This window comes from Cyprinus carpio, unplaced genomic scaffold (assembly GCF_018340385.1).
Source record: "Cyprinus carpio isolate SPL01 unplaced genomic scaffold, ASM1834038v1 S000006479, whole genome shotgun sequence".
NCBI classification, from domain to species: Eukaryota; Metazoa; Chordata; class Actinopteri; order Cypriniformes; family Cyprinidae; genus Cyprinus; species Cyprinus carpio.
In genome coordinates, this window is record NW_024879154.1 from 877,484 (window position 1) to 949,572 (window position 72,089).

Genomic DNA, 72,089 nt, shown 5'->3' on the forward strand with positions numbered 1-72,089 from the left:
TTACGCAAATGGGCATAGAGCAGGTCAGAGAGAAGGCAGTTTCAAACAAATGCGAAACAGTATTCTATGCCTAACCGAGATCCGTCTTTTGGCATTGATGTGGCTATTGCGTGCAAACACCTGTAGCTGGTTAAGAAAAAACATACCTGACCGTGGCCATGCCCAGCTAATGAAAGTGCAGCCCAGATTAGTAACTTCCACCAGTCAATGCTTGAAGAAAAATTTCAAAGCTTTGATTGCAGCTGATTGCATAAAGCAAGGTGAGATGAAGGATTAAAGTCTTCAAATGAATCTGACAAGTTCTTTTATTGGATTGGAAACACTGTACTCGCCTCTTGAGTATGCGGAACTATCACCCTGGCGAGAAGGGCCCGCTATCTTAAGCGTATGCTAGTGATAGACCCCCTGGAATAACCCTCAGGCATGGTGGGCTGAACAAAAAACATCAGAACGCAGGGAATGCTTGTATCATGGTTGCATAACTCAACAAGAGAAAAGGGATGGGTACATGAAATATAGCAAAAAAAGAAAAAAACAATAACATAATATTATGTTGCATCTTTAATTTAAGCTGTTTAGAAGGAAGCAAACGGGAGAATTGCGTTTTTATAGGCATATTAAAATTGGTTATGTGTTATAAAAGAGAACACAAATGTTATGTGTGTGGAATATCTGTCGAGTAAGGGTACTTTGAGCAAATCGTTACAGGATACCTAAATAAACAAAATTTTGACCAGCACTTCCAATCAACTGTATGTAATTAACCTTCACGCACAAGTATTGCAACCACATACATACTTATACAGTAAGTTCTTAAGTGAACATATTTCTATTGTCATATTAACACAATGAACGAGATTATAAAACCTTGCAAAATCTTGAAAATATGGGCAGGACTGCAAAAATACGCCTTTTTGGGGCACCAAACAATTTCCCAATTCTTGCTAAAGAAAAAATTAGGGCGATATCTGGCTTTATCGATATGCAGGAAATGATTGGTGAAAAAGCATGGGTTACAAAACACTCTAACTTCAGTAAATATTTCATTTTATTTAAGAAATAGCATGTATACATTATCATCTTACATTTCACTGCATTTCAACATGTTTAATCGATTTCATTTCTAACCGTTTAATGTGCAGTTTCTGCCATTAATGAGTTCACATGCAAATGGTCAAAACAGTTTAAGCTTTAATTTCAAACATCTTTAATTTCATATTGTTTATTACACATTTCACTTTTTAGTTCACTTTTAGGGTTGAAACCTAAAAAGTTCACCACAATTCTTCATGGATCTCTAAAATTTCCTGCGTTCACTGTCCCAGCTGTCAGGTGTTAATAGAAAAAAAGAAAAAAAAAACGTCTCGCATAACAGTGGGGAATACTCCCTATTGGTGGCGGGCAGGGTTGAGTAGGGTCTTTTTTCTTTAAGGCACTGATTCCCGTTGGAGAGACTTTCATACATATGAGGGCTTGGGTGTGGGGTTCTGGTGCACATCTGGTGCCCTCTTGGGGTTGGCCCTGTTGTGTACAGCCGTCAGTTTTCCGTGATAATTTTTGGGGCGGTGAAATAATACTTGAAGAAGATTGTGTTTGCTTCATCTTTCGTGTATTCTGGAATGCCATTTAATCTTCTGCCACATGAAGCTGATTGGCCCTCCTCATCTTTTGTTCTGGTTTTTGAGTAGTTGGTGGTTGGAGAGGTAGACTTGAAGTGCGGTCAGAAAGTCCTTGTGTTCAAGTTCATGACTTATTTACTGTATGGGGTGCGTTCCTTCTTGGGTGCGCATTCTCACATAGGGCTATTTTAGTTAGCTCATTCAGGGGAGTAAATAAGAAACTTTTTTTGGGGGGCTTGTGCAGTTTCGCACTTGCCTCAGCATGCACATACTAATCCACACATATCCATCTGGCTGTCGACCCAGACTCCATGTATTTTAGGAGTCAATAGTGGAGAGGGGCAGTTGAGCTGACAGCCACGTCAGGCACATCGTGGCTAACGGGGCAGCATTCCTGTTCTGTCGCACGCCAGCAAGTATCTGAATAAGAGAACGGGCATGTTTTAGCGACTTGTCATGTTGGACTAAGTGTCTTTAATGGTACTTGTGTAACACATGTGCTAATCTCTTGAAGATCTCACGGCCTGGTCCTTATCTGCCTCCGCTCATAATTGCCACATGTAACATTTGACATCTTTACTGTCTAATTCATACCAAGTGAGCGTTGTACGTACTTAAGCTTTGGGCGTGAGTACGAACAGGCAACTTACGTTGGCTCGAAAAGAGGAGAATGGCACAATAAAGAAAAAACAGGGAGTGCAACATCTTGTTCTAGGTCAAAAGTGACAGCTTTGTATGACTCATTCTCATTTTGCTTTCTTTTTATCGATTTTCTTTTTGTTCTCTGGCCATTGGGTCTTTCTTTAGCCTGGTGCGGCATCAATACTTCAATTCTTGTGATTTGTCTTCTCACTGTCTTGCTAAAACATTGGTGACTGACTCACGAGTATTTAGCATGGGCAATCTTTTTTCGGCAGAGTGAATGAAGGGCAAGGATTGAACTCATTGTCAAACACCTGTTCTATAAAGACGTTTGTTTTTCCTGGTATAATCTTCCACACGCCTGTTCACATTTCTCTTGTGTATTAGCAGTGCTATACATTTTTTGGGGTCCAGATTTCAGAGATCCTATCCAAGTAGAGGTTGCTTGTTTGTATCTTTCGCTGGAGTAGTGGTATTCAAGTTTGGAAAGAATCGTCATGCTGCGTCGTATTTTATGCTTGCTACGCCCAGCGCGTAGTGACATGTGTGTTTTGGGAGGTTTCATGCCGCTCCTTTCCTTGCTTGAAGGGGTAATTCTCCAATTCACTAGAGGTATGGCTCGCCTGCAGACCGTGCAATTTCTCTGTACACATGCAGGGTCTTCAAAAAAAGTCCTTGGATACCCTAATCTGTTCTTCTCCTTCTAGAGTCTTTTTCTTCCCTCTTGTGTGTGTTGCGCATCCTCTCCTGTCCTTGCTTACATTGTCTGCTCTGCCCTCCTGAACAACTTCAAGGGCAGCAATAACTGTCTCACTCCTAGAGCTTCTTCTGTCTCTGATGTGTCCCCGACAAATTGCATGATCTCGCGCCCTGTCGTCATGCTCTCCCGTCCATCTTGTGCTGGTTGTCCATGTGCTGCTCTCTTCTTGTCTCTCTCAAGTCATCTCTCGGCAATCTCCTCACTACTCTCTCTCCATCATCTCATGTGTTGTGTCCTAAACGATTAATTCATATAATATATAACCATTATCCCTATATTAGGTATTTACTAGTTTATTCAAAATATGCTATAGATATATATATATAGTAATATATATATATATTGATAGGTACTCTATAATATATATAGTATATCAGAGGCCTACTGAGTCTGGGCCTGCTAACAGATTCTAATTGGCGCTGCAAACTAGATTTCGTGATAAACAGATAACATACGTCATATAGCCTAACATGAACTGAATGATTAAGGGTTTAAAATTAGGTTCCTGTTTATCTTCATGTTCAAAAAGTGCAAGTCAGAACTCTCACTTTCTCCATATGCTCGCTGCTGTCTCCATAGTTTCCCTTAAGGCACGATTATCTCTCATCAGCCTCATTCCGGCTCTGTCACGCTTTATGATTTACATACAGTATGTATTAATATCGTCTACATGAATTCCACTGAATCTAGTAGTTCAGGGTTCGAGTTAAGTGGACTGTGAAGGTTTAACAAAAAGAATATTTCGGTAACACTCATTTATAATAACTGGCGCACACTATTAAGCATTAATAGTGTTTCATGACAGAGGCATAACGTAGTCCATCTCACTTTAGATGATAGCTGCACAAAATATAGTTGGCGACTGAACTGGCACATACTTAATTCTTTATACTACCTGTAATTCCACGCGGCTTAATTACAGTAGAAATAGCATAATATATATCATTAGTAAACAGCCCCAGAGGCAACTTAAATCCCCTTAAATGTACTAGTATGTCTTAATAATAAGCATGTGATGAAGAGTAGTCATTTAAATAGTTTATTAATCATTTACTTACCAATTTCTCGTGATCTTATCTGCTCAAACTCCTAAATAATTGGTGTGGAACTTAAGGCTATACTTCAGTTAGAAATGATAATTGATCATTAATATAAAGTAGAAAAACTTTACATTATATTAAAGACACGGTAAAAGCACAGACATGCTTGTGATAATCAAGTCCTATTTTATAGTTGTTCCCAAATTAGTCCCTCTGACAAGCATATCTGAGGGTAGCTTTCAATTGGCACAGTTATCCAGATTGAGAGCCCAAGTACAAACGTTATTAGCGATCATAGGCCTAGGCTATACAATGCAGACCTAGCAAATGGCAATGCGGTCTTAGCCCTCCAACTAGCTCAAGTGAGCGAGCATCGTCAAAATAAAAACCATCTACCTTCTATCTGCTCGATCATACTTTCAGCAAGATTCATCGCGTTTGCTTCATATACTGCATTCACATAATTTGTATCCTGCGCTGCAGACAGATGTCCATTGTGGGGGCAGGCATGTCGTGTCAGCCAATTTTATTATGTGCTAGTGTTGTTAGGGGGGCAGCAACCACTTTACGCCGCTTGCTTCTCTGAACAATACTAGTATGCTCGGGGATTGGTTCAGGTCTAGAAGGGCGTAGATTGGGCTTGTCGGCCCGTATCTGGCTCGGCAACACTGTATTGTGTAGGCGCGGTAGACATGTATTTTGTAGGAGCGCAGAAGGGCGTAAGTGGACGATAAGCCCTGCCTCTTGGCCTCAAAAGCAAAGATGCCCAACACCTTTTGTGTTGAGTTCTTTGTTCTTTTTGTGGCTTTATTCAATACAGGTTGATTATCCTTGAAGGGCGTCTTTTTGGTCACAACTAGATAGTCAGCTTCATCAGGGACGCTTTAATTTGATATATCGAAGTCTCAGTCTCTCTCCGCAAATGGTCCACTTGACGGTCCCGCTTTCTTCGTTCTAAGCCGCTTCAGCACACACGTATGTGACACGCACAATCAAATGAGTGGGGGAAGCCATATTTCAATTGACGAATTGAGTGGGGATATAGGGCGTTTCGCGGTAGTTTGGCAGTTCATAAACAATCTGTTAATAAATGTGGTCTAACCATGTTGAACTTAGAATGTGGCTGTCTTCTCATGACATACCGTTGCAGCGTGTGACAATAGGTGTGCAGTGTAATATTATATTCTAACAAACAGTATTCTTAAAAAGTTCCATCCAAACTTCATTTAGCAGTCGCAGAAGGGCGGTAGCTAGAGGGCAGCAGCAAGAATATGAGGGAGGACAAGTAGCATTGACATTTACAGGAAATTGTACATATAGCTTCAGCTCTATTCAGAGATCAGCTTCATATCACGCTTCACTCTATGTCGTGGGTATGGTGGGACAAACTATCAAATGCAAGGTGTGCCATAGAGAATGAAAAAAGAAAAAATCACTTTATACAGGTGTTTTGAAACACAGCTCGCCGAGCTAAGTAACGCATCGCATATATTTTGCTTTTCCTGTTTTTTTTTTTTTTTTTGGCTATTTTTTTAAAAGAGCTTTGTGGCTCTCGGTAAGGCTTACAATGTTTATAAACGCTTAAAGGCCATTGTCCTGCTGGCGTGTTTTTCTGACCTAATTGCTGCCTATCCCATGCTACCATAATGTATCTTAAAAATTAGGAATGTGGTAGGTATAAAAATTGTGCAGTTTCGCAGGGCATTGTGAGGATGCAGTAACGGGCGTGTTCACATACACGCAGGTTAAATCGTTAACAGCCGTGGTGTTCCGGCGCGAGGCATGAGCTCTTGAAGCTCCGTTCTCATTTCTCCCTCTCTTCTGAGATGGGAGGCTCGAGGCACCAGCTCATTTATTCATTTAAACGGGGACATTTACAGCATAAACAGTCCGTGTTGTTGGCTGCATAAACCCTAAGAAAGTGGGCAATTTCAACAAGCTATAAAACATGATCTGTGGGGTTTTTGAGATAAAAGCTTCACATACACACATCTGGGGGGGGACATCACGGATACAATTTAAATATTGTAATGCAATGCATTCTTATGGCTAGCACTTAAAGCAGTGGGTTCTTAGCAAACTAAAACATGCATCTGACAATAAAAAATAATTAAAAAAATCCACCCATCCACATACAAAGGGCAAAGATGCAAAACTCTTCTGATGTAAAAAGGCAGTCATGAAAACAGGAGTAGTATGTCTGATGAGATGTGTGCAAAAAAAGTGTAAGAGTTGAGGGGTGCAGCTGCAAAACTAGCTATCTTACTATATGTAAATCGTAATAAAAACACCACCACCACAGTATCGGCTGAAGAGTACTGAGACAGAGCTAGAAGACATATGTTACCTTCATAATGCAGCCACACCCACTGAAAACCAGTCTATTCTTGATTTTGATGCAGAGGGAAATGCGGCGCAGAACATCCAGTGCGCTTTTTGATTACATAGCAGACGTTTAAAAATGTTCGCCTATGCCAGGTAATCATGGATATTGCGAGATTTCTATGGAAATGGTGCTCATAATCTCACCTATCATGGTTGTGAGTCTTTTAAGGGCATCTTCACTTGACGCTGAATGCAAAAATTGCTAGGCGAGACGTCTTAGAATTCTAATGACTAATGTGAGGCTTCAAGTCGCAAGCTTTGTTATAAGGCATGGCCATACTTGATATGTTTCCATTGTGTAATTACACACTCAAATAGGCAACTATCTGGGGCTTATCGCAATATGCCGAGTCTCCATTTCTCCCCAAAAAAGAGAGACCAACAGAAAAATAATTACACGACGCCGTTCAAACGTTTTAACCTGTATTTCATGCGTCTTAAACAATTATCTACAGCTGAAATATGCATATTTAACACACTATGGTTTTACTAGTCTGTGCATGTTACCGTCACACCATCAACCAGGCGGAAAGTCATCACGACTCAAACCAATGGTACCGTATATATCATTCAAGTTAACCTTTTATCATTTTTTACCATTTTATCAAACGCTTTTATCCAAAGGAGACTTACAGTGTATTCAGGCTATACATATTTTTAAACAGTATGTGTGTTACCTGGGCGAATTGATACCCACAACCTTTTGCACTGCTAACGCAATGCTGTACCACGTAAGCCACAGGCGAAACAGTGTTATTTATGATATTAGATGCTATATAGCTGATGGTCAGTTAATAACAAATAATATTTCATTTATTTTTTTGAATGCATGAGGTTCTTACATCTGTTACTAGTGTCAGAGAAGCCAGCAAGTTTATCTTTGCATTAGATAACATTAACTCTTGCCACCACAGCACCACCACACAGTTAATCACTTGATTCTTCCCCCCCACCCCCCGACGCTACCCTTCCTTACTCGCACCACCCCCCAATTCACATCTTATTACTTATCATTGTAGCGTATGAGCAGTTCATTCATGCATTGGTTCTGAAATTATATGAATCATGGCCTCATTGAATCTAAAACAATTGCCACATTCCTTGGCTTAAAACCCAAAGCTTTACGCCCCCCTGAAATCAGCAGGTAAATCAAACTTCTCTGCAAGCTATAAGGTCCGGCCCATGGTGCCAGCATGGCTGGGTTTAAATTGTCGACCAGGATCGTAAAACTCATTACCCAAACTGGAAGAGAAAAGAATTGAACAGCCCAGCTCGCATAGGAATTCTTGTAAGGAAAAAGAAAAGTAAATATATTCTAAATTTAAGTGTACTGGATTTCCTTTGGTGTGCTTAGATGTCCATCCATATCAAATTGTGAGTATCATCCTACAATTTTATTCGTGTTAATCAAAACTTTAAAGTGGTAAATGGACCAATTTCTGCTATGAATGTAAACTTTATGTTTCGCATACCTTTACCTGTTTCATTTTTGGTATCTGTTTAACGTCTTCTTGCTTTGACCGAACCAAACATACATTAGGAAATTACAGTAAATGTATTATTATGGAATTACCATCTTGCTGGAATATCAATTGCTGAATTGACAAAAACCATAAACTCACTCAGAGTGGGTGTCTCCCCAGCGACAAAGGAACTTTTTCCAGCTTCAGATCTCGAGGACGGTCATTGGTTGTGCGTGCAAACAGAGGCAGTGAACCCAGTCGATCCTCAAGAGACTGGACACCAGAACTTTCTCCGTTTGAACTTTTTGTTTCGCACTTCGTCGGAGAGAAAAAAACACATCTGTCGCGATGGCTCCTTAGGGAGCTTTCATCTCCGTGTTTCTTTTCTTTTTCTTTACTCAGTTTACTTCTTATATTCGCCTCTCCCCTACACGAGCGGAGACGTAACTCTGAATAATTTCTTTGGTACTCCACGGCTCGTTGAACCTGTTGAAACTTGCGCGAGTCTGCTCGCCCACGGAAGACCCCGATAGAGAACACGCCCCCAGCTCTAAACAGAACGACGCACGCCTCGTCTTAGGCAGGCACAAAGATACCCCACATGCACGTAATTATGTTCTTTAGCGATTTAAACGCTGCTTAAGTTTGTCTCATTCCCTTTTCAAGGTGATCTGATTACCTTGGGGTCCTTTCACCAAAAGGTTACTGTATGTGATTTTGCCATACTGCGCGAGCATTCTGCATGATTATGCATATCTCTTTCTAACCTTCTCTCGCTCACCCATTTCACCTCACTCAATCTCTACTCTCTCTCACTCTTCATTTTGTTCTTCGTTTTGTAGTGTATGGGTTTTACTTTTTGTATTCGCGACAACGCATTATTCTACTCTGCTCGTGATGAATCGTAGTGTGATGTATTATTAGTTCAACTTACTAAAAAGCACCAACCAGATGTATGCAATTGATGCTGTCTGAAAATGCTCACCAGTACGAAGTCTCATGCATAAGTTGATCGTAGCTACAAAAGCGTCCTTTTGTTACTTTTCCCCAGATACCCATATCATTTTATAAAGACTGCACGAGGAATGGTTTCATGGCCAGAAAACTACTTTTCCTGGAATGATAAGAAGTGCTAACTTGATGGAAAGGTGGATAAGTTAATCGTACCGGCAGTTTTCTGGACAAAACACTGTTTGATTTGCATTCAGTGAGTCCATGTTAAAAGATCTCACGGTTTCTATTGATACTGAAGCATGGAATATTGCACATATATATGAGTGTAAAGTACACGTGGCATTGTAATGAGATTTCTTTGATATATACAAATCGACCCTATTTTTCATCTTCAATAATTTTAATGTAACCTGTTACGCAGCATATATATATTAATCATATTCCTATTAATTATTACAATTCCCCTATATATCATTTGAGCTAACGTAATGTACTACCCAGTGCAGCTACAGGCATTTGTGGTGTTCCATTCAGTAGGGTTGATTACATCTTGTTTATCTTTTAACAAAATTTACATTTTTACAACTTGTGTATTCCTTGTGTTGACAGTATAGCAAAGAGACTTTACATAGTTAACTTACGTTAATCCTCTTCTTCCTCAATTATCTCAAAATCATTCAGATTGGTCAGATGACAGTAACAGCACTTTTTTATTTATTTAACAATATTCCTTGTTTGTAATGTAATGTTGTAGATGAAATTCCATATCACTACTTGCCCCAGGACTTAAGAAAGAAGTTGTCTGACACTCACAATCCTTAATTTGGTGTGCGGACATGTGTGAGACCCCAGCTGACATCAGTCCACATTAGAGGTGGACATTCCCTACAGTAAAATTTAAAGACAGGCCACTCAGTAAACGTAAAAGTCAAATAACATTTATTTGACTGGTTACCTGCATCTTGTATTCCTGTATACTGCCCTTCATTTCAAATTCGTTAGGTCCTGGAGTCCACGGTCCTGCTGAACCACGAGTTCCTACCCCAATTAACCACAACTTTTCGACAAGCTAGGTATGTTATCGGGATACTAGATAGTATACAGTGCATTGTGATTTGGCCGGACCACCGTTGAAGCTAAACTCTGGCAGGATAACTGCCCTTCATCTTCAGCCGTTGCCTATATATGTTTTACAAGGAAGTCATCTCAGAATTTGCCTTTGACTCAGTGAACATTAGCCCAGTTACATTGAAGCTTTTATGTCGTTGCAGATACAAAACGACTTTCACAGTTAAGAGCAAGCTAACCTCTGTGATGTGACCCGGTCATGATGGCTCTCTCTCTTTTCCACTGACACACACACAGACCCACACACCACCACACACAATGTGGCAAAACTTCCGCACGCGGAACAGGTCAATAGCAAATACATAAACTATATGGAGGAATGGGAAATGTTACATTGAGCTGATCTCAGAATCGACAGCTTTTTCCAGGAAGAATTACTCTCCTCTCCGTCAGGGTCATGGGACAACAGATCGTGCAGTATGCCTGCCAAAGCTTGCTGTTCTTACCTCTGCTAAACGCCTATCGTCCATCAATGATCGCCTTTCAGAAGGTCAAATAAAGTGCTTTTGATGCCACCTAGAAACACAGGACATCTTCCTGAATGGCTGCTTCACCCACTACGCTATGACGGTACTGAAAACCATGCATCAGACTTTCTTTGTAGTGAAGAGATTGACGAGCGCCTTCATCCTTGTCAAATACTTTCCACATAGTGCATGTAGACATGTGGGGGCGTGTTGAATGAGACACTTTAGCAAGGAGTGGTTCGGAGCTCTGTAATCCCAATAAAGAATCCGCTCCTCGTTTTTTTTTTTTTTTGGGTTTGCATATGGGTATCCGTGCTGTCCCATTTCACTGAGCACTTAATGTTGTTTCACGCTGGCTTGAAACAAATGCGGGTTTTTTAAGCGCTATACTCAAATAAGCACTACTGACATTCAACTGAGGACAGTAGTCTATGCAGACTTAGCTGGCATCTTATCCTATGCATCATCAAGCTTGTGAGATCCACTGTCCAAAAGATGAGGAAAACTTGAAATCGCATCATATGAACCCCTGTTAAACAAACCCAAGTTGCACAGGTCGAACATTACCAGGGTTCTGCAGTGAATTACACCCCAGAGCAGTGGGAAGTCATTTGTGCTGTCTTTGTCCAAGGAGCAACTGGGGGTTGGTCTGTCCTCAGCTCAAGGTTCAATACCTCATTGCAAAACCAGAGGTGGCCATAAGTGTGAAGACCAGCATTGGTTTACAGAACTTAGACCGGATCTACTGTGTCCTGCCGGTTAGTGTCCATTTCAAATTTGCACAACAATGGTTACTACGGCTCTCGATGAGCTAATCATACCGTACAATAGTCCTCCCCTTCAAGCTGTCTGCTACCTTTGTTACGAATGCCCCAGAGGCTGAGTTTTACTACATCTACCAGTGGTTCCCCCAGATTTCTTCCTGGCACCCCCTCACCCCCCCGGCTCTGCGAAACTGACTATATGTTTCTCTTATGGCTCTTCAGACAGTTTAACATTTTCTAAAAGAACTTAGTTGTGTCCTGCAAAGTGGACATTACAGTCTATTCTGTCATGGTCCAGTTCAAACGAATGGAAATGTTTTCCCGTCAAAGAGCCGAGTGGTGTGAGTCATGTTATGAATCTCTAGATATTTCTATTTATATTATAAGTCTACATCTTGGCCATTGTGGTGAAGCATTGCACTGAGCGCACATATCCGAAAATCAACTTTTCTCCTCGTTAGGTATGGTGCCATAGATTCTTCCTATTTCTCGCCTGTGCCCACGCGAGTAGAACAATACTACAGGACTGTGTGTAGGTATCCAAGTCAATAGGTACACAGTTTCTGCACGATGGTCAGATTTGTAACACTAGTTATCTGCATACCCTTCTCAGATACAAGAGACCTCATCCCCAATCAGTCACAACTGGGGTGTCGCGGACAGTGAATTGTTACGCCTGCAATAAGGGAAGTTAGCAATCCCCATTGGAAAGTGCTCTACCGGTCCCAACAGTATCATGGAACAGTAAGACTTTTGCGCTATACGTATCCTGGAATAGTAATTGTGGCTTCTATCGTAGACCAATGCGTTTTTAATCCTTGATCTGAACCATTCAGCCAAAAAGCAGTAATATTTGAAATATTCGTTTAGAATTTAAGTGTTATTAGTTATTTCTATTTGGAATGAAAAAAAAAAAAAAAAGTTATGGAAGTGATGAGCGCTCCATTTTCTGTCATGGGACGGGACTCCAGCCTTCAGTGTTAAATGGGGCCTCTTCATCCAATAATCCTGATTTTTTTTTTACTAAACAGCTATAACCTTGAATGGATGGAGATATTTTCTCCAAACATGATACACCTGTCAAAGAGCTCATTGGAGGTATATGCGATAACAAAACAATACAAAACAAAAAACAAAACCAAACCCTGCCAAAAAAACTGGTGGCCTTATTACACATTTTTTTTTTTTTTTAACTATATCTAGATCTATATCTTTTATATCTATCTATAATTAGCAACTGTAGTCTGATCAAACTTAATATGGCAAATTTGGCATGCAGTATCTTGTCCAAAGTTTGTTTAACTGCCCCAAAAGTCACTGTCGCAATTTCAAAGAAATCGGCAACTGGGATTCGCTAAACATGTTTACGAACTGTAAGACATGTGTATCTCAAATACGAACCCATTTCATATAATAGTTAGATGTCTCCTCCATTTTGAATAAAGTATTTGCGTTTAATAAAAATAAAAAATTTAATAAATAAATAAAAACCCCCTTTTGCAAACTTTCCTAAAATTTTTTGATAAACCCCAAACAAAAAAGTTTAATTAAATTTTTCTAAAACTTTTTAAATTTTTGGCCCAGGGAAAAATATACCCAAAACCCTAAAAACGAAAACTCAAAATGCCCTAAAATTAGTTGAGCAAAAAGCAAAATAAATTCTAAAAAAAACATACCCCCTTCTGTGTAGATCAACTATAAGGTGGTGCTAAAAAACAGTTTTTGAAAAGGGTTTTTAAAAAACCCCAAAATTTTTAGGGAAAATTTCCCAAAATTTTTTTACAGTATGTGCTGATGGGGGGGTTTCCCCAACAGGGTTTAAAAATTTTCCAAAAGTGGGTTTAAAGGAGAAAATTTTCACAGGAGTAGGCCTGAGATATGGTGTAATCAGCACATGTATTATCTACGGCTGAATCACGGGCCGTGCAGATATACACCTATCTCACATTTCGGGGTGTGATTGCTTTATAAAAAAGGGGTAGGGAACGAGTGGGGAAAAAAATACATAAGAAAAACAACAATGGGGGTTTAAAAACCTTTTTTGCAGAAAACCTTCTTTCCCCACCACGATTAAAAATCGCGTTTGACATTTTAAAACAGCTGGGGCCCAAGCCTCCATTACAAATTTCCCAAAAAACATATTTTCAAAAATTAGTAATAAAGGAAAATTTTGGATTTTCTTCATTAAAAGCTTCGGGGTTTTTAATGTAGAGTTTTATGAGAGAGAGAGACCCGGTAAGTTTGGGACATACTATCACGTTAAAATTGTTTCTTTAAAACACCTTTTGCACCGGTTCATCCCCCTCCTTTCACTGTAAACGGCCCATGGCTTATCGGCCCCACATTTAAAAAACATCCCCCCCATTTAATTTCAAAAAACCCAAACCTCCCAACCAAAAATAAAAAGAGGACACTTTTTTTTCTGCCAGCAGTGGGTCTTCAATTGCAGAGAACGGCAAAATGATGCATTTAAAATTTAAACCGACCAAAGGGGGTGTTTAAAAAGCTTGCTTTTTGCAGTTTAAAATAAAACCACAGATAAAATTGATAAATTTTATATAATATATATATATAGATACTTTTTTTTTTTTTTCCCGGGTTCCCAATTTTTAAATTATTAGTAAACCGAAAACCCCTTTTCAAAAACCTTTTTTCCCTTAACCACCCCGGTTCCCACACCCCCCTTTGGGTAGTGTTTTTTGACCACCTTTTTTTCGTGTTTTTTTTCCCCAAACCGTCTAAATTCATAAAAGCCCATGGTTTTTGTGGTAATTTATTACAATTAGGGGTGGGGCACAGGTCCAAAACTTTAAAAATTTCGACCTGAATAGTAGACCACCTGGGATTTTTTTTTCTTTCAAAGGTTAATACCTTTGGGGACCCCAATTATTCTAATAACCCTATTTGGAAAAGGAGGAAAATAAAACAGGGGGCAAATTTTCCAAGTGGAAGTAAAGGAAAACCCTAAAAACCCTACCCCCCTTTGGGAAGGGCCGACCCCTTTAAAGTTTTTGTTTTTTTGAAGGGTGTGGGGCCCATTAAAATTTTCTCGTTAAAGACGAAAATTAAAATGACTGCCCAAAATGTTTACCCTACATGTTTAACACTGGATGCAGCTTTTCAGAAAACTCCATAAAATTTGTTGCAAATAAATTTTTTAAATTAAATTATTTTACTTTCAATTTAAAAATTACCAAAGTTTTTTTATTACAATTAAACTTTTTTAAAAAACTAATTTTGGTTTAAGTCAACTTTGTTTAAAAGTCAATACAATTTTAAAATAATTTTTTTTAAATCACTGCCCAAAAAAAAATTTATTATTCTTTTAAAAGAAAGCCCAATGAAAACCCCCCTTCTCTTAAACCTTTTGTAGTTGAAAAAAAAATAAAACCTCAAAACTTTGCTTTAAAATTTCATCACAATGATTTTCCTTACTGAAAATTCACTTTATCCCCAAAATGAAAACCCCCTATAGGGGAAATTGACCAGGTTGGGAAGTTCCCTTTTTTAACAACTTCGGGTTTTATACATGATAAACAGCACAAAATTTAAACATAAAATAAACGTGGGATTTTTACCCTCAGAAAAAAACAATTTGCTCGGGGGAACAAAAATCATTCATAGTTTTAATAAACCCAAAAGGCCCCTGCCCGTTGGGGAAATTATTTCCAAAAACAAATTATTTTCCCCTGTTTAACCAAAACCCAGACTCAGGGCCAGAACAATTCCAGAAGATTGGGTTGGGTGAGGTTTGCTCTCCCCCGGTTCATGGGGTTTTAAAAAACGGTCTTGTTTGTTTTTTGGAGCAAAAACATTTTTAAAAAATGGGGAAGCAAACTGTAAAAATAAACATTTATTTTTTAACCCAAAACCAAAATTTTTATGTCTAAACAAGTCCCTTCTCCCCCTTTAAAATGCTCTTATTATTCCCCCGCACAAAAAAACCGAATTATTTTTAATTAAATAGGGGGTCTGGGCAAAAAATCCCCTCCGTTTTCCCCAACCCCCCCCTCCTGGAAAAAATCCAAGGCCAAGAGGAGAGGGTAAAAACCCGGGATTTAAAAGGGGTTTGGGGGGAGGGGGCTTTTAGCTCTTTTCTTTTTCCGCCAATCAATTTAAAGGACCAACTCTAAATGGGTTTGCCCTCGTTTTTAAAAAAAACTGGGTTTTTAAAACCCCAAAAAGGCAAAAACCAGAAACTTAAAAGTCGGTTATCGTTACCCATCAAACCCCCAAACCTCTTTGAAAGAACCCCAAAAAAGCTTAAAAATTGTAGGGGAAAAGGGAAAACCCAGCCAACCCAAAGGTAAAAAATATGGAAATTTTGGGGAAAAAAAGATTTGGAAAAAAAAAAAAAACAATCCAAAAAAACCCCCCGGTTTAAAAAACCCCCCAAAGAAAAATTAAAAAGAAAAAAAAAAAAACCCAAAACCCGGGGGTTTTAAAGGGGGGGGGCTGAGGGGGCCCAAATTCTCCATTTTTGGATTTCTGAACATTTTTTTTAAATTATTTTACATTATATTATTGCCTGCCTGATGGATACAATTTATTTCTTTTTTTTGGTTTTTAAATTTTTGAAAAATGAATTGGAAAATAAACTGATACCTCGATAAAAATTTAAAAAAACAGCCTAAAAACCTGGGTTCGTAGTTTTGGCTGCCCCTTCCAAAGTTATTTTCCTCATCTCCAGCGAAGGGATTTTTGCACGCAAAAAAAAAAATGATTTATGGTCTCTTTTCTATAAGATGGATTTCTGTGTGCTAGGTTTTCCAAAAATAGTTTTTTTTTTTTAAAACGCTTTTTTCAAAAATGCTTTTTAACCCCCAAGGGGGGGTACGTTTAAAAGGGGTAAAGGGCCCTTTTCCCCAAAAAAGGGAAATTTATTTTAAAATTAAACCCAAAACCTAAGCAAATGATATGATCCCAACCCCCTTCCGGGGGCCGTCCAAAATTTTTTTAAACCCCAAACCCCCCCACCCGGGCCCGGGCCCTTTAAAGAACGCGAAGAAAATAGTTTGAGTGGCCAAAAATCTCCAAAGGAAACAACGGGATAAATTTGGGGTTTTGGGTTCCTAATGGCCTTATTGGGCCCGTGGTTTTAAACTTCCCAAAAGAAAATGATCCAAAAAAGGGCCATCAAAATCAAACAAAAATGGGGTTTTCCCTGGCCTCCCAGGTTTCCCTTCCCCCATAGAAAAAATTGAAGAGGAAGAGTTTAAAAATTTGGGAAATGGGAATTTAAGGGTCCCGGGTAAATTTTGTATGAAGGAATGGTCTTGGTCTCTTTTCAGGTTTTCCCAAAAACCTTTAGGAATTTTGGACGGGGCTCATAGCTGTTAAATTTTCAAAAAGGGGTTTGCAAAAAGTATTGGGGAAAAAGAAATTAATTTAAATTTTGGCCAATGTGTTTAGAGAAAAAAAATTTTTTAAAAAGAATTTTCCCGGGTTTAAAGTTTTGGGTTTTGTGATTTATTATTTTTAAAAAAGAAAAAGATTAACAGTGCCCGATTTTTTTTCACAGGGTTCCTTGTTTAAAATCTGCCAAGGGTTCCAAAAAATTTTGAAATAAAACCCCGAAAACACAAAATTTAATTAAATTTAAAACCCCCCTCGTGGAAAGGTTTTAATTTTTAAACTTTAAGTTTGCCGAAGTTCTCTAATCTTTCCCCCAGGAAATCAGCCTTTTTAAATTTGGACTTTAAAATATGTTTTTAAAATTAACATAAAGACAGAAAGCAGATTTCAATTAAACTGGTTTTTAAAGGGGGGGATTTTTGTCTGAACTAGGTTTAAACCTGTCCCGGAAAAAACACCCAAAAAAGCCCCTTTAAAATGTCTAACCCTTTTTAACACCCCTTTTCAACTTTATTTACAATTGGTTTTTTCTGTTAATTTAACTGCATTCCCGGGTATTTTTTAAAAATTTTAAAAATTTTAAAGGTTTTAAAATTAAGCCTAAAATTTTTAAGGCAAAAAAAAGGGAAAAAAAAGCACACAAACAAACCATCCTTTCCCCCCAATCCCAAAGTAAATTTGGAAAGATATTTGAACCTTTTGTCATTTAAAGGGAAAAAAAGATAAACTGTCCAAAGGTCCAGGCTTTTTTCCCCTGGTCCCATGAGTGTTTAAAAATTTTTCATGAAAGCCCGTGAAATTGCGGAGGGAAATTCCCGGTTTTCTCCTCTGTCCGGTGTTGTCAAAAAGGGAAACCTTCTGTGACGAATTTATAAAATTTTCTTCCACGGGTTTAAAATTTCACCCTGGGGAAAAACAAACAAAAAAAACAAAAAAAAAAAAAAAAAAAAAATTGAAAAAATAAAATTTAAATTAAAAAAAAAGTAGGGGGTTTTTTTTACTGGAATATAAAAAAAATTTTCCAACCATAGCCCAAAAGGCAACTTGTCTATTCAAAATTTTACAAAATCAAAAAATAGCACAAATCCTGGATGCATTTGTTAAATTTAAAAATTTATCAAGGTTTTGATTCAATTTTCTATTGGTCCCAAGACAACCAAGGGAAAAAATGCAGCCCCAGTAAAAAGATTGGGGGCATGTGGGGGGTGGGGGGTTTGTAGCACCCCTTTTTTAAAAAAAAGTGGTGGGGGGCTTTTTTCTAGCCCAACAAAGTCTGGGGCCCAAAAAAACCCGAAGGCAAAGGAATTTTACAGTAAGTACCAACCCAAAAAGAGCTTTTTTTTCCCCCGGGGAGGGCCCCCCCGAGTGCATTTTTCAGCTTTTTTAACCCCTGGTGGCCCCTTTAACCCCAAATTTTTCAAACTTAACACCAAAAAAGCACATTTTCGCAAATAGCCCTCAGCTTTTCCTCGCCCACCCTTTACATTTGGCAGCTGGGAGTTGGGGAAAAGAAAAAAAAACAGTAGTTTAAAAAATTAATTTAACAAAATTTACAGGGGGAATGTTTGTACTTTTTGAATTTTTGTGTTTCTTGAAAGAATTCAAGCAGGGATAAATGTCAAACCTATGAGCCTGGCTTATATTTTTTCTAAACTACACAGAAATTTAACCCCCATTTTGATTTGATACATTTAAAAAGGTGTGGCCCTATTTTTTATTTTTTAGAATTATGTGTTTTTTATCCAAAGAATTTTTTGGGGGTTTACTTTGGGATCGGAGCAATTTAAAATGGGAGGGCCTTTTTTGTGGGCGGGGGTACAGGGTTTTTATGCCCAAAAAGTCAATATTCTACTATTAGGCCTTTTTTTTTCCCCAAAACATTTTTTTAATTTTTTTTTTAAAATTATTTAAAAAACAAGCTTTTAAAAATACCCAACTTTGTTATTCATTCTTGTCCTTTTAAATTTTAAAAAACTTCTTGGGGAAAAAAACTGATTTAAAAAAAATTATTTGCGTTTTTAAATTATTTCCTTTATTTTTGTAAAACCCTTTAGGGGACTGTAAATTTTTTTCTCCCCTTATTTTGGGCCCAATTAAAAACAAAAAAATAATAAATTAAACCTGCACAATTTAGCAAATCATTGAAAATCAAAGAAGGGCGGATTAAAAAAACGTCCTCACGTTTAAACCAAAATTCCTCATTATAAAATTTAACAAAATGCAAGCGAGGGAAAAAAAAAAAAAAAAGCTTCATTTATTGACAACGTCCGTGATTTTTTTAAAGGGAAACCTTTTTCTTGTTTCAAAATAATTTTAAAAAAAAATAAAAAAAAAAATATTGCAGCCTGATTTTAAAAAGCAGGTTTTTGGATCTTCTTCCCCCAAAAAAAATTTAGAGTGCAAGGTTTTTTGCCATGTGCATGATGCGGAAATGCGACACAAGGGTTTTTTTTCCCATTTTCCCACCCCTATTTTATCTTCAATTTCCAAATTTTTGTTTTTGGGGTTTAAATTTTTGGATTAATTGCATTAAAAAAAAATTTTTTTCTTTGGGTTAATTTCCAATGCCCCAAAAATGTTTAAAATCCAACCCTTTTTCGGGGCCGTTTTTAAAAAGTATTTTAATTAAATTTTTCCCAATAAAAAATTTAAATTTAAAACCCGCTTTATTTCTTTATTATTAATGCAAAAGGGGATTTTAAAAAAAGTTTATAAAGCTTGGGATCTGTTTTTTAAACTTGGGCAAGAAAAACTAATGCATCAACGAATTTGGGGGCGCATCAGGGGTTAGATCATTTTTAAAAATGTCAAAAAAGCCCCCAAATTTTCAGGTTTACCGGCTCCCGCTGGCTTTTAGACTGTAGTGAAAATTTTTTAAAGGGAAACGGTTAAAACCCAAACTGTAACCCCAAAAAAAATGGGCCCTTTTTTATTCTATTTCAGTGTTTTGTGAAAATTATTTTTTTTGCGCATTTTTATCAGGGGGGGGACGCCCTTTTCGAAAAAATTGATTTTTTTTCCCGAAATGAAATAATTTAAAATTAGGGGGCCTCACAAAACCAAAGAGAAATATACTACAAAAAGCTTTAAATGAAACTTTTGTAAACTTTTGAAGGTTGCATTTCTCTTTTAAAGGGCATGACAGTATACTGTGGGATGAGAGTCCCGCACCGGGGAAATTTCACTTACAGGGCCCAAAAAGAAAAAAAATTCTTTTTAAATTTCAAAAAAAATTTTAAAAAGTCCTCCTTTTTTCACAAATTTTCAGGGGTACTTCTGCCCGTGCTTTTTGGCAAACTTAAAAAGCACAAACCATCCCCCTCAACCCCAAAAGAAAAATTTGAAAGATATTAAACCTTTGTCACTAAGGAACTGATAAGAGCTGTCCAAGGTCCATGCTTTTTCCTCTGGTCCCATGAGTGTCAAAACTTGCTTCATGAAAGCCAGTGAACTTGCGGAGAGAGTCAGTTCTCTCCTCTGTCCAGGTGTTGTCAAAAGGGACATCCTCTCTGTGACGAATCATAATTCTCTTCCACGTTAAAACTTTCACCCTGGGAAAAACAAACAACAACAAAAAAAAAAACAAAAAACAATGAAAATAATAAATTAATTAATAAAAGTAGTTTGACTGGAATATAGAAATATTTACCAGAATCCATAGCAACAGGCAATCTTGTCTATTCAATATATACAAGTCAACTGTAGCACAAATCCTGGATGCATTTGTGTAAATTCAATATGCATCAAGGTTTGATTCAATTACTATTGGTCACAAGACAACAGAAACAATGCAGCACAGTAAGACTGATGTGGTGCATGTGGGGGTGGGGCTTTGTAGCAGCCCCTTTTAACTAAAGTGGTGGGGTCTTTTATCTAGCCAACAAAGTCTGGCAAAATCCAGAAGGCAAAGGATTATACAGTAAGTGACCAACCAAATGAGCTTTTTGCCGCCGCGAGTGCCGCCACCCGAGTGCATTTGCAGCTTTTGACCGCTGAGTGGCGCTTTAACCACAAGTTATCAAACAAGCTCATCAAAGCACATTTTCGCAAATAGCCGTCAGCTTTGCCTCGCCGACGTTGTAACATTTGGCAGCTGCAGTTGGGGAAAATGAAAGAAAAACACTGTAGTTAAATTATTGAACATTCACAGATGAATGTTTAGTACTTATAAAGTTATGTGTTTCTTAGAATGAATTCAAGCAGGATGAATGTCAAGCCTATGAGCCTGTCCTTATATTTTCTCTAAGCAACACGGTATTACACCATATTTTAGATTTGACACATTTAATAGGTGCATAGTATTATTTATATAATATGGATTATGTGTTATATTATCCTAAAGAATTGGTGGTTTACTTTGCATCGGAGCAATTAAAGTGGTAGCCCATTTAGTGAGCTAGGCTACATGGATTTATATGCAAAATGTCAATATTCTCACATATTAGGCCTTTTTTTGTCACAAATACATTTTTAATTTATATTTTAAAATTTATTTAATAAAACAGATGCATTTTAATAACATACTTTGTTATTCATTGCTATCCTTGCTAATTTGACACCAACTTCTTGGGGAAAAATCTGATTAAGAAATTGTGCGTTTTATAAATTATTTCCTTTATTTTAGTAAGCATTGAACTTTATCATTCTCTCCCATTATTTAGGCTAATTAAAACAGAAACTAATAAATTAAACCTGCACGATTTAGCTAAATCATTGAACTCTAAAGAATTGACAGATTAATAAAACGTCCTCACGTTTAAACTCAAGTTCTCTCATTATAATCAACAAAATGCACGCGATGTAAAAAAAAAAAAAGAGCTTCATTAATTGACAACGTCAGTGATTTTAAAGGGACCTTCTTTCTTTGCTTCATACATTTAAGGTAAAAAAAATGGCAGCTGCATTTAAATGCCATGTGGTATCATAGTTCCTTAAAATAAATTGCTGGTGCGACCCCAGAGTTATTCGTATTGTCTCACATATTGTAACTTCATTACAAATCTTGTTTGTGTTTAATTTTGGATAATTGCATGTAAAAAATTATTTACTTTGTTATGCACATGCAAAATGTGAAACTTCCACCTTATTTCGCAGTCTATAGTATTTATAATTATTTGTACAATATATTTAACTTAACCTGCTTTATATCTTTATTATTTAATGCAAAAGTGATTTATTAAAACAAGTTTATAAGGTCATGCATCTGTTTTAATCTTGATCAAGAACAACTAATGATCAACGAATGGAGCGACATCAGCGTTAGATCATTTTAAAATGTCAATAGCCTCCAATTTACAGGTTTAACTGCATCTGTCTCGGCTGTAGACTGTATGAAGATTATTTTTAATGCGGAGCGTGTAACCAAACTGTAACCGAAAAGAAATGTGCTCTTTTATTATTCATATTCAAGTGTTTGTGTGAAAATTATTAATGCGCATTCATGACAGGAGACGCTTCTCGACCACTTGATTTTTTTTCCTGAAATGAAATAATTTAAAATGAGGGGCCTCACACCAGACTGAGAAATTATATCTAAGAAAGCTGCTTTAAGAATGTACATTATTAATCTGTGAGTGTGCTTTTCTCTTTAAAGGCACATACAGTAAACTGTTGAGATGAGAGTCTGCACGGGTGAATTTCATCTGGCAAACCAACAAAGAAAAACATTTTGTTTATTAATAAATAATTAAAAAGTCTCCCTTTTTCACAGATTATCAGGCTACTTTGGACCGTGTCTTATGGTAGAAGCAATGGATGTGCTTGATGCTTGAATATATTAAAGGCTCAGTATGGATTAGATGTTTGGTTAATATAAACGGTGATTATTTGGAATATGTGACTTAAATGAACCTATGCTACTAGTAACTAGAAAAATCTTATATTGGGGGGCAGACCTATTAAATACCCTCTAGAACATCTCTGTTAGCTTTTAAACCTTTTAGTACCATTTGCATAAATTCTGAGAAGCTTTTGCCGTAAATCGGCCCCAGGTTTGGGACTGCGAATGTCACATAGAAGTAACGAATTGACCAGTAATACAAACGAAAAATAAGTGGGCCTGCATGACGTCTCGGGACAGTTTCTTATCACTGCAATATATTCTTACATTTGTATTGCCAAACGACTGCAGCGTTGCCGCGAACATTAAACTGAAAATAGTAACTACAAAGCAACAATACATTAGAACAAATGATTTCGTCTCTTTGGCAGATGCGCGTCTCTTTCGGCAGTTTCTTTGTATCTCTCTTAGAGCGAACATATTAACAAAAACATATTATAACATACCGCGTTTCCAGCGAAATTACCCAGAACAATTGTACCACTTTTTTCCCCAGGAACTATTTTCCCCCCAGACGTGTTGCTTTGTGCGTTTCCAGCATGGTCTAAAGTACCGTGAAGATTAGGCAATAGTCTGGTTACGTAGGTCTGCACGCGCGTTTCTCAATACAACAAAGTACGCAAATTTCAGACTTGCATCATCGGTAGTTCGACTTTATAAGTTCGACTCGGGAGTGTTATCTCCTTGGACGGGAACGACGCAAGTCCAGTTAATTTCTACGACAAACAGCAGCGTACTTGAACACATCCAGCTCGCCTTGGCTACTGCACTTTTCCTCCCTGTATATTTACAATAACCAGAATAGGATATCAATACCACTCTGCCTCCTTTCATTTTCTTTAAACAATAATAGACGCAGAAAATGTGCTACGCTTAGTTCAGGGGAAAGTATATATCTTACAACCATTACAATGAAACAAATATTATATCCAATTGCCTCTTTTTATTTTCCTTAACATATTAAATATAATACAGACCAACCATTGACCTGTTTAGCTTTACCCAAACAATTGATATTATGTTTAACCCACGAAGAAAGACATCGAGCCGCGTCAATGTCATAAGACATAGTTTTGAGATTGGCTTTAGGCGGATAAGGAGCAACTGAGCTCCTGCTGAGCGCGGGGAGCTGATCGTCCCTCGAATCTGCAAAACACATTTTTAAATCTGTTATAAATAAACCGCAGATTTGAGTTTTAACACAACTACATTCTCACGCCTGAAATATTTCTTAAACCGACATTTCATGTAGTAATATGTAGTAATATTTTGAAAAGTCTCAGATTGGCTGCAATGGAAATCATAATGCTGCGTGAACTCAACCAATCAGTATACAAGTTTAAGAGCGCCCAAGTCCCACCCCCCTGAAAGTTCTGGACCTTTGAAAAGTACTACCCTCTCGCTTTCTGAGGGGCTTGTTTTTTGCCGAACTTATTTTAGGATCCTGGTTCCTGCTGTGAAACCCCCGAGTACCAGCCCAAAGTCCCGATTCCTGGGGGAAAGTTCCAGTGGTGGAAACGCGGCTTTATATTGTAATGTATCTAATCTCTTGTTGCCGTTGCAAAAATTACAAAACCAAACTAAAAAAGGGCATTGTCCTACTTTGGCTAAACCTTTCTCTGCAGTTTGAAACCCTCATAGACACTGGTCCATAACAGAGAAAGAATTCACAACATTTATTTCATTCCCCACAGAGCTATACAGAACAAATCCCAACCCCCTCCACTGAACTGAATTCGTCGGTCCTGTTTTTTGGCTGCAAACGGTGTGTTGTCCTGTTTACTGGGTTGAATTTTTGCTGCCGGCACTCCACAGCATCCCTACTCTTTTTTATTCAAATTTTCTTGCAGCCCAATTACAATTTTTTTCACCATACCAATAACAATACCAAATTCCACCAATTTGATAATGAATCATTCTTTTTGTGACAATCATTGTTATTTGTGAACATAGGCATTTGAGGCCGGCTTTAAGACCAAGAAGAAGCCTCTGCCCGCTGCTCCCTCTTCACAGCGCGCAATGACTCCGCGCTAACCACACCCAGTTTCACCGTCCTGTCAAGTTTTGATTTTTACAAAATCAGTTTGGGGGAATGCCAACTTACTGATCATGAGCCCAACATTTAGACAGGTAGGACAAGCATCAGGTGTAACTGCTTATTTCATTGTAAGTTAATTCTTTTAAATATGAGTATTTTTAAAAAATTGTCAAATAAACAACTATTCGTAAAACTTGGAACCTTATTATAATTGACGTAGCGACACATCCAAACACCAGAAAGCAACCTACACTCCTCTAAGTGTGTCTTCCATTGAAAAGTATGCATTTTTTCATCACAGGCGATATGGTTGGAAATAATAGTTTAGTTCAAAACTTTAAATGCAATTGTTTTAAAAAAAACATTGCTTATTTGAATAACGTTTTTATAAGACCCCGCCGGGATTATTCTTTTAAATTCCTTGTGCCATTTGTAATGTCAAAAGTAGGTTCACCTCCGAAATTACCTTGTAAAGTAACAATTCTCTAATGGTAAAAGTCCTCAGGCCGATGGCATTTTTTTGTGACAATTATTGATTTATTTAGTTTTAGAATAATTGTAGCCTACATACATGGATTGAAGCAAAACAAATTATTTATTTTCTGATAACCTTTTAAACTGCAGGCAAATATAGCCTACATTCTTGTACATTGTAAAATATTTGATCATCCCTTATTCTGTCCCTTATTTTCTTAAGGACTAAAACACTTAGTTTCTACCAGAAATATACACTATTTTCTTAAAGAATAAAAAGAAAGAATCACATTAGCCGTATTTTTCCAGTTCCAGAAGTTAATTGGCAACCCTAATGATAATGTAAAGCATCTTTTGACATCCCCTGACAGTGGCACCTTACTCGAAACAACAACAACAACAACAAAAGCCAACCACAACAAACCACAAAATCAAAGCTGTTTGTAGGATATATTGGAGCGAATAATAGATTTAAAAAAGAAACAAAGTGGGTGCTTGGTTCCTCCGAAATGGAAAACGAATACCGCTGTGTTATCACACTGTAAAAATGATGAATGATGAAAAGTCATGATAACATTTTTAGTTAGGCTCCTTTAATTTGCTATATAATAATTTTTTTACATTTTTTTTATACTAGAATTCAACTTGAATCTCAATACTATTGAAACGGGTTTAAAATCTCAAGGAGTTTATGTTGAAATGGGTTGAATGTGTCACAGTACATTGTTACATAGCCTACATTAACTTTAGAGCTTTATTAGTATCCGGAAAACCGTGATTGCATTCCGCATGAAACTAACAATATAATCAGATTTTAAATTAACAATTTCCAGTATAAAAGCGGAACAGCAACCTTTATATCAAACATTTTTCAAATCATCCACACGAGGCAATGCGGGAGGCAGGTTTCTGCCCCAGAGTTACACGAAGTGAATTGGCAAGCATGGGGGGCCGGGGGGAATTTACTTCAATATAGTACAAGTCAATCTATACTCTAATCAATGACAACTATATATCGTTGGGAAGGTCGAAGACTCCTCAACTAGATATTAGACCACTTTTTGGTTTTAACAATTAGTGTAGAACCCTGATATATTAATTTAATGTACAAGAGTGCAACTCAAAAACATTATACGGCATAACAGGAGTTCTGACATTTGTTTCCACAAAAATCTTCTTCGCTCTCTTCTTTTCCTATCCCATGTTTTAGTTAATCCTCATAAATTTATATATCATTTGAAAGCTGTTCATCCTGTGGAAAACCAGGTTGAAATGAGTACACTGAGTTACCATGGAATCTTAACTTTAAAATCTTTTAACGGTCTCCTCCCCCTTAGTGGAGGTGGTCATATTCCAATATAGTGATGGGCTGTTCTAAAATCAAAACTTTTCAAAATCTTGACAAAATACATATCGTTAGAACGTTCTGAGTCTTGAGATTCCCATATTGTGGTGGTTATTTTGTCACAGGACATAATATTTGAGAGAGACATGGTATCCATTTTTGACAGAATCTACTGCATCCACAAAATTCAATAGTGGTTTGGATGGCACCCGGTGGCTGTTTTGTGGTATAACGCCTAAACAAAATTGCATAGGAACCTACAATTTTTTTTATCAACTTCAAATTTTGGAACAAACAACTTAGTTAGACATTGGCTTTAATTTGATAGGCAAGTTTGGATTAAAACATTTTCATAAAATATTAATGTTATATATAATAATCATAAAAATAGGGCAGTCCAATATTTTCTTTACAGCAAATTTTAACTTTTTTATGCTTTAGTTTGTTTAAATTATTTTACTTTCTGCAATAATCTCAGATTGTCCCTTCTTAAAAAGAATACCCACCTTTTATCTGTTATTCAAATGCATTCTATGCATTATAACAATTAGAGTGTTGAATAGTGGACTTTCAGTTCTAACGCAACAGCAATGCGGTGTTTGATAGTGCGCTCTTTTTCATTCATACAGTGTGGACATTCCTTCATTTACATTACACACTCATTATTGCGTTACGTTAGGCTGTTGCGTAAAATATTGTGCTGATCCCCCGTGGCTCACCTGTTAACCTAGCAAACACCCAGTAGTGTTCCACAGCCTCAGCCAACCTATTAGGGCAGAAATTATTTGTTAATCCCGTTTATTTGTTTTTTGAATCCATCGGCTTTGGGCACACGCCCTAATAGTATATATATATATATATATATATATCGATATATATATATATATAGATATATATATTGAATGACTGTTAAACAATAGCATGCATAAGAGCTTTGTGTAAAGGTCTTTCTTTTAATGTTTTGATGCGTAGACTGTAGCCTAATACTATCCCCACGTCTTGAAATATTAACTCACTGTAAATGTTTTCTAATGGTTTTTAAGGATGTCACAATGTTATATTGTTGTTATAATGTTTATTGTTGTTGTTTTACTTCGTCCTTTCATCTCCATTAGAAACCAACAATACCACACAAGCAACAAAACAACAAACAACAACAAACAAAGATTAAAACACAACATTTTACAATTAGGTGGACAACAGAGAAAAAAGGCTACATGAGTTTTGCAATCCATCCCTCCTGCCGTCACCTGGTGGCAGTTTTTTTGCGAATGATTTTACAACACGCGACGTGGACTGCAGTTAACGCCCGCGGCCCTGTACCTTGAGTCCTTCAATATTAATGATTCTCTTTGTTCTTTCTCTCCTAGATATAGAGAATGCTTTATAATGGGTGTTGAAAAATAGCGGGGACACATGAGTGCAAAATTTTTGCCATGTGATCAGTAAGTGTGGGTCCTTCCCTTTTTGGACTGTGGAGAAGGGGGTTTTCCCTCAGGTCCATTCTGTTCTGCACTCACATAAGGTCAGGAAGTGACCTATTCATTGAAACTCAAAAGTTTATGTTCTATTAATAGTTTTTTCAATGTTTCTAACTTTGTTTTTGAGTATTAAACTGCTGGGTCAACGCAGTAAGGGTGATATCTACCATTTGTTGATCACAGGATGGGATATTGTTTGATGTTTTTTGTGTTCATAGGGAAAGATGTTAAATAATATTAAGTTTGTTACTTTTAATTTGCACGGGGGCTCAATCAATGACAGAGCAAAAAAGTAGATTCTTTTATTAGTAGTTATTTATTATGATTTTTTTTTTTTTTGAAAAATAAAACAGCTTTCACAAGTAGAAAGACAATAAACTGAATAGGTCAGGGTTAAATATCGTTTTTATCTGCCCTCTAAATCCAGGCACAAGAGAGGGGCGGCAAGTATAGATATTACGATATTTGCTGAAGAGACTTTACAGGGCTCCATATGATGTTGCACTAAAAACAACATTTTTTTGTGTATTTGATTTGGTGTAAGAAATGTGTTTTTTTGATGTAATTTAAGGTTTTTAAAAAAAAAACATTATTTTTCCACATACTATACATTTATCGTTTCTCCTCTATGCCCCGCTTTTCTGAAACGCATAGTTTTTAACAAGCTCAGGGGGTCTGAAAATGGGAGGGTGATCTGATTTGGCCAGCTATCCATTGCATTGTGATTGGCCGAATACCTCCAGTTTGTAACGGAAATGTTACGCACCTTACCATACTGTGATGCCATGTCCCCAGTCAGAACAACCGGCGTGACACGACAAAAACAAGTGAGTGTGTTTTTTTTTTAAAAGTTTGTTTGTCATTTGTTGCGTCCATGAGGACATAATTCCGGATAATAATGACTTATACTGTCTTTTTTTACGCATTGTGTTGCATTGCGCTGTGTAAACATAAAACCATGTCCTGCATTTTGTGATCGGAGATCACATATAACATAACGCAATACGACATAAAAAACATAAATAAAAATATTGTTGCTAGCCTAATGTCAGTAAGAATGTGTTAGACATAAAACTTTACCTGAGATAGCTATTTCTCTGTTCACAACATATAAGCCAAATATGTTTATAACTATAGCCTATAATTGTATAGGCCTACCTACAAAGCATACTGTGGTTTATGAATGTAACTAAGCTTCTTTCATAAATATCACTCTGGTGTAACTTATTTTTGATGTGCTATAACCCGGAATCCGCTGAGTGTAACTGTAATCAGTAAGCTGTAAATCACGGGATGGCACTGATAATATTGTGCTATGTGGTAATTGTGTTCGTTTTTTTTTCTATAGGAATTAATTCAGACTAGTATCAGTGACCATCACACCTACTGTTATTAATGTAATTTAGAAAAAGTATGTTTTGTCCTCACATTCAATTATTCCTGGTCGCGGCTCTTCTCTCTAAGTAACACCACACCGGCTGAAAGGCTCATTGTGCAGCTCATTATGCGGGCCTTTGTCGTTCTCATGTGAATCACAGCATTATGCATGATAGTTGACGCCTTCTTGCATATACCTTTCTACACAAAAAGTGTCTTAAAAATGTAAATCAATATATTGTTTTCTGTGAGTGAGTTAATCAAGATGATTTTCACATTATTTTGAAGCAAAAACTCTAGGCTTCAAAATCTGTTCTCAAAAGTCTTGTGAACAAATGTTTTCTCTAGGTGTTTTATTGCCTTATTTCAGTGACTTCAAAATTTAAAACCACGCATAAATTCGCGCTTTCTCAAAAAACCAATCATGTACATACATGCTGCTCACATATTATTGTAGCGCCCATTTTGTGCTGATTACAGTGTTATTAGACTTTCACCATTTATATTTTTATAAGCAACTGAAAAAAAACACAAAATAGGGTGGGGGGGGGGGGGGGGGGGGGGGGGGGGGGGGGGGGGGGGCATGTCAAAACTTCTCTAGTCCCCCAAAACACCCCTCAAGCCCCAGAGGGGTTAACCACTGATTTCTAGTCATGTGTCGTCTTTTGGAAGGCCATACAATGTATTGTTCGCTTTCAGAACGAAACACAGCGTCTTCACAACATGGCGTTGGCAGCAACAATACTACAGCAAAAATTAAAGTTACGCTTTCTTTCATTGTGTGAACATTTTGGCGGCGTTATGCAAATTTTCACACATCGGGACGTAGACATGTGGGGGGGTGGTTTGTTTGAATGAGGCATTTAGGAGGGTTGGGTTTTGACGAGTCTTAACTTTTATAAAGAATGTTTGGGTTTGAGACTTTAGTCTTTTGCAACTTTAAGGATCTTATCTATTTACAAACAGCTTGTAAACTCCAAAGGGGAAAAAGAAAACTTGAAATTGCATCATATGAACCCTTTAATATAAGGCTTGAATCCAACATAGATTATTTTGGGGGTGGTTTAATTCAGTCATCTAAACTTATAGGTAAAATAAAATAAAATAATGCACTCATGAAAAGAGCCTGGTGGACCATAGATAAAGTCTTAATCCCACAAATCATAGTTATTCCCATTTTCTTTTCCTCATTCATGGGGGAATAACAGATTCTTCTGAACACACAGTCCAGTCCAGTTTAACTTTCAACCTGAATAGTAAACCCATACTACTGCTTTTGGAGCCTAAACTATTAATAGTGTTTAAATACACTCAAAGAGCACATGAAGACAGAAGTTAATATCTACTTGGAAATAATGATACTATAGGGAGGTACACAAAACCAAGTACTTGAGTAAAAGTACAGATCACGTATTATAAAATATTACTCGAGTATTAAAAAAAAAAAAAAAATAGAAAAAAAAAAGTACACATTGTCCAATGTTTACAGCGGTAAAAGTACAAAATGACTTGTTTTTTTTATGTACTTAAGTAAAAAGTACAGACAGGTGAATGATTATTTTGCAGTTTTATATAGGCTATCTTTTATCATTTAATTTTATATTAGCATTTGTTTTTTTTTTTTTTTTTTTTTTTTTTTATAATCCTACAGCTCAAAATACCCGGGATTTTCCCAAAATAAGCCAATTAAGGAAATAATGAATATGAAATAGAGGAAAATATAATTAGATTTCATAAATGATTTTTTTCTTCTCTCAGAACCTTGTCCTGTGGTGCAAAAACACCCCCTGGCCAAATGCCCCCAGGAGAGCATCACTTCCCACTTTGTTGATAATTACTGTAGTTACCATGTTCCTGAACATCCCATTCTTTCCTTTTCCCTCAGATGTAATCTATCTAGTGGGTTGAATAACAATATGGACTTGGACTTAAAAAAAAAGGAAGAAAATCCCCTCAATTCAGCACCAGTAAGCTCGTTAGCTAGACAGTTAGCATCAGCTAACATTATTGACTTATTTTCAGCATGGCTATGAATAAACATTTATATTTGTCTACTCGGCTAGTTGATCCAGATACAATAATTAATCATTAAATTCGACATTAGTAACTTACTTTTAACAGCATCAGACATGTGCGCACTCACAAGATCTCCCCGGTCTTACTTGTGAATATCAGTTCACTGGAGACTCGCACTAAATGGTTAATTGAATCAGGTGAGCTGTCGACTCGAGAAACAGCTGCAATCGGATCATTCCTATTCGTTGAATGAATCGTTTGGTGCAATTTGCGAACTGATTTAATGGGTTCATTGAAAAAAAAATCAGTTTGTTCATGAATCAGGGACACTGCTTCTGCGTCTCGGAGCATGGATATATTATGAGTAACCGATAAGCTTTATGAAATGTAGTGAGGGCGGTTTAAAAAAGTACGATCTTATGCTTTGGAATGTAGTGAAGTAAAAATAAAAGTTACTCAAAATAAAACTACTCCAGTAGAGTACAGATACTTGAAAAATTTACTTAAGTACAGTAATGAAATAAAACTACTTCGTTACTGTCCACCACTGATGCTCTGGGATGCATGCGAAGTGGTTTTAAGGGGGGAAATATATTGATGAGACTTACTAAGACTAAAATTAGCAAGATTTAGAGGATTTACGAGGAAAGGAAAACGGGTAAGAAAGGTTGGATTTCAAGGTGGAAACGAGATTAAAAAGATTCAGGCGGAAACTGGTGACTTGCATATGCAAGAAATACCAAAAAACGGTTGTATTACCAAGCAGAAATACTATGAGGTATGAGGCAAATCGTATGAATAGTTAGGTATATAATTTACATAAACAAGAAAGCAGACAATTTGATCTGAACTGATGAAAAAAATGAATGTTGATGAACTAAACATTGCTATTAAAATGTTGATGAAACTAAATAAATTAACAGATCCTGATGGTTTTATCTCTGAATGGTATAAATCCCCTTAAAGAAACCAACTGACCCCATGCTACTTGCCCACCTTTAATTGGATATTAAAAGGTGGGGTTTGTCCCTCCCTACATGGAGGGGAAGCAAATATTTCAGTTACACTGAAAGATGGGAGATATAATATCCAAATTAGCATTTCAACACCTTGGGCTGCCAGTTTGCAGAAGACACAGTGTATTGGAGCCATTTAAAGCCAGCAAATGAACTGGGTCAGTGATCACAGATCCTTGCTGACCTAAAAAGCCTCTGCATTCTTCTAAAAAGCTTTATGACAGAGGCATATTAAAACACCTGATAAATCAACTCACAAACTACAGTGTAAGGCAGGGTTCTCAAATCTTACCCTGGCGGGCCAATACGCTGCAGAGTTTAGCTCCAACCCTGATCAAATCTCACCTACCTGTGATTTTCTAATGATCCCAAAGACAGTGATTAGCTTCCTCAGGTGTTTGATTAGGGTTAGAGCTAAACTCTGCAGGAAAGTGGATCTCGTGGGCCAGATTTGATCCCTGGTGTAAGGCTTGGCTTGTCATACTGCAGTACACATTTCAACACTAGCTGTCAATATTACATACTGCACCACTTAAGGTAAAATTGAGTTTATCCTCACTGTACAACCTATACAGTATTAATTAACTTTACAGCATTGTATAGCATTTAAAACTGCATAATTCACTACATTCACTGCATAACTCACAATGCAGAAACCGATGCAGAACCAGTGCCAACAAGTGCCACCCAATGGGTAACACAGATGCTGAGGGGGAACATACTGATCTGACACAAACTCGACAAGTGTGGCTGTTGTTGTTCATCTACACTGCCCGTCCAAAAAAAAAAAAAAAAAGACACGACCTGGATTTGACTAAGCAAATAGTTAAGATCCTCACCCATTAGGTAATTACTGCATGGATAATTATGTTATGTGCCCAAAGAATGAGGTCAGCTGACTACCTGAATATACTGGATGACCAGGTTAATTCCATCAATAAATTTTTTTCTTCCCAGATGGCACGGGCATATTCCAAGATGACAATGCCAGGATGCATTGGGCTCAAATTGTGAAAGAGTATGCAACATCAGTTTCACACATGGATTGGCCACCACAGAGTCCAGAGTCAGACCTTCACTCCAATAAGAATCTTTGGGAATGTGCTGGAGAAGATTTTGGCAGCGGTCTGACTCTCCACCATCATCAATACAAGATCCTGCACTGTGTAAATCCTGCCATTAAAAAATAATGCAACTCTGGACAGGAAGCCAATGTTGTGACTGACTTACACGAAGCTTTATCGAAATGATGCCATGGCGAATGCGCGTGCCATAATCAAAGCTAAAGGCAGTCCAACGAAATATTAGGAGCGTGGCACTTTTCTTTTGGACGGGCAGTGTATGTCTGCCGGTGCACCTTTGTGAATTGGCTTTCAATACAGGTGCTGGTCATATAATTAGAATATAATCAAAAAGTTGATTTATTTCACTAATTTCCATTGAAAAGGTGAAACTGTATATTATATTCATTCATTACACACAGACTGATAATTTCAAATGTTTATTTATTTTAATTTTGATGATTAGAACTGACAACTAAGGAAAATCCCAAATTCAGTATCTCAGAAAATTAGAATATTGTGAAAAGGTTAAATATTGAAGACACCTGGTGCCACACTCTAATCAGCTAATTAACTCAAAACAACCTGCAAGGCCTTATAATGGTCTCTCAGTCTAGTTCTGTAGGCTACACAATCATGGGAAGACTGCTATGACTTGACAGTTGTCCAAAGAGCAAACCATTGACACCTTGCACAAGGAGGGCAAGACACAAAAGGTCATTGCAAAAGAGGCTGGCTGTTCACAGAGCTCTGTGTCCAAGCACATTAATAGAGAGGCGAAGGGAAGGAAAGTAATGTGGTAGAAAAAAGGGTACAAGCAATAGGGATAACCGCACCCTGGAGAGGATTGTGAAACAAAACCCATTCAAAAATGTGGGGGAGATTCACGAAGAGTGGACTGCAGCTGGCGTCAGTGCCTCAAGAACCACTACGCACAGACGTATGCAAGACATGGGGTTTCCGCTTTCGCATTCCTTTGTGTCAAGCCACTCTTGAAAAACAGACAGCGTCAGAAGCGTCTCGCCTGGGCTAAAGACAAAAAGGACTGGACTGCACGGCTGAGTGGTCCAAAGTTATGTTCTCGTATGAAAGTAAATTTTGCATTTCCTTTGGAAATCATGGGTCCCAGAGTCTGGGGAAGAGAGGAGAGGAACACGGTCCACGGTGCTTGAGGTCTGGTGTAAAGTTTCCCACAGTCAGTGATGGTTTGGGGTGCCATGTCAGGTCTGCTGGTGCATGGTCCACTGTGTTTTCTGAGGTCCAAGGTCAACGCAGCCGTATACCAGGAAGTTTTAGAGCACTTCACGCTTCCTGCTGCTGCTACCAACTTTTATGGAGCTGCAGATTTTCATTTTCCAAACAGGACTTGGACACCTGCACAAAGTGCCAAAGCTACCAGTACCTGGTTTAAGGACCATGGTATCCCTGTTCTTAATTGGCCAGCAACTCGCCTGACCTTAACCCCATAGAAAAATCTATGGGTATTGTGAAGCAGAAGATGCGATATGCATGCCAGACCCAAGAATGCAGAAGCAGCTGAAGGGCCACTCATCAGAGGCAACCTGGGCTCTCATAACACCTGAGCAGTGCCACAGACCTTCGACTTCAGTGCAAACGCCGCATTGCTGCAGTAATTCAGGCAAAAGGGAGCCCCAACTAAGTATTGAGTGCTGTACATGCTCATACCTTTTCATGTTCATACTTTTCAGTTGGCCAAGATTTCTAAAAATCCTTTTTCTTTGTATTGGTCTTAAGTAATATTCTAATTTTCTGAGGTACGGAATTTGGGATTTTGTTCAGGGTGCGGTTATCCCTATTGCTTGTACACTTTTTTTCTACCAGCATCTTTCCCTTCCCTTCGCCTCTCTATTAATCGGTCTTGGACACAGAGCTCTGTGAACAACCAGCCTCTTTTGCAATGACCTTTTGTGTCTTGCCCTCGTGCAAGGTGTCAATGGTCGTCTTTTGGACAACTGTCAAGTTAGCAGTCTTCCCCATGATTGTGTAGCCTACAGAACTAGACTGAAGAGACAATTTAAAGGCCTTTGCAGGTGTTTTGGCGTTAATTAGCTGATTAGAGTGTGGCACCAGGTGTCTTCAATATTGAACCTTTTCACAATATTCAAATTTTCTGAGATACTGAATTTGGGATTTTCCTTAGTTGTCAGTTATAAATTATTCATCAAAATTAAAAAGAAAAAACATTTGAAAATATATCAGTCTGTGTGTAATGAATGAATATACTCATTAGGAATTAGTGAAATCAAACTTTTTGATGATATTCTAATTATTTTATATGACCCAGCACCGGTATGTGATGGCAATGTTAACTTAGCTAAAAACTGTGCAATTTTGCTTTTTGCAAAATAAAAGAACATGCAAACGGAAAAATTGAAAGACAATTTGTTTTACCCTTACCTTTTTTTGTTTTATCTATTAATGATTTTGTTATATTTCATTTCAGATATTGGATAACTTTTAAAGTTGGTAAAAATGTTGCCTGTCAATTGTTACTGGCCTATATTCATATATATTATGTTCAGATATTATCAATATTAATGCTTCACAAGAAAATAAGTATGGTAGCACAATTTCAGCTTGTGTTTAAATGTTTAGATACCTGGCCCAGAACTCATTCGCAAGGGCAGACTGCAGACCCCTCCCCACACACAATGCCAGGCTTTCCTGGCAGCTACTGAAACCCAGAAAGGTTCAGCTCCTTTGCCATTCCAAAATGTTCTTCTCTTGATCTTATTGTAGATGTGATGGCTATCAGATCCAGAGTCTAGTGAAATCTCTGCATTTTGACGTCATCAAAACATCTTCCTTCTTGGGATCGCTGACAGGGACCTTTTTTTGTGATATATGCTTTGTGCATTGTCATTGATCCACTGCACAGCAGAAAGAATACATACATCCCCACTGGGGGCAGTTTTCAGAAAGGTAGGTGTTGAGCAGTATGAGTGAAAGCACTCATCTGCTGTGATCTGGTGGAGCACTGAACATCTGGAAAAGGGCAAAAAAAATTATTGTCCTAAAAATCTTGAAGAAATTCACAACTAAAATGTCTGTAATAATTTGGATTCCTAATGGCTGAAATTCAGATAATTTATAGCACTTTATTTGATCCCATTTGAAACTATTAGGACTGGTAATCAAATTGTCATATAATCCACTTTCCACAATCGATGCCAGTGCAAGCCAGTGCTTTAAATGGGCCGGGGCTGGGGGGCGGCTAATAGCCTCGGACCTGAAGCACCAAGGCCAAAATAGCGCTGCATTTCCACAGTTGAGGCCCGCATCATCTGCATGCGCTTCACCTAAAAACCCACCCTTTACACGCCTCCCAGGAACAACATCATGCACAAACCCCATCATTTTACCAACAAAGAGAAGTTATCAGAAAACGAATAAGAAATAACAACGATAACATGATAAAAGCGGCCGTTTGTTTCATGCTAATGAATTATTTAATCAGGATTGAAAAATGTAGTCACACAGAAATAAGCGTTATGGAAAATAGCCTGCTTATTGGTCAGTCGAGTTTGTTTCTGTTTACTTGTAGTCACAGTAGCCTTCACCATTTAATACACCTTTAGAAAGAATGATAATTTCACTCATGGTTTAGTATAAAAGCTCCCGAACTAAAAACCATGATTGCTATTTTTTATGACCTGGCTATACGCGGAGCTAAACTCTCGAGATGAACTGATGACAGATAAAATGGACTAAAGCAAATTACACGATTGTGATAAAGAATAAGAAGCTGACGTCTCTGATTTCTTCTATAAAGTAGTGGTCGCATTACCCTGTTTACTATGGTAAGTAACATGGCTAGCGTGATGATCTTTTGCAGTGCTTATAAAATTTTCTGCCGTTTAATGTGATTAGAATCCACATTGGATCAAGTTATTCAAAACACCTCGCTACTTGACGGAAGTGATTTATAATTTATTTTAAAAAGTTTTTCAATGCTGGTGTATAGGATGTTGTCTTTTTGCACTGCTTCAGATCCGTCTTTTCAAAATATTGAGGATCGGCCAGAACCGCATTGTCATTGTTAATAACCACTGTTATAACTAGATAAATCTTGGTACGCTGAAAACAGTGTTTTTTTTTTTTGTGGTCTACAACAATAAAAATGTTTTAAAGGAGCACAGGTCACCCAAAATGAAGCCCCTGTCAGTAATTACTCAACCCTCACTGGTAGTTTCAAACCGTAACATTCCCTTTGTTTCATCTTCTGGTAAAACGCGGCTATAGAAAGGTGTCCAGGGGTGAACTTAGGGATAGGCCCCTTCGGGCTGTGCCCTTTTCGCCATGCACATGGAAATGGTGACACCATAATATAAATATTCAGTATTCTGCTTAGCTAAAAATACAGATTCTGTAAAATCATATACTCAGGTCACTGATTCCACACATTTAGGGTGCATTCACACTTGTCACGCTTCGGTTTTGATTAAAAACGTCACCCTGGTGCAATTGCTCGGTTAGTGAGATTCATTTGAGCATGTGTGAAACGCTGCCATCCGAAACCCTGGTGCGCACCAAACAAGGCGGACCGTGACCGGTGATAAATATGGTCTCAGTCCACTTCCAAACAAACTCTGGCGGTTCCTATGATTATCTGTAAAATGGCACACGGCACCAAATACTTCGAAACAATAGCAAAAACATGAAGTAATTGCCCAGCAATTTGATGCTAATTGCGACCATGATTTTGACGATGTGGTGTAGCCAAAACATAAATGAGCAAGTGCAAACGTGGACCAACACCGACGAAAGTACCTTTGATGATCTCCCTTGTGAGTTTCCAGGTGCTGAAACAAGGATATCGTTCATACACGGCAAGAATTAGGCGCAGCTTAGTCCAGCAGACGGCATAGGTGGTGTTTCGAGCTTCAAGTCGGCACTGATCAGGACATCGGACTTATGGGTGCTATCGTATCATACACCCACAGTGCCACTTTTAACTCTAACGCACCTTTTGTTTAGGTGTTCAGTGTGAGTTCCGTCACAATATATTTTGTCATTCAAGCCTTTAATTCAATCAGGTTGTAAACATGGAACACTATGATAACTTTAGGTTCGCTTGTCCAAAAATGCCATTGTGGAACGCTAAGTGGACCAGGCCCCAAATGTATAATTTTCCTTTTGGTCCGGACCAAATGAACCAAATGAACTGAACTACAGTGTTGAACACACCCTTACAAAGGTTGAAATGCGTTCATTTTTAAAAGTAGGCCTCTGTCACTTAGTTTCCAATAGTTTTAAAATGCATGTTTAATGGCAGTGCAATAATTATCCAGTTAAGTAATGCAGCAGAACCAACGGCTGCTTAATTTATGCCATTTATGTGGATTTCACTGTTTTTAGCCGATACAGCCGAAGTAGGGCTGTGTGATATGGGGAAAATATCTAATTGTGAATCTAATTTTTTTGATAGATATTGCGATTGTGATTTGATTTTGCAATTTTAATTTGCAAAGTCAACCTTCAGATCAATATTGTCAATGTGCAATCTACCATTTTCATGCCCACCAATAGAATCCAGCAATAGACACCATTATAGTTTACATTATTGATGTTGTTCCATAAACAAATTTCGGGAGGAGCATGCCGGATAATTAACACGGCCAGTTCATCATTAGTGATTACACACCGTTTACCCATCCGCTCAAGAGAAAACACCTATAAATAATCAAGTACGTCCTACTTTGTTATCTCTCCACTTGCAGAATTCGGTTCGCATCTGTTGCCATCTTATCACAGACCCAATTTTCCGTCCAACGTTAAGAAATCTATACCGGGAATTTTTTCAGATTTGCCAGCCCTATGATAACTCCTACCCCCGCCAAACACGGCCGCCGAGCCACCGCACCAGGCGTTATCGCGACAGCTGCTCTTCTCGACCAGCCACATGCTGTGGCCAATAGACTCCGTGCCAAAGCCCCGAGCTTCATCGCCTCGCCCTCGACACAACCATTGTCCCGCTCAAGACCCGGCCTCTCCTCGAGCGCTGGATCGCGGCAGCAAGCAGGCATTCAACGAGCCTGGGCCCACCCCAGATCTCACCTGCAGCAAAGCCTCACTCGCTTCCTGCCGCGGCTCAGCCGTTCACCGCGGCTTTTTCCAGCTGCAGCGCAATTTGAGGCCTGCTTCACACTAGCGGCGCAGACCGTGTGGTTGCAATGTAAAAAATTTTTAGAGTTGTCCATCCACACTGGAAAGTCTGAGGGCATTACATTGCCTTACTGTGCATGTATAAACCTCACCGAGATGATAAAGACATAAGTTTCATGCAAATGTCTTTCCTGGCAGGATCAATTTATTTATGGAAATATTTCACCAATTTACTGGCGCCTTTTACTCAGAATTGATCTAAAACGCAACTGCCCTCGTGTTTTCCGCAGGACAGTCAATTGTGAGTACATTTTCTGTTGGTCTTTTTAGGACGCCATATGAAAAGAGTTACAGTAAATATCTTTAGAAACAGCGTGAAAGTGAATGGCACATAACTGCAAATTAAACGTTTACTGCTATAAACAGGTCTATTGTGTACAATGTGCAGTGTTTCCACAGCCTTACTTACACTCTATTTGTGGCGGCACTCATCCCCCGCCCCATATAGACATATATGCAAATTAATTTTTCTGCCAGCAGGGATGCGCTATATAAGAGCGGGAGAGCGGGAGAGATACAGGATTCTCCGGTGATGGCTGCAAAAACAGCTCTCACAAACGCTGCCTTATCAAGCATTAATGCAAAATGAAATGACAAATGAAATCAAAAATTTTCTAAATACAGTCGGTTTCCTTCTGAAATACAGTGATATAAAACAACCACATCGGTTTTTTGATTTTGAAAACCTCAAAGCCTTTTGGAAAAACTATTTGTGGCGGTCAGTTCATCAGTTTTGATATGTGTTACAAGACTAAACATGCTTCATTTTCAAAAGCCTCTGTTTCCACAGTTCATACTTCAACGTGAAAACCGCATTCCCCTCTCAAAATTTATTTCACTCTGAGAGCTTTTAAAAAGGCTGGAAGGCCAAAACGATAGGAAAAGATTCTTTTCAACAGGAACCGTATTAATTTGTGGACAAGGCTTGAGGAATTGTCAAATCAGGCAACCATATTGATAAACCCGCCAACACAGTAGGCTACCCAGGCATTTTTAGCTTGCCCCGTCAAATGTTAATAACCCTTCTACTTTCCCACAGCCAACAACTACAGGAGCCGGAGCAAGCATGAAGCTGCTTCTTACTTGCAACACCGGCCCACACATCCCAGTATTTCCATCCTGTTACTTCTAACCCCCTTTTTTCTTTTCAGTGGTCCTCCTGCCGCACGTAGGAGACAGTAACAATAAGGTGGCCTCTGCTAGCAGTGCAAGCTACACAGGTTCTTCAAGACAGCATACACCCCAACCCCCTTCCCATGGTCTACAGCTACAACAGCTGAAGCTAACGTGAGGCTGCCTCCATTTGTAAACCTGCCCACATCTCTTCCGCTCCCCTCATGCTACTAATAACCATTTTTTTGTTCAGTGGCCTCCAGCTCCCCTAGCAAACGCTAGCGTGAGGCTGCCTCCGCTAGCAGTGCAGGCTGCACACAGGGTCTTCAGGATTCCCTTCCTGTGGACTACAGCACGTGAAGCAAAGTGCGAAGCTGCTTCCGCTTGCAACACAGCAGACCCTCACATCTCAGAACCTTCCTCCTGCTGCTACTTACCCCTTTTTCCTTTCAAGTGGCCTCCAGCTCCCGTAGCAGACACTAGCTGAGCATGCCTCCGATAGTGGTGCAGGGACCTATCCACACCCCTTTTCTGACAACCCCCTCCCCTATCATGGCCTGCAGCCCCACAGGTCTAACCCCAGTGTGAAGTCACCTCCATTAATGGGTGCAGGCCCCGATGCCCGCCATTCACCCTCTCTTTCCTCCCCTTTCTTCGCGCCTGGAGCCATCCCAAGCAGCGCTAACCTTGAAGGCATTTTTTGATTTAGCCTGTCTTTTTCTTGGGATGAAAAATATGTCAGTTAATGATATTTTTTTCGTCTTCATTGACTAAATTAACACTGATCCCAAGCGTAAGCATGCCCCCACAAGCGGCTATGGCAGCGATCCTTCCTCCTCCCCCCTGCATGCTTGCCCCTCCTTCTCTCCATCCCTCCGAACACTCTCGCCTTGGAACCACCCCCTTGAGCCAGCAACATCAGGAGACACAGATTTTGTCAAAAGGCAGAGGCCTTCAAGATCTATGTGCGGTCAGACCGATTCTTCCATATCAGAAGCTCACCGAACCCTCATCAGCCGACCCCTTTAATGCTGTTCACTTAAACTCCTGAACAACCATAGCTAACCCCCTTCAACATCACCTAATCCATCTATGACGGCTCATCCCCACTCCAGCTGTCCCAGCAGCACTCCGCACCCACAGGGGCCCCACCCAATTCCCCCACTGTCGCAGCAATGCCCTCTCCCCACAGCAGTTCCCGCTCCCGCAGGAGCCTTTTTCTCCCTTTCCCCACTGCAGCAGTTCCTGCCCCTGCAGGAGCCTTTCCGTATTTCCCCACTGCCGCAGCAGTGTCAGCTCCCGTAGGAGCCCTTTTTCTGTATTCCCCACTGCCGCAGCAGTAACCACTCCCGCTGGAGCCTTTCCTGTCTTTCCCTACTGTCGCAGCAGTGCCCGCTCCCGCAGGAGCTCTTCCATATTTCCCCACTGCCGCTCCCGCAGAGGCCTTTTTCTTCCTTTCCCCACTGCTGCAGCAGTGTCAGCTCCCGCAGGAGCCTTTTCTGTATTTATCCACTGCCGCAGCAGGAGCCTCCATCCATATATCCCCACTGCCGTAGCAGTGCCTGCTCCCACAGGAGCTCTTCCATATTTGCCCACTGCCGCAGCAGTGTCAGCTCCCGCAGGAGCCTTTTCTATCTTCCCTACTGCCGCAATAATCGCATCTTCAGCAGGAGTTGTCATCTCTCTCTTTCAAGTGGACGCTTCCACGGAAGTCAAATTCTCTTCCTAGACACTGCCAAAACAATTATATACCAAAGGACGTCCAGCACCCATCTAACATTAAGGCCAGCTTTTTGGGGAGTCGTAAATGTGTGTATCTGGCTGCTGTCCTGTTCTAATTGCTTTTTGGGGAGCACTCTGGGCTGGGCCAGACTCCGAGCTCAGACCCCTCTCCACTCGTGAAGTGATGTTTCATAAACAAATTTCGGGAGGAGCATGCACGGATAATTAAACACGGCCAGTTCATCGTTAGTGATTACACCGTTTTACCAATCAGCTCAAGAGAAAACACCTATAAATAATCAAGTACGTCCTATCTTCGTTTTCTCTCGACTTTCAGAATCCCTCCGCCAGCCCGATCTCGCACCTTCAGCCAAGTTTCTACCCAGCTCAGGCACTCAGGGGAGCACTTTGGGCTGGGCCGGACCAAAGTTTTTTTTTTCAGCAGGCAAGATTATAATGGTATAACTACTTTTACAGAATTAACCTAATTACTGAATTTCACTGGAATGTTTTGTTTATTTTTTATAAATGAACTGTATTTCTTTAGTCAGTTATTAAAGTATTACATGTGTTATTGTATTGTATTTGGGATTTTAAAAACAAGTGGAAAATGTGCTGAATGTTTCATTTCATCCAAGTGAAATTAGCAAGCAGTTAAACTGAATTTACATTTGCATTTTAAACGCGGAGCCTGGCGTGATTCGACGCGGGTTGCGCGCGTGCGTCAACACTCATCCATACTGCCAGATGTGCTCATGGAGATTTGCGGTGCAGGGCCGTGCACGAATATAACCGAGCGTTACGAAACAGGCTGCGGGAGTGCGGCAAGTGTGAATGGCTCGTCCATGACGCAGGATCCGCACCGCGTGGGGGAGAGGGGAGCGAGTATTAGAAGTATTTAGAGATATAGGCTGTGTGTGCGGTATTCTGAATTGGGAATAGCGAACATGCATTATAAACTTATTTCAAATTAATCTGTTGGGGAGATAACATTTAGCAATTGATATGCACTGTGAAACAGCTCTTGCAAATCACCCTTTTTTGTTCGCTGTCTGTCGTTACGAAGCTTAAGTTACATAATGTTTTTATTTTGTTTTAATTTGCCTAACTATTGATCTGACCCCGTAGACGCCATAATCCCACTATGTCTCTCTTCTGCTCTCTGTTTGTTTTTTTTAATGGTGGGCGTTTACGCAGTTGGCTACAGCAGTGCTGATTGTGGAGAACGGAGGTGCGCTCACTCTGTTGGTTAGTAAGACTGCCAATCAAAGCCTGGCAGTCATGCATATGCTCTGGAACAGAGTAATATCTCGTCCACATCGCAGGGTTTTGCGATTAGCAAATCGCAACGTCTCAAATCGCGATTTCGATTTCGATTATCAGACAGCCCTAATCCGAACCCCAATGTATAATTTGCCATTCTGCATTCTGCTCCATCTTGAAGCATGCAGAGGAAGCCAGAAAGCCACCTAGGGAGCAGTGTCTCTTTTGCAGCTCAATGTACTTTTAATAAGCAACAGCAAGCTGAATTTTACAATAACTTATTTAGATGTGTCAAGTTTCTGTAATATAGGTATGTTCATTTAAAAGTATTTGTGTGCCACACTCTGTGCTCCTGCGTAAGTGATGTGACAAAAAAGAGGAGTGGCTCCACGAAATCTAAACACAAGTGGTAACAGGAGACACATTTAAAATGACTGTTAATACCAGGAGGAAACTCTAATGCCTTTCGACTGACTACTTGTGACCGGATCACTGATAATCTTAATACATAGCGATAAATTTTTAATATGATCCCATTTTGTACCACAATATATAGTGGCAGATATGTTGTTACACCCTAGCAAAATTCAAGTCAATGTCAAAATGTCAATGAGTAAACAAATCACAAGAGTTTCTGAAAAAGTCCATTAGCATTAATTGCAAATTCAAGTTATTTAAATACCTGACAGCAATATCTGGCAACACTTTTGGGTAGTCAGTTGGGTAAGTGCACAGCAATGTAATGCTCACCTATCAGGAATTAAAAAAAAAAAAGAAAAAAAATTAGAGATGGACAAAAAAAAAAAAAAAAAAGTTAAATGATGAGGAACACAATGTTTTAATGTATTTTAATGTATTTCACATACTTACTGCAGGGTTCTCCACCTTCAGCTTGATGTTGAATTGGGGTCTGATGCTGGGAGGAGTATGAGCGGAGCCCTCCACATAAGCCCTGAGCTCAGCATGGGAAAGCTCATCCACTTGTAACTCTTCTTCACTCGGAAACATACTTAATAGCAGCTCTATCTCTGCAAATTGTGCCTCTGCTTCCTCTGAGCAAGTCATATTTTGAACATGTGTGTATCAAACTCAAATCCAGTGTGCTTGTGGAACGTTAATTCATAAACTGCCAAGACAATAAAAATAAAATTAGTGGGTAGAATGGATGCAAGCATAATTAATAGTTTTCATGTGACGTCACACCCTTAGAAAGACCCAACTCAAGGGCAAAACAACACTTTTTACTATGTACTAATACTGATATTTAAAGTCCAAATTCAGCTTACACCTAGCTGTATGTAGATGTTACAAGTGCCCAAAACTTGCAGTTTGTTCACATACAGTATCTTTACTGTTCTTCTTGAGAGGTGAAGGCCCCCCAACTGAGCCTGCTCTAACTTCCGGTTCCTGTCTGCCATGCTGCTGATTGATTTGCGATTTGTTTTCTCTTTGAATCTGAAAATAGAGACACCAGCCACCATAGTCCAACGTTTATCGGGAGTGAGAGTGCCTGACATCTTGGCAAATTTAAAAGTGCTGGCTAATGCTAAACGTAAATTCAGTAAGATTGTTATTCATGTTAGCACTAATGATTTTCAAAATTGCTTAAAACTCAAAATTATTTAAATATGTAAACAATTACAGACTGTGAGTCAAAAGCGGTCAGACTGTCCTTGACAAAGTTGTAAATGCCCCACTTTATAGAAACAGACACCGGCATTGTAGGCTACTCTCACAGGAAACAGTCCTCGTCCTCCATAACATGCGCTAGGGCTGTGCAATTAATCGCATCGATTGTCATTGTCATTTACATTTATGCATTTAGCAGACGCTTTTATCCAAAGCGACTTACAGTGAATTCAGGCTATACATTATTTTTAACAGTATGTGTGTTCCCTGAGAATCGAACCCATGACCTTTTGCACTGCTAAAGCAATGCTCTACCACTGAGCCACAGGAACACTAACATTGTCAACTGTCAATTAGGCAATATCGCGTTCATAATTGCAGATGAATCGCATGTGATTTCGAACGCGATATTGCCTAGCTTGTCAGTGAACTACGAACCTGTGTAGTGAAAGTCTAAATCTAAAAGCAGGTGTTTTACTACTAATCACGGGACCGCCTTTACTGACGAGATGACATATGACAATCGAATGCAATTAATTGCACAGCCCGAAAATGCACTGCACACATCTGAATATTTGGGTTGAATACAACAGTGTTGTAAATACAACTAAACAACTGATTTCTAGTTGTGTCCTCTTTTGGAAGGCCAAAAAAAGTAATTTCGCTTTCACAACGAAACACAGCGTCTCCACAACATGGCACAGGTGGCAACAGCGAGAATAAAAGTTATGCCTTGTTTCTTTGCATGAACATTTGGGCGGTGTTATGCAAATCTTCCCACATCGTGATGTAGACATGTGGGGGCGTGTTTGAACGAAGCATTTTAGGAGGGCGTGGACAAGTCTTAACTTTTATAAAGAATATCTCTTTGGATTTGAGACTTTAGTCTTTGCAACTTTACAGATCTTCTTTATGCACCAAGAGCTTGTAACATTCCAAAGAGAAAGGAAAAATTGAAATCACATCATACGACCCCTTTAATTGTTGTCGATTTTAATATCCATGTAGATAATTAAAAGATGCATTGGGATCAGCATTTATTCTATTATTCTAAATTCTATTGGGGTTAGACAACACGTGAGGACCTACTCGTTGTCATAATCATACTTTAGATTTAATACTATCACATGGAAATTATGTCAATGGCATTGAAATTCAGCAGCAGAGCAATGATATATCATTATCCAGTCTAATGTATACTCCACATAGCTAAAGCTGCAAACTCAACTCCTTGTTACAAATATGGTAGAACCATCACTTCTACAACAAAAGAGTTCTCTGTAAATAATCTTCCTGATTTGTCTCAATTCCTCAGCATATCCAATACCTCAGAAAAAACTTGGTGTAATAGAAAACTATCGACTCTCTTCTTTTTGGACTTTTTGAACTTTAATTCCAAGATCGATACTATTAGAGATAAAATTATAACCATGCAGCTGTCTGTCAGCTACAGTATCACATCAGACAGTGCGCTATAAATTCCCTGAGGAACAATTCCACTCATTCTCTGCTACAGGACAGAATTTTTATTTTTTTTTATAAATTATGACATAAACTAAACCAGCAACATGTATGTTAGACCCTATACCATTTAAGCTACTAAAAGAGGTGCTTCCAGAAGTCATAGATCCACTTCTGAATATAACTAATTCATCAGTGTCATTAGGATACGTCCCAAAACCTTCAAACATAGCTGTTAAGCCTAGCTGTTAAGAAAAAAAAAATTCACAATATTTCCTGGTATTTATTGCGATAATGGTATCAATGATGATCTCCAAACACCAGCCTTTGCAGAAATAATTTTCTTCTGTAAAATATCAGATTATGTTATGTTTAAGTTGTGTTCCAGTGACTGTGCTGAAAAACATCACATAACAACAATTACACATTAATAATTGAAATCAATTACAAGTTTAAAATGTAAGCACAGATTTTGTATTTATTTATACTCTCATGTGTGCAAACAGTGGCAAAATTTGTGCAAACAGCAAAAGTAACAATTCCAACCATGTCTTCAGTTGGGATACAAAATGACAAAACAGTGCAACTGCAAATAAATCCTAATAAAGCAACAAACATGTTAAAGTAACCTGATAAAGTAGTTCATCATGAATCAGTCAATGACATACTCTTAGCATGTAAATAAAATATTTATGTGGAACATGCTATCAAAAATTAGGTAGTCTAAGTTTTCAACACTATTGTCTCATGGAACAAGTTGTAAAAATAGTGCAAACAATTTATCAAAAAGTAACAATCCCGACTATGTCTTCAGTTTGTTTACAAAATAGTACAAAACACACAATAACGAATTAAAAAACAAATCAATAAATTAAATTTAAATAAAAGTTTAATTAAACTGTAAACACTGATATACTTTTAATTTGTAAACAAAGTGTATAAATGAGGCTGACATGAAAATGTCTGGTAGTGCAAGTTATATAACAAACATACTAGTGAAGTATGTGATTCACCAGCTTTCAAAAACAGAACAGGGCTCATACCTTAAGATTTTTGGTCAACAAGACTAACATATTCACTGTAGCTGGTTTCAGAAGAGACTTCTGGCATGTTACTACATTTCCAGCAGTGCTGAATACCCTCTCTGAGGGTGTCCCTGTGGCAGGGTATCATAAATACTTTTTCGCTAAACGACTGATGTTAGGAAAATTCACTTCGTGTACCTTCCACCACGTAAGGGGATTGCTTTCACAATCTGCAAGTGGCCCGTGCAAGTAGTTGTTTAATTCAGCCTTTTTCACTGGTCAAACACTGATCATCTCAGCAACTGGTTTCTTGAAAAACTTCCAAGACTCTTCCTCTGCCTTTTAGATGCACTCTCAGCTTCTTTTGTTGATCTCTTGAATACATCTATAGAATTCTTTAAATTACTATTTAAAAAAAAACAAAAACTCTTTCATTATGTAATCCGTAAAGATGCATTTCTTTCTAAAGGCACGTCCAATGAGAAGATGGCAAGTCAGGTTCATCAAATTAATTTTTGCAACACTGACTCAGAAAACATTAGCTTATTAACAAATAATTCAACTCACTATTTTTTTTTACTTTTTTTGTTTGTTTAATAACTTTGTTTTTTTGTTTTTGGGGCCGCTGTGCCAAAATTGTGTTTGCATTCAGTAGCCTATAAGGCAGCATTTTTGTGCCACATTGAAAAATAACGGAATAAATAATATTAACGTCATAATATTTTAAGAATAAAGTCAAAATTACGATAATAAAATTATTATATTGTGAAGTAAAAAAAAAAAAAAAAAAAAAAAAAAAGGTCTGTTGCATCCATCATTCCTTTAAATTGTTTTTTTTTTTTTAAACGCTGACTAATTGATTCATGGGGCATTCTTTTTTATTAAATTTTTCACATTTATTTCAAAATTCATTTGAATATTCATGTTTACTTCATGCTACAATTATTAAATAGGAAAATATCATTGATTCATATGCAGCTACTGAACAAATGATCTCACTACAAATTAAAGAGCGTAAAAAAAAAGACGTTTACCTTTTGTATTTTATCAGAAAACTGACAGAAGGCTGAGACTCAAAGCTGTGATTATTGGGTGGCTTGCATGCTACAAATAATGAATGGACTTGAAAACTTTAAACATCATTTCCAAGCATTAGCCTATACCGTAAATAAAACAGCTTGTGAATAGTCACGATTCACGTAAAGTTATTTACAAAAAAAATCAACAATAGGGCCTAAGTTAAGTTAACCGACTTGGAGCCCATAACGTTTGGGGGGGCCGTACAAGTTTTTTGCATATTGGCCCAGGGCTGACTCGCTACGCCACTGTCTCCCCACAACTGTGATCATAAGGTTCAGTAGATAACAACACATGAACAACAGGCTACTATATGAGCTACAGCCTTATTTTAATAGACATGACATTTGAAAATGAAAATGTGTCAAACTGGGTAGACCAGTTTTAAAACATTTTCAAATAGGCCTATGTATAAACATTTATTAATTATTAATCAATATATAGGCTATTCATTTGAACAGGAGTAGCCTACAAGAAACTGCTCTTGTATTAAGTAGCTGGCATGAAAAACAAAAAACAAAACCTGAACTCTGAAATAAGACATCTGCTGATTGTCTAGTTTTCAGAAATTAGGTCTACGATATAGTAAATTATATTTTTTTTCTTTAGAGACGTGTTATATTAACTATTACCAGTAAGTTCATATGCGCTCCAGTTAACATTAGCCTATAGTATTAAATTGTATTATTTTATTTAAACTGTAACTGTAAATATATTTGCAGGGCTCTAGACTAACTTTTTCCACTGGTTGCACCAAGAGGGTCTGGCTGCAGGCTTGCACTTGAACTCTCAGACTTGCATTATCAGACTTGCACTCTCAGACACTTGCCATTCCGCTGGTGACATCACTTGCAGTCTTTATTTTTTATTACTTTTTGATTGAATCTCCCAAAATTTTACAACAGTAGCCAGGTGGTGAAGACAAGAAAAAAGAAACTAAATTACAATGTTACTTGCTCTCGCCCTTTTCTTTGCCTTAGCGGTTCCGGGTTTGCAATCGACAGACACAAATCGTGCATGTTGCCAATGGAGACAAGAAGCTGTGGTGGTGAAACAATTTAAAACTAATTTAGTACTATAACATACAGGGTCCAACTTAATTTGTTTCATGCTAGCTAATTTTTGGACAGAGGAAATTTGTTTGATCTATTGCTGTAATTTTTTTGTTTATCCGTGGCCAGAACACCAGAATATGAACGAACACTTTAACATGGCTTAATGTATTAAGATGCTTTTTAAAATATCAAATTAAATATACAATTCATTAATATAATGAATATGTATATAGTATTTTCCTCACATACCGCAAAATGTGGCATAAAGGCCAAACTCAATATGCTTCTCTACATTATTAAAATACATAACTAATATGTACAGGCAAGCAGGTGAGCCCAGAATAAACGCAGACGCTTTTATCCAAAGCGACTTACAAATGAGAACAATAGAAGCAATCAGACCAACAAGAGAAGAACAACAGTATACAATTGTCATGTCTCAGTTAGTCTAATACAGAACACGTAGCCAGGCTTTTTTTTTTTTTTTTTTTTTTTTTAAGAATATGCTAGACAAGAAAAGGTCGTTATTATATATTAAAATAATTCAGTTTTATATGTGAGAGCAAAGAGCAAAGTGATTATATTTCATTTCAGTTTTTTATTAAGTTAATTTAGAAAAACGTCTGGAGCTTTTTTGGTTTGTTAAATATAAGTTTTAGTTTTTTTTTTAAGTAACGACCAAGCGGCCAGCGTTAGACAGTAGTATTGTCACGGTACCAAAATTTCAATATTCGGTACCGATACCAGTGAAAATCCACGGTTCTCGGTACCAATTTCGGTACCAAAGCAAAACACAAAAATATGCTAATTAAAAAAAACTATAAATAAAACCAATGCCATTCTTTATAGCTGGCATGAAAAACAAAAAACAAAACCTGAACTCTGAAATAAGACATCTGCTGATTGTCTAGTTTTCAGAAATTAGGTCTACGATATAGTAAATTATATTTTTTTTCTTTAGAGACGTGTTGTATTAACTATTACCAGTAAGTTCATATGTGCTTCTCCGCTTAAAATTAGCCTATATTATTATATTGTATTATTTTATTTAAACTGTAACTGTAAATATATTTGCAGGGCTCTAGACTAACTTTTTCCACTGGTTGCACCAAGAGGGTCTGGCTGCAGGCTTGCACTTGAACTCTCAGACTTGCATTATCAGACTTGCACTCTCAGACACTTGCACTTCCGCTGGTGACATCACTTGCAGTCTTTATTTTTTATTACTTTTTGTTTGAATTTCCCAACATTTTATAACAGTAGCCAGGTGGCGAAGATAAGAAAAAAGAAACTAAATTACAATGTTACTTGCAATCGCCACTTGCACTCTCTGCTACCTGCGACACTTGCAATCGACACAAATCGTGCATGTTGCCAGTGGAGACAAGAAGCTGTGGTGGTGATTAAAACAATTAAAACTAATTTAGTACTATAACATACAGGGTCCTGCAAAGAAAAAGACAAGACCCCCGGCAAATCCCGTGGCCAGAACACCAGAATATGAACGCTTGCGCAAAGTCTCTCATTAAGTGTTTTCCTCCCGTAGAAAAACATAAACACTTAACATGGCTTAATGTATTAAGATGCTTTTAAAATATCAAATTAAATATACAATTCATTAATATAATGAATATGTATATAGTATTTTCCTCACATACCGCAAAATGTGGCATAAAGGCCAAACTCAATATGCTTCTCTCTACATTATTAAAATACATAACTAATATGTACAGGCAAGCAGGTGAGCCCAGAATAAACGCAGACGCTTTTATCCAAACGCGACTTACAAATGAGAACAATAGAAGCAATCAGACCAACAAGAGAAGAACAACAGTATACAATTGTCATGTCTCAGTTAGTCTAATACAGAACACGTAGCCAGGGTTTTTTTTTTTTTTTTTTTTTTAAGAATATGCTAGACAAGAAAAGGTCGTTATTATATATTATATATTAAAATAATTCAGTTTTATATGTGAGAGCAAAGAGCAAAGTGATTATATTTCATTTCAGTTTTTTATTAAGTTAATTTAGAGAAAAATGTTTGGAGCATTTTTTGTTTGTTAAATATACGTTTGTTTTTTTTAAGTAACGACCAAGCGGCCAGCGTTAGACAGTAGTATTGTCATGGTACCAAAATTTCAATATTCGGTACCGATACCAGTGAAAATCCACGGTTCTCGGTACCAATTTCGGTACCAAAGCAAAACACAAAAATATGCTAATTAAAAAAAACTATAAATAAAACCAATGCCATTCTTTATACTTATTTACAATTGTGTTTTTCTACAAGTAATATAAGTTTTTCTACAAGTAATATAATTATGAAAACATTAAACAAGTTTCACCCAAATTTAATTTGTCTTTTAATTAATGAAATTTAAACATTTTATTTTTTGTTAAATAAAGGGGATTTATTTCTTTAAAAAATAAAGTTTTATTAATTTTTTCAACAGTAGTAACAGTATCACATACATTCTACTAAATAATAATAATATTTCTAGAACAATGCCTTTATGTAAAAATGAACTTTTATTTTGAGGGGTTGCAGTGTTTCCCACAGCCTTACACCCCCCCCCCGCCCCCATACAGGTCCTTCTAAAAAAATTAGCATATTGTGAAAAAGTTCATTATTTTCCATAATGTAATGATAAAAATTAAACTTTCATATATTTTTAGATTCATTGCACACCAACTGAAATATTTCAGGTCTTTTATTGTTTTAATACTGATGATTTTGGCATACAGCTCATGAAAACCCACAATTCCTATCTCAAAAAATTAGCATATTTCATCCGACCAATAAAAGAAAAGTGTTTTTAATACAAAAAAAATAGTCAACATTCAAATAATTATGTTCAGTTATGCACTCAATACTTGGTCGGGAATCCTTTTGCAGAAATGACTGCTTCAGTGCGGCGTGGCATGGAGGCAATCAGCCTGTGGCACTGCTGAGGTGTTATGGAGGCCCAGGATGCTTCGATAGCGGCCTTAAGCTCATCCAGAGTGTTGTGTCTTGCGTCTCTCAACTTTTCTCTTCACAATATCCCACAGATTCTCTATGGGGTTCAGGTCAGGAAAGTTGGCAGGCCAATTGAGCACAGTAATACCATGGTCAGTAAACCATTTACCAGTGGTTTTGGCACTGTGAGCAGGTGCCAGGACGTGCTGAAAAACAAAATCTTCATCTCCATAAAGCTTTTCAGCAGATGGAAGCATGAAGTGCTCCAAAATCTCCTGATAGCTAGCTGCATTGACCCTGCCCTTGATAAAACACAGTGGACAAACACCAGCAGCTGACATGGCACCCCAGACCATCAATGACTGTGGGTACTTGACACTGGACTTCAGGCATTTTGGCATTTCCTTCTACCCAGTCTTCCTCCAGACTCTGGCACCTTGATTTCCGAATGAAATGCAAAATTTGCTTCCATCCGAAAAAAAGTACTTTGGACCACTGAGCAACAGTCCAGTGCTGCTTCTCTGTAGCCCAGGTCAGGCGCTTCTGCCGCTGTTTCTGGTTCAAAAGCACACGCCTGTGCATGGTGGCTCTGGATGTTTCTACTGCAGACTCAGTCCACTGCTTCCGCAGGTCCCCCAAGGTCTGGAATCAGTCCTTCTCCACAATCTTCCTCAGGGTCCGGTCACCTCTTCTCGTTGTGCAGCGTTTTTTGCCACACTTTTTCCTTCCCACAGACTTCCCACTGAGGTGCCTTGATACAGCACTCTGGGAACAGCCTATTCGTTCAGAAATTTCTTTCTGTGTCTTACCCTCTCGCTTGAGGGTGTCAATGATGGCCTTCTGGACAGCAGTCCGGTCGGCAGTCTTACCCATGATTGCGGGTTTTGAGTAATGAACCAGGCTGGGAGTTTTTAAAAAGCCTCAGGAATCTTTTGCAGGTGTTTAGAGTTAATTAGTTGATTCAGATGATTAGGTTAATAGCTCGTTTAGAGAACCTTTTCATGATATGCTAATTTTTTGAGATAGGAATTTTGGGTTTTCATGAGCTGTATGCCAAAATCATCAGTATTTAAAACAATAAAAGACCTGAAATATTTCAGTTGGTGTGCAATGAATCTAAAATATATGAAAGTTAAATTTTTATCATTACATTATGTAAAATAATGAACTTTATAGCAATATGCTAATTTTTTGAGAAGGACCTGTATATACATATATATATGCGAATTCATCTTCTGCCAGCAGTAGGCGCTTTAAGAGCGGGAGAGATACAGGATTCTCTGGTAACGGCTGCAAAGCAGCGCTGAGCTCACAAACGCTGCCTTATCAAGCATTACATGCAAAATGAAATGAAAATAAAATCGCAAATTTTCTAGATACAGTCGGTTTCCTTCTGAAATACAGTGATATAAAAACACTAAACTACAATTTGATTTCAAAATGCACCTACATTTTTTGCATTTTGTGTTTTTCAGTTGAATAAAAGACAATTTTTCCTATATATATCATGAATGAGGATTTTATAAAATATATATATATATATATATATATATATATATATATATATACACACATACACATACATATATATATATATATATATATATATATATATATATATATATATATATATATATATATACACACATACATATATCTCTATATATTATATATATATATATATATATAGTCTCGTCTTGTGGGATAAGTGTCTCGTCACACCCCTAGATATTAATGGTGTCCACTAGAGAGAGCCACAGGATAAGGAATAGGCCTATTTAAAGCTTATTTTTAAAAATCAATTTCCACACTTTTTAACAGAAATTAATGCATATAACAATTTCATTTAACTATGATGTACTGAAAGTATAGTTTTATATAATCAGTGTACAGTCGTGGCCAAAAGTTTTGAGAATTACATAAATATTAGTTTTCAAAAAGTTTGCTGCTAAACTGCTTTTAGATCTTTGTTTCAGTTGTTTCTGTGATGTACTGAAATATAATTACAAGCACTTCATATGTTTCAAAGGCTTTTATCGACAATTACATGACATTTATGCAAAGAGTAAGTATTTGCAGTGTTGGCCCTTCTTTTCCAGGACCTCTGCAATTCGACTGGGCATGCTCTCAATCAACTTCTGGGCCAAATCCTGACTGATAGCAACCCATTCTTTCATAATAAACTTTTGGAGTTTGTCAGAATTAGTGGGTTTTTGTTTGTCCTCCTGCCTCTTGAGGGGCTACTGTAAGTGTAACAGTGCCCCATATGTGGGGTAAAAGGCCACCCTTGTCACCTAATACATTTATAAGATTTTTAAACAAAATAAACAACTTGATTTATTTTCACACAAAATCTGTTTCTCCATTAATGATCAATACAACGTATATATTTTTTCTGCAATTACACATTTTAGGCGCAGTGAATGGCACATTTTTTCTTAAAGGGGTTATATGATACAATTTCAAGTTTTCTTTCTCTTTGGAGTGTTACAAACTGTTTGTGCATAGATAATAGCCCTAAAGTTACAAAGACTAAAGTCTCAAACCCAAAGAGATATTCTTTATGAAAAGTTAAGACTGAGATCTGTTTCCTAAACCTAGGAGAGTAGCCTATGCCGGCTGTGCACAAAGGTTGTTTCTATAAAGTGGGGCAATTCCAACTTTGCAAGGACAGTCTGGCACTTCTGACTCACAGTCTATATGTATGTTTTCATTATTAAAGAATTTGGCACTTTCAAACGTGAGTTTTGAGCAGTGTAGAGTAGTGCTTGTTGTTTGTCACTTCTCCGATCACAAATGCAGACATGGTTTTATGTTTATGGAGCGCGATACGCAATACGCAAAAAGATATTATATCCGTAAAAAGAGTCATTATAATCCGCAATTATCTCCCCACTGGATGCAACAAATGCCTCGTTGGTCAGAAAGGCAACGATAGAGTACAGTATTAGGGCTGGACCAGAATATTTGATTATTTATTTTGAGATTTGAATATTCTTTTTTCTTTTTTTTTTTTTCAAACACCTGGCATCCCCTGCGAAACGGTTCCCATTTGCCCTTGAATATGAATAGCCCATTAGTTAACGTCATGATTCAGTTCATCTGGAAGAGAAGACAAAAATGCCAAAAACCTCAACTGTGTGGGTGCACTTTAAATTGAGTCTTTAAACTGGCCTACCACAACAGCACATCAAAAGCACCTGTAACTGAGTTCTGTAAGTAGTACGCCTATGGTATAGAGTAGCCCAGCCTTATACTAATTTGTCTACATTAAAAGTATTGCTCTTAACACTTCTGGCTCACGCTGTTCTGTAATTTATGTAAGGAATAATTGATGACGGGCCGTTGAATTATTAGAAAAATAATGAACACCCGAGGTGGTGATGTGGCCACGACGTGAAGCGGAGTATTCTTCTAATAAAGCCCCTTTCACACTGCGATTCCGGAGAATACATGGGTAATGTGTCCTGGCAATTGTTCCCGGGTCGCTAGATTTTGCCCCTTTCACGCTGCCAGTGATTACCCGGAATGTGCGCGTGCGTTCACACACAACCCATAAAGGTGAAGACACGTGAAGACACCTGAAGACACGTGATATCAGGGTGTGATGTGTAATGTACGACTCGAAAAGGCTAGGCATATTAACTTTCACTTAAGCTGGCAAACGATCTCAGCTTCAGCATGGAAAGTGAGGAACTAACTGATCTCTGCTTCGTTACAGTTTGCACATAATTGTTTCATCGCGAACGCTGATCTGCCTTCAAAACACCTTGTAAAAGAGTCGCGTGATAACGTGGGTCATCACTATGACACACCCTTTACGGCATTAGTTCTGGCTTTTGTTCACACAGAGCTCGTTCCGGGACTGAACCCGGCAATTTTACCAGGTCCCCAACCCAGGATTAACCCTGGGACGTGCTTGCATCCACACAGAAGGCGACCCGGCAATGTTCCGGCAATTTTCCGGGTCCAACGTGCAGTGTGAAAGGGGCTTAATTCAATGACCTGGAGTCAATTATTCCGCTTATACTACAGTTACCACACCTCAAAACATTGATCAGATGATATATTTAAAGGGATTTCCCAGAAAACAACTGCACAACTCAGAATGTTCGTCAGCCAATCAGATTAAAGCATTCAACGGCCCCGTAGTATAATAAAAGTTTATTCATTCTAAACATGTCGCGTGTCCATTTTGCACCAATGCGACACTGCACTCCCGTGGATGATTGGATGAACGGTTCTCGACATAATACAAATGCAAACAGACAGACAGACACAGAGATTCCTCCCTTTATTATACCGTGTCTACACCATATGCGACAGTTGTAGTGTTGCAACGCGCTGCAACAGCTTCTTTTTATTTATTATATTATTTAAAAGCCCTTGCTACGTGTACAGCGTTAAGCTAAATGAGACTTATTATAGCACTTGTATATCATTGCTCTTTTGTTGATTTTGATTGCTTCCATTGTCCTCATTTGTAAGTCGCTTTAGATAAAAGCGTCTGCTAAATGACTAAATGTAAATGTAATGTAAATGTCTGTCTACACCATAGACTGTATGAAAGTTCTACACGGGACGCGACAAAGCGACCATTGAAAATCATTTGAAATTTGTGTCAGTACGTCATTTGTCAGCCAGTTCTATTGTATTTTCCCGCTGCTCGCGTCCGGTGTAGACACGGTGTTAGAGAGAAGAATATGTTCAGCCCCCTCCCTCCAAAGCTTCAAATATTCGGTGTTGGGTTACTACCGAATCTTCGAAGTGCAAAAAACGGTATTCAGACCAGCCCTATACAGTATGTGGAATATAATGTGTTTTTTGAACCTTAAACCGCATAAACACATTGCATTACACCAAAAACACAAATTAATGTTCTTTTAAGCAAGTCCATATTTTCCTTCTTTATATTTTCCGCCTTTAAGGTGGGCCTTTAGCCCCGTTGTACCCTATATGTTTATATAACTGTAAAAAGGTTTTTTTTTTTTTTTAAGATTAGTTATATATTTATATAAAACATTGCATTATATTATCTAATGTAGTCTAATTATTTATATTATCTAATTAGTCTAAAAATTATTGACCTTAAAAAGGGAATTCATGAGCAATAAATGCTTCATTTTTTTTCATATTAGCTATATTATATTATATTATATTATATCATATTGTATTATATTTTTATAAAGAATTGAACTCCACTGCATGAGATTGTTTTTAAATGATTTTTAAATAGAATTTTTTGGTAAGTAACAGCACTGTAAAAAAAATGTTTTGTCAGGTAATCTTAAATGTGCATCATTTATTTACATCAAGGGTCAAATCAAATATACATAGCACACTAAACTTAAATATTACACACTTTTTTGTGTGTGTGAATGCTGTACAGGTCTGGCATAAAGAATGCGTTTGCTCAGGTTGAAGAAAACAACTCCTTGAAACGTTTGTGTAAAAAAAAAAAGGAAAGAAAGAAAGAAAAAACATCTTATATGCAATAAATCTTCATCTATGGTAATGCATGTAAACGCTGTGTAAGAGCCGGGAAGCTAGTTGTCGGTCGAATGTGTCCGAAAAGCTCCTCTTGTCGATCGGTTAAATACAGCCGCAGCCAAAGTCAAACATACATAGAGTTTTCTAAAATAGACGGGCCATACCTTATTCAGCACCAATCAAAGTCGTACGAGATTAATCTTGGACACTGGACACTGACAGCAGAATTACAATGTTCTTTCTTTCTTTCTTTCTTTCTTTCTTTCTTTCTTTCTTTCTTTCTTTCTTTCTTTCTTCTTCTTCTTCTTCTTCGTCTGCTTCGTCTTCTTCTTCTCTTATTTAATGGCGGACTGCAACCAACGTTAAGGTGCATACCGCCACCCACTGTACTGGAGTATGTATAATCATGTCATTTTACAATTTTAAATTCTATTCCACAACCCTGAGTCTTTTAAAAATTTAAATAGTGCCTTCCTGGTGATTCTTATTTCCTCTCCCTCTCCTTCTAATCCCAGTATCCCTACCAGATTCCACTCCCGCCCTGTCTCCTGAACCTTATCTTCAATTACCCGTCTTTCCACCTCATTCAATGTACAGTAAAATATTTCATGTTCAACATTTTCTTTAACCCCACAGTTTTCACAGTTCTCACTATTCCTTTCCCCCATTAAAAATAATGTGCCATTCAGCCCTGTGTGATCCACTCTCAATCTTTTCATTACAATTTCCTCTCTCCTGGTCTTTTCCATGTTATTCTTTATACTGTCAATTTTTTTGTATTTTATATCTCCTACCTTTCCTGTCTTCCTCCCGCCATTTCTGCCATATTTCAAGTCCTTTCTTCTTAACCACTGCTTTACCTTCGCCTTTTCCTAGTGGAATTGTAACTATTATTGCCTTTAGCAGCGCCTCTTTAGCCAGTTTGTATGCTTTCTCGTTCCCTTTAAATTAAAATTAAAACCCCCTCATGTGCTGGCACCCAGCAAAACTGTACATCTGTGCCACCCCGATGTAATCTAAATAAACTGAGAAAAAGTTCTATTAGTAGATCTTCTCTTACCGATGTCACTGACTGAATACTTTTAATGACCGCTAAAAAGTCTGTGCATAGGACCACCCTATCACCCTACCCACTGTAGTGCAATAATGGCTGCCACTATTTCTGCTGTATATACAGATAACCGATCAGATAGTCTTTTGGAGAATTCTGGGATATGTATTCCGACTCCCACGCAATCCTGTTTATTCTTAGACCCATCTGTGTAAATCTTTAAATAATTATAATAACTGTTTCTTATGTAAATGCTTGTTTTAACTCCCACTTCCTCATTTCTCCATTCTCTTTTCTTTTCCAAGATATTAATATCAACCTTTACTTCTGGGAACAGCCATGGTGGAATACTACTAACTGGATTGACCATGGTGAAATCTGAGGTTTCCATTTCATATTCCCTCACTCTCATTTCCCTTGTCCATCCAAACCCAAGCCCCTGAAACTTGGAATACTCCCAGCATTCCTGTATTGTTTCTTTTGCTGGGTTTTCTTTCCCACTTCCTTTTAATATGATCCAATTTGCCAGTTTCTCTCTTCTTAACTCCAGTGGCATCTCTCCTGCTTCTATGAGTATAGCATTAATGGGGGTTGTCTTAACAGCTCCGATGCATACACGTAATGCTATATATTGTAATCTATTAATTTTTCCCAATATTGTTTTTGCCGCTGCTCCATAAACTACACAACCATAATCTACTGATGACCTCAGGCAAGCCCTATAGATGTTAATTAACGACTGCCTGTCTGCACCCCAGTCACATCCAGCCACAGCTCTCAGAAGGTTTATAACTTTTTTGCATTTAGTTTCCAAGTGCTTTATATGTGTTTTCCACGTACACCTACTATCAAGCCATAGTCCCAAGTTCTTAAATTCATTTACTTTCACCATTGGCTGCTCATATAATGTTAACCTTTCACCAAGGCATTTGCGCTTCTTTGTAAACATCATATAACAAGATTTTCTTGTCGACATCTTGAATCCCCACTTATATGACCACATCTCTACTTCCCTAATTGCTTTCCTTATATTACCTAATACATATGACACATTCCTTCCTCTCATCCAAATGGCCCCATCATCTGCATATAGTGCTGATTTGATGCATCCATCAAATTTTGAAAAAATATAATTTATCATTATGTTAAATAGTATCGGGCTAATTACACTCCCCTGGGGAATACCATTGTCTACATCAAATTCTATAGACACCCCTGATCCAACCTTAACTTGAATTTTCCTACCTGTTAAAATATCCATAATCCAATTATATAACCTTCCTCCAATACCAATACTATTTAGTTTAATAAGTAGTCCTTCTCTCCACATGGTATCATATGCCTTTTCTATGTCAAAATATACTATTGTCATTAGTTCTTTCATTTTCTGTGCCTTTTCCACATCACTATTTACTCTAACAAGAGCATCTGTTGTGGAGCGTCCTTTTCAAAATCCACTTTGTATGCTGGTCAGTATTCCTCTCAGTTCCAATATATGTGATAATATGCAAACTATTATCTTCTCCATCCATTTGCATAAGTGAGATGTCAAAGCTATGGGCCTATAGTTATCAGGATTAGCTGGATCCTTACCAGGCTTGTTAAATGGTAATATTACTGCACTTTCCAACTATGTGGTACTATTCCATCCCTCCAGATTTTAGTAAAGAGTCTTAATACTAACTTTAATGATTCGACTGTCGGAACATGGCATAACATAATTGATCTTGCCCAGGTGCTGTATACCCAGTGCCTAGCAGAGCTATGTTGAGCTCTGACATTGTAAAATCCACATCTAGAGTTGACATACCATCCTCCCTTTTCAACTTCACTTCCTTATTCTCTCTGAGCGCAAGTTCTTTCTGCTGCTCACTAAGGTGTTCACAACTGTGTATTGCCACAAATGCCTTCCCTAACACTTCTGCCTTTCCTTTATCTGACACTACCAACTTCTCTCTATCAATCAAAGCTGGGATTTTAACCGACGTCCTTTTCCCACTCATTCTCTTGAACATAGACCATATATCCTCTAACTCTACTCCTCTGCCTATGGTGGAACAGAATTCTCTCCAGTTTCTTTCTTTTATACTTAATTGTCCTACGCGCCACAGCCCTTTTCCTTTGATAATCTATAACATTCTTGCATGATTGATTCTTCTTCAATGTTCTAAATGCCTTGTTTCTTTCTTTTACAGCTCTGCTACATTCCTCATTCCACCAAGGTACCACTTTCTTCCTTCCCTTTATTGTTCTTTGTGGGATGCTCAATTTTTCTGAATTTATAATGTGTTCTGTAATTTGCTTTGTGCTTTCTTCTATGTTTCCATTGAATGTAACCAGATTAACTGACTCTTCACAACATGTCCTAAATTTTCCCCATTCTGCTTTTTCAAAACACCATCTGGTAATTGAAATCCCTTCTTGGATACAAATGTTTGTATTAACTACAGTGAGAACTGGGAAATGGTCACTTCCTATGGTAGATTCACTCTTAACATGCCAATCACACGCTTTAACAAAATTTTCTGACACCAGTGTAATATCCAAGCATGATATATTGCCCCTATTCACATCTATTCTTGTACCATGTCCATTATTAAGGCATACCAATACTCTTTCTTCCATAATTTCTTCAACTATGTTCCCATTATTATCTGTATGATTGCTACCCCATAGGCTATAGGTATTGTGTGTATTGTCGTTATTACTTGGCGTGGCCGCCATGCTGATGGCCTCCTTTACTGCTACTCGGACTACTGCGCAGTGTTTAGACATACTCCCTCTCAGCCGTGTGTCTTAATTTGATTAATTAAAAATCTATTTCAACCATGGTAAACCGTTGCTGTATTGTGGGGTGTAAAAGCGCAACACATAATCGCCCTTTGAAAAAAAAAAAAATGGATTAACTTGCCACTGCTTTCCTGCTTGGAGGCGCGACCACGGAGACCAAGTGAGGTATAATATCTGAATATTAATTTATATAGCTTAAGTAAACACTGAAAATAAGGGAAATTTCCTGGGCTACTCATCCAAAAAAACCGGAAAATTTCTATATTCATCATTCTGTTGCTGTCCCTCTGATGACAGCAAAAATTCGTACTAAAAAACTGCTGCATTAACTAAGCGAGATTGTGAAGCTATGTCTAACGTGACTTTGCTTACATTGGTGTGAAATCGTGTTCTCACAACAACCACGCTGTTATCTTAAAAAGGCCAATATCACGCTAAGGTTGCTTTCAAGTAACGTTAAGCAAAACGATGGTTTGAAAATATCTGTTTTGCTGGAAGGGCAACTGTGTAGCAACAGGACAACAGTCCAATGGAAGGGCTAACGGGATATTTTACAGGAAAATACTACAACGGGAAGACAGCGGGAAAAGAGCTCAAATACATGAGAACTCCGGAAAAAAAAACGGGAGGGTTGACAGCTACTAACTAAACTTTTGAAACACATAAGTTAGTTAAAAGTACATGTGAATGGTTGTTAGCACTAACGGTTACTAAACTAGCAACTAGGCGGAGTGCAGTTTACCTCTGTCCGGATTACTGTATACTGTTTGCCGGCTTTATGATCTGCAGCTCCTTAACCCATCCATTTGTGAACTGCACATGAGACTCCAATGACTTGTAGCTTCGGAACTGTTCTGAAGTGTAGGCGCTCACAAAACAAACAAGGTAGCCGAAGATATCTGTAATGCAAAAGTGCGGCAGCAACTCGTCGTTGGTGCTCCACTCTTTGTTGGGATTTTCATATTGATCCAAACCGTTAATAGTGCCGATTTTGTCCACATACCGATCCCTGGCATCCCTACTTAGCGTATCCCTGTAAATCCCACAACCTTTTCTTGATTTTAACACATTTTTTTTTCTTTCTCCCAACTCTGTTTCTTCTCGTTCGACCTTGCTGTATGTTTACATTCACGACGCCATCAACATGGCCGCCACGTCCCAGAATGCAACGCGGCGCCCAAGCCCTATTATGGGCTTCTTCTTCTTCTTCTTCTTCTTCTTCTTCTTCTTCTGTGGGTTTAATGGCGAGTTGCACACCAGCTTTTAGGTGCATATCGCCATCTCCTGTGCTGGAGTGTGAAATGATTTCAGTCTAGGTGTGCATGATAAAATCTACAGTACAGGTCCTTCTCAAAAAATTAGCATATTGTGAAAAAGTTCATTATTTTCCATAATGTAATGATAAAAATTAAACTTTCATATATTTTAGATTCATTGCACACCAACTGAAATATTTCAGGTCTTTTATTGTTTTTAATACTGATGATTTTGGCATACAGCTCATGAAAACCCAAAATTCCTATCTCAAAACAATTAGCATATCATGAAAAGGTTCTCTAAATGAGCTATTAACCTAATCATCTGAATCAACTAATTAACTCTAAACACCTGCAAAAGATTCCTGAGGCTTTTAAAAAACTCCCAGCCTGGTTCATTACTCAAAACCGCAATCATGGGTAAGACTGCCGACCTGACTGCTGTCCAGAAGGCCATCATTGACACCCTCAAGCGAGAGGGTAAGACACAGAAAGAAATTTCTGAACGAATAGGCTGTTCCCAGAGTGCTGTATCAAGGCACCTCAGTGGGAAGTCTGTGGGAAGGAAAAAGTGTGGCAAAAAAACGCTGCACAACGAGAAGAGGTGACCGGACCCTGAGGAAGATTGTGGAGAAGGACCGATTCCAGACCTTGGGGGACCTGCGGAAGCAGTGGACTGAGTCTGGAGTAGAAACATCCAGAGCCACAGTGCACAGGCGTGTGCTTTTGAACCAGAAACAGCGGCAGAAGCGCCTGACCTGGGCTACAGAGAAGCAGCACTGGACTGTTGCTCAGTGGTCCAAGAAATTTTTTCGGATGAAAGCAAATTTTGCATTTCATTCGGAAATCAAGGTGCCAGAGTCTGGAGGAAGACTGGGGAGAAGGAAATGCCAAAATGCCTGAAGTGCCAGTGTCAAGTACCCACAGTCAGTGATGGTCTGGGGTGCCATGTCAGCTGCTGGTCTTGGTCCACTGTGTTTTATCAAGGGCTAGCTAGCTATCAGGAGCTAGCTATCAGGAGATTTTGGAGCACTTCATGCTTCCATCTGCTGAAAAGCTTTATGGAGATGAAGATTTCGTTTTTCAGCATGACCTGGCACCTGCTCACAGTGCCAAAACCACTGGTAAATGGTTTACTGACCATGGTATTACTGTGCTCAATTGGCCTGCCAACTCTCCTGACCTGAACCCCATAGAGAATCTGTGGGATATTGTGAAGAGAAAGTTGAGAGACGCAAGACCCAACACTCTGGATGAGCTTAAGGCCGCTATCGAAGAATCCTGGGCCTCCATAACACCTCAGCAGTGCCACAGGCTGATTGCCTCCATGCCACGCCGCTTTGAAGCAGTCATTTATGCAAAAGGATTCCCGACCAAGTATTGAGTGCATAACTGAACATAATTTATTTGAAGGTTGACTTTTTTTGTATTAAAAACACTTTTCTTTTATTGGTCGGATGAAATATGCTAATTTTTTGAGATAGGAATTTTGGGTTTTCATGAGCTGTATGCCAAAATCATCAGTATTAAAACAATAAAAGACCTGAAATATTTCAGTTGGTGTGCAATGAATCTAAAATATATGAAAGTTTAATTTTTTATCATTACATTATGGAAAATAATGAACTTTTTCACAATATGCTAATTTTTTGAGAAGGACCTGTATATTCTGTTCTTAAGATCTTTATTTTTAATGAATTTTAAAACAGTTTCTATAATTTTACCTGATCCTTAATTTGTTTTTGATAAATTTCTGATTGTAAATTCTTTGGATCCTATGCTGTAGAGTTCTCTTAATAATTCATTCCTTTCCTGATCATAGCTAGGACAATTTAATAACATGTTCTACAGTTTCATATACTTGGCATGTTTCACACAATCCTGTACTATGTTTATCTATTATATTAAGAGTAGAATGACTCTACTCTACTAAAGCTATGTAGCCATTTACTTTTTCTAATACTGTTTTGTATATTATAAAGATGCCTTCCTGTAATACAAATATTCCACTTTCCTTGCCACTTTTGACTGCAGGCTTCTTTAACTATACTTTTTCCTTCCATCTTACTTAATGACAATCCGAGATTAGGAGAGTTCAGTTTAAGTGCTTCTTTTGCCATTTTATCAGCTTTTTAATTTCCTGGTATATCAACATGCGCTGGTACCCACAAAATTCACTATTATTCCTGCTTGTTTTAGTCTATATAATATATTCATTATTTCTATGAATACATCATTTCTAACTGATTGGAATGTTTGAAGACTAATAAGTGAAACCAACTTTGTTAGGCGTTACTTCCTCTACCCAACAGAGAGCCATCTGATTTGCTACCATTTTAGCAGTGTAAACTGAAGTTCAATCTGTTAATCTCCCACAGTTACCTACTTTAAATTCTGTAACATAAAATCCTGCTCCAGTACAACCTGTCTCTGGATTTCGTCAGACATCTTCTGTCCTTTTTAAATAATATTATGAATTTGTAAATCCACTTCTGTTTGACTTAAAAAAAAAACAAAAAAAAAAAAACAAGGATAAATTGGAGAAATTGTAACCATTGTTGAAAAAGTTATATTACTTATTGACATCTCTGTGACCCACTCCTTTGCTTTCCATGCAAAACTTGATCCAGCTAAATAGGTTGTCTCCCAACTTTCCTCTAATATAGATTTTGATGGATGAGCTGTTTTGTGCCCTTGTAAATTGATCCAGTATGCGACAGATAGTTTTTGACAACTTAATTCTAGTGTGGTCTCTCCAGTTTCAACTTGCATAGCTGAGATTGGAGTAGTTTTATCTGCACCTGTAATACATATTACTATTTATACATATACATATACTGTTTGATGCAGATGCATATACAATACATCCATAATCTAAAACAGATCAAATAAATGCACAATAATAGTGACCATTGACTGTTTATCTGCCCCCCATTTTTGGCCTACTAGACACCTCATTAGATTAAATTCTTTATTGCATTTCTGCTACATATATTTGACATTAATTTTCCACGTTAATTTAGAGTCAAACCATAAGCCCAAATATTTACATTTTGTAACCCTTTCTAATGGCTGTTTATATAAATATAGTTTAATATTTCCTTCAATCCTTTTTTTTTTTTTTAAGGAAATTAACATGTTTTAGTTATAGAGAATCTAAATCCCCATTCCACTGACCATTTTTCTACAACCTCTATAGCTTCCTGGATCTTTCCCACAATATATTTAACATTCCTTCCTCTCTTTCACAATGCTCCATCATCTGCATATAATGCTGTTTTAATTCCTGGATGAATTCCTTCAAACACATCATTAATCATAATATTAAATAAAACCAGACTTATAGCACTACCCTGAGGTGTTTTCTACATTCACCATCTGAGATAATGTATTACCCACTTTGACTTAAATTGATCAACCAAATAAGAAACTTATAACCCAATGATAAAATCTACCTTCAGTTCTTATTCTCTGCAACTTTAAAAACAATCCTTCTCTCCACATCATATAGTATGCCTTTTCAATATCTAAAAAGACTCCCACTAACGCCTCCTTAATTGATAACGCTTTCTTTATATCAGTTTCTAGTCTTATTAATGCATCTAACGTACAAACCCGATTCCAAAAAAGTTGGGACACTGTACAAATTGTGAATAAAAACAGAATGCAATGATTTGGAAGTTTCAAATTTCAATATTTTATTCAGAATACAACACAGATGACATATCAATTGTTTAAACTGAGAAAATGTATCATTTTAAGGGAAAAATAAGTTGATTTTAAATTTCATGGCATCAACACATCTCAAAAAAGTTGGGACAAGGCCATGTTTACCACTGTGTGGCATGCCCTCTTCTTTTTATAACAGTCTGCAAATGTCTGGGGACTGAGGAGACAAGTTGCTCCAGTTTAGGAATAGGAATGTTGTCTAATACAGGCTTCTAGTTGCTCAACTGTCTTAGGTCTTCTTTGTCGCATCTTCCTCTTTATGATGCGCCAAATGTTTTCGATGGGTGAAAGATCTGGACTGCAGGCTGGCCATTTCAGTACCCGGATCCTTCTTTTACGCAGCCATGATGTTGTAATTGATGCAGTATGTGGTCTGCATTGTCATGTTGGAAAATGCAAGGTCTTCCCTCAATATGTTGTTCTAGAACTTGGATATACCTTTCAGCATTGATGGTGCCTTTCCAGATGTGTAAGCTGCCCATGCCACACGCACTCATGCAACCCCATACCATTAGAGATGCAGGCTTCTGAACTGAGCGCTGATAACAACTTGGGTTGTCCTTGTCCTCTTTAGTCCGGATGACATTGCATCCCAGTTTTCCAAAAAGAACTTCAAATTTTGATTTGTCTGACCACAGAACAGTTTTCCACTTTGCCACAGTCCATTTTAAATGAGCCTTGGCCCAGAGAAAACGCCTGCGCTTCTGGATCATGTTTAGATATGGCTTCTTTTTTGACCTATAGAGTTTTAGCTGGCAACAGTGGATTGTGTTCACCGACAATGTTTTCTGGAAGTATTCCTGAGCCCATGTTGTGATTTCCATTACAGTAGCATTCCTGTATGTGATGCAGTGCCGATCACAGGAATTGAGTATGGTTTTCCGACCTTGACCCTTATGCACAGAGATTGTTCCAGATTCTCTGAATCTTTGGATGATATTATGCACTGTAGATGATGATAACTTCAAACTCTTTGCAATTTTTCTCTGAGAAACTCATTTCTGATATTGCTCCACTATTTTATTTTTATGCCAATTGACCTAATAAGTTGCAAAATGGTCCTCCAGCTGTTCCTTATATGTACATTTAACTTTTCCGGCCTCTTATTGCTACCTGTCCCAACTTTTTTGGAATGTGTAGCTCTCATGAAATCCAAAATGACCCAATATTTGGCATGACATTTCAAAATGTCTCACTTTCAATATTTGATATTTTATCTATATTCTATTGTGAATAAAATATAAGTTTATGAGATTTGTATATATTCCATTCCTTTTTTACTCACAATTTGTACAGTGTCCCAACTTTTTTGGAATCAAGTTTGTAGATCTACCAGGTCGAAAGCCAAATTGATAAGGTGCTATCAATAGTTTGCTTTCTAAGACATTCTGTAAACAATTAGCAATAATCTTCCATCACTTTGCATAAGTTGGATGTCAGAACAATTGGTCTAAAATTTCCAGCTTTTGAAGAATCTTTCCCTGGTTTAAGAATGATTGCAGTTGTCCTTCCATCCATATTTTATTAAAGAAATTCAATAATGCATGGATTATAAAAGTTTTTCACCTTTATTGCCCCTTCACGTGTCCACACCTCTACAACAACACATTCACTTTGAGTATCTAATATTATTTCTCTAAAAGCTATGCCCTCTTTCACGAAAGGTTCCACAACCCCGAACACTTGCTCAAATTCAGTCCTTCCTGACCGATATGTACCCAGGAATGGTAAAATTTAATTGTAAATTAAGCCAAGTCTCTTGAACGCAGATAATGTCTGGTACCACTATTAACTGATGTACAGTTTGTTTGTTTGTTTTTTAATTCTTGGCCATTCTCAATTAAACTTCGAGCATTCCATTGCAGCATTTTCATTTTGTAGTTTGACTTCTTTGACTTCCTAGACAAGTCACTTGTCCCTGTAATTCCTTCAGATTGTCCAAGTAATATTTGGATCTGCTCTACTGAAATTTCATTAATATCCAAATGTTGAGCAGCTGCAGATACTGTGATTTTCAGTTCTTTTGGATGTTTGCGCTGGGCAATTTATTACTTCTGCTACAGAAGCCAAAAAAATGATTTTGTTTACCACTAGCATGTTTCCATCCATGAGACATTTGTGAGTGCATGACTCTTAAGATTGAATTATGTTATTTCCCTTCATGTTTCTATTAACCGCATGAACTTGCTTGACCGCTTGAGCATATGTTATATTTTGTACTGTTTTGTCTCTCATTAATTTGTGCACTCTTTTTTTTTTTTTTTTTTTTTGGCCTTCACAGCCTAAATATGCTGCACTGTGTGGTCCTTCACAGTTGCAACATTTTGGGTCCATCCCCTCTCCACATTGACCATATTCATGATCTCCGCCACATTTACAGCATCTTTTTTTTCCCTTTACAAACGTCCCAGTCTTTGGCAATTGAAACATCTCATTACTGGTCTCACATATGGATGAACCATGTAGCTCATATATACAATTTTGATTTTGATTAAGTTTTTGTACTTGAAGGTTATTGCTACAGTAGTACTGGTTTCTTTCCTGACATTTCTATTGGACTGCAAACACTTCACCTCCATTTCGTTCATTATCTGTATTCTTAATACCTCGTCTCATACGGATACAGGCATCCCTGTGATCACTCCTTTAAACTGGTTAAGTTTGCCTGGTACATGACATTTAACTGTTGCACCACCTAACTCTTTGATCTTTAATGCAGACCCTTGTTGCTTTTTGCCAACACAAAAAAGGAGGATTGTTTGATAAGTAGCTTGCTGATTTAATGTTACCAATCAACTTTTTGATTATTTTCGTAAATCTTATCGGATTGTTGATGTTTTTCGATCAGTCCAAAATATGTGACAATTTTCTTTTGTATTCCACCTCCACTTTCCTCACCTTAATTCCTCCAACCTCTATATTGTTTGTCTCTGACTCGGACTCTCTATTATTCCATTTGTTTAAAATCTGAGACCATCCCTCACTTCCAGTTACTGAAGAATCATCTTCTTCATCCATGCTACCTGCATCCATCCTCTCCAGTCTCAGCACAGTTGATGCTAACACGCCAAACCCTGCTGAGCGTTTCCATCGTCACCAGCAGCAGCTGTTAGGAGTGAGAGGCTGCGTCCGAAATGGCATACTTCCCCTACTATATAGTATGGAAAAAGCAGTAGGTGAGTGAATGAGTATGTTTGAATCCTCTGTGTTCATAAAGGAGTAGGCGAGAATTGTACTAATTCTCGCGAGATTCGGACGTACGTATACTTAATTTGCATTCTAATATGCCTACTCACCTACTATATTGTAGGGAAAAAGAGTATGTGAAGAAAGAAGTATGTTCGAAAACCGCTGTATTCATAAAACAGTAGGCGAGAAATCCCCGGATGTCCTACTGCTTCAGCCCAGATTCTGGAGTGTTCATTGATGGACACTTTTCAATCCCAGGATGCCACACGAGAGGATACGTCATCATCGAACGTGAAGGAGAGCAGCGGTGGCGTGTGTTTTGGAGTGTTAGTATTTTGAAACTTTTAAATGGTTTGATGTGTTAAAATCACATTTGTTGAGCTACTACTGTAAACTGTTGATTTGTTAAGGTGTAAAGACCCTAGCTATTAACGTTACAGTACATTTGTAAAAAAAAAAAAATTCTGTAAATTTTTTTTTTTTTTTTTTATGTATAACGAACAGCGGAGCTCCAGTAAGCATACTGTATGTACATCTCCAAAGTGGATTTACATAAACCATATACATCTCAAAGACAATTAAATGTCTATTTAATGAGACAGGAAAATGTTCTAAGAGAATTGCAGATGAGCAAATCAAACAACATGAACAGACATATGACTGAGAGATGTGTGTGTGCTATTATGTAGAATTCACTGTCAACACTGCTTTAAATGAATGAAAGTAATGTAAATAAATACATCTACATAGAGTAAACATAAGTTATCTATTTCATTTGACCATTAGTATTGTTGATAAATTGAGGAACATTTGTGTTGGGTAAAAAGTGAGTGAACACATCAGCATCTACCTCAACATGTAAATGCAGTATATCACAGATAAATCACAGAGGAGACTGACTCTTGTCTGGATGTTACAGGGACAGATGAGACACATGTGTGTTTATCTGCTGAAGAGAGACTGATGAAGGAATGCTGTCATCAAAGACTCTCAGTGAGTACACTACAGTCATCAATACAACATCTTTTAAATCTTACATTGTAGTTTATTTTAATTATTGTAATTTCAAACAGAGTTATTACAGCACTTTTCTGATTCTTGATTGCTGTTTATTTGATGCAGATCTTTTGTGATTGAGCAGGTAACAGCAGGATTTGTGGAAAAAGTAAAACCTGAAACCAAAATATAAAGTAAGATCATTCTGTTACTTCTAATACAGAAATGAAATGACACTGTGCTGTTAAAATGACTGCTTTTGTTTTGTGTTTGTGCATCTTTGCATGATTTTTTTTGTATTGTGTTTGTTTTGTTTTTTTAGGGTTGTGAAGTGTGAAGCAGCATCCTGGAAATGGTCCAGTGTCATGGGTAAGATGCTCCATCACTCCACCTGCTCTTGTTTTCTCATCAGGCCCGGATGCTGCTGTGGTCTCTTTCATCCTCAGTGAGCCCAGTGCCAGAGAGAGCATCCTAGAGAAAGACCAAAAGACACTGAGGATGTGATTTTGGTCAAGTTTGTTATGCTGGTTTTCTGTTCATACAACATCAGTCAATAAAACCTGAGTTTTCAGAAAAGCATCATCAAATAATGTCATGAAGAATCTGAGCTATGCAAGCAATGCAATATCGCGTTCATTATCGCAGATGAATTGCCTTCGATAATGAACGCGATATTGTGTAGCTTGTCAGTGAACTACGGCTCTGTCTATTAAATGCCGCTCCATTTGAAAGCAGGTGATGGGCAATTTAGCGGTAATCAGGGAACTGGCTTTACTGACGAAATGTGCGTGACAATCACATGCAATAAATTGCCCAGCCCTAACACAAGGATTGAAAAGAATAGTGGCAAGTAAATAATGACTGAATTTATAAT

At 37.9% G+C, this 72,089-nt stretch overlaps 1 protein-coding gene across 1 annotated transcript; it reads right to left on the minus strand.

Moving 5' to 3' along the window:
- Nucleotides 1-19,941: 19,941 nt before the first annotated feature.
- Nucleotides 19,942-58,527, minus strand: LOC122143653 (RWD domain-containing protein 2B-like). The gene is made up of 4 exons (XM_042754225.1): nucleotides 58,369-58,527; nucleotides 44,379-44,634; nucleotides 44,191-44,258; nucleotides 19,942-20,128 (listed from the first exon to the last, which is right to left on the minus strand). The coding sequence occupies exons 2-4, from the start codon at nucleotides 44,571-44,573 to the stop codon at nucleotides 19,942-19,944; spliced, it is 450 nt and encodes a 149-aa protein (XP_042610159.1). The 5' UTR covers nucleotides 44,574-44,634; nucleotides 58,369-58,527.
- Between the last annotated feature and the right edge of the window lie 13,562 nt (nucleotides 58,528-72,089).

Coding starts and splice junctions, on each gene's coding strand:
- LOC122143653 (XM_042754225.1), bottom strand. CDS start 44,573: ATGACTTGCTCAGAGGAAGCAGAGGCACAATTTGCAGAGATAGAGCTG. Junction 44,259..44,378: donor TGAAGGTGGAGAACCCTGCA/GTAAGTATGTGA, acceptor AATTCCTGATAG/GTGAGCATTACATTGCTGTG. Junction 20,129..44,190: donor TTGCCAGATATTGCTGTCAG/GTATTTAAATAA, acceptor TGTTTTTCCCAG/GGTGAAAGTTTTAACGTGGA.